This window comes from Lotus japonicus, chromosome 3 (assembly GCF_012489685.1).
Source record: "Lotus japonicus ecotype B-129 chromosome 3, LjGifu_v1.2".
NCBI lineage: Eukaryota > Viridiplantae > Streptophyta > Magnoliopsida > Fabales > Fabaceae > Lotus > Lotus japonicus.
Genome location: NC_080043.1, coordinates 34,225,601 through 34,297,689, shown reverse-complemented (window position 1 = coordinate 34,297,689; position 72,089 = coordinate 34,225,601). Strand labels below are relative to the sequence as shown.

Genomic DNA, 72,089 nt, shown 5'->3' with positions numbered 1-72,089 from the left:
CTTGAGCTGAATAATAAAATTCAGTATGCCACAAATAGAATACAGTAAATTTTACACAACATGCAAGTACCATCTAACAGCTAAATAAATCCAGCAACACCATAGCATCAGCAACAACACCCAAAACTGTCTATACCACATCTCCCGCACTTTAAATACAGACAACCCTTTACATGCTGTAAAAATAGATTGCAATCTACCCTGACACAACACTAATAACAGCAACAAACGACGTCACCAAAAAACAACCTCAAAAAATTCACCGTAAAAACCCTAAAAAGATTTGTTTTGCTACTGCTTATCCTTCTAAAGGGTCCTCTAGGCAATTGTGTTTTCCTTTATGAGAATAATATTTTGTATCGTGTACCTACTCCAAAGATCTCAAAGGCAATAGAAAGATTTGGTCCGAGGATGCACACAATATTCTGGGGACGATGGTGTTAAGGAGAATAACATAATGATACTTTAACATTTAATTTAATCTCTTTTCATTTGTTGTAACTCTACTTTTTTTTATGATGGTTTTAATTTTTCATGTGGAGATTAATATTTACTGATCTAAATTATCTGTGTATAATTTTTTTTAAGGTTTGTAATGTGTATATTCAAAGTTTGCTACTTTTTTATTTGCTACTTATGTACATTACTTCAAAGGAACAAGAGGTAGAATACATTTTTATTCAAAGTTTGTCATCCATTTTCAAAAAAAGAATAATCTCTTTTATGAATGTATTAAGGGGTGGAATCAAGTTGTGGTAATAGGGACAATCGTCACCGTCGGACACAAAATTGTTACTTAATATACTATAAAAGATAATAAACTCCCTATATATTTCGGTCCTCATCCCTTAGAAGACAAACTTCACGTAAGCTAATCAATAGATATCTCTTACACATTTTATTATTATACGCAACTAAAGTAGTACTAACAAACTACAAATATAAAAGTCTGATATATTTCATAAATTTTGTAGGTACCTGCAATATTGACTCAAACTTTGATGACCTGGTATAAACACAAAATAAGGCCATACTTTATGATTTATCTTTCACAATCCTGATTTGTGCTACCATCACATCATTTTTTCTAAAATTAATATGTGTTCTAAATGCTTTATTGGTGGTTTCTTATATATATGTTTTGTACTATTGTCTTCATGTTCATGAAGAATGTGAAACGATTTTCTGTTGATCTGGGTCAAGCTTAGTTTATTTTACTCTGTGAAAACGAACTCACATAATCACGTTCATAAATAATCTCTTTTCTCTTTTTTCACTGTAGATTAAATCAACTATTTGTTTATTAGCCATCATTAAACCATCCCCTGATATGTTCTGCAGAATTTGAAATTTGGTTAAACAATCTTTTTATTAGTTATTGATCAATTGTACGAATTTCAATCTATGCAACAAAGGTTTCTAATTTAAGATTTTTTGTCCACTTGCTCATAATTTCCGACTCTTCTATTTCATTTGTTGTTTATATTATATTTTTAATAATCAAAGTATTAATTGATGTATCAAATACAATAGACATATTCCCCGTACAACGCACGAGTAAAATCACTAGTTCTTTTTAATTCGTGTGTGTAACTATGCTTATATAAAACCTTTAAAAAAACTAATAAACACTTTTTTTTTTAAATTAAGGAGGAGCATAAGGGCATCCCGGAAGCACGGGCCTTATTACAACCTTTAAAAAAAACTAATAAACACTTTTTTTTTTCTCTTCATTTGTTTCTTCCTCTCAAATCACTTATTAATATAGCACATCTACCCGGAAAAAATGGTACACGAACCTTTATCATAAATAATAACAAAAATATATGGTTTGTTATGTCACCTAAGCTTCTGCTTACTTTGATATATTTACATTAAACTTCTTTTAGAACTTATTTTCACTCTGTTTTTTTCTTCTTCTATCTTTCTTTGTTGTTGCTATTACATTATTTATTAAATCTGTTATTTTTTACTCTTTCTCTTTTTATATCTCTAATGCTCTGTTTTCATGTAAAGATAAAAAAATAATTGAGTCAAAAGAATATAAGAGAAAAAATTATAAATTGAAAATAAGATGATTTTTAAGTTAATTGGATTGAGATAAATACAAGAAAAATGGTATGCAATATTACGTCACCTAATCCTTGCCTTGTTTAGAAATATATGTTATTTTTTATAGGAAAATGTTAGTTTTTAGTAATGTTAGTAAATTAGTCCTCCTCAGGGTTCGAACCCTGGGGAGTGTGATGGAGATAGAAGCCCTGGACCGGATGGATATAACTTCAGGTTTATCAAAGCGTTCTGGCACCTTATGCACTTGGACATCCAAAATGTGCTAGATGATTTCTTCCTTCGAGGAGCTTGGCCAAAAGGGAGCAATGCCTCCTTCATAGCCTTGATCGCAAAAAAAGATTATCCGGTGGGACTTAATTGAGATGCAAATAAGTAACACAGGAAAGGGGGGTTTGAATTGCATACTTGAAAATTTCTTTTTAAAACTTTGGTTTGTGAAAAGAATATTAGTTCTTAAGAAAATGTTTAGTGTGAGTTTTCGTAAACCGTTTTGTGCAGCGGAAATAAAAGCAAGTAAGGCAGACGATCAACACACATAGATTTATACTGGTTTACCCTAAACGATTGGGCTACGTCCAGTACTTGGCCACCACCAAAATTTTCACTAGCAAGTATCAAAGACTTCTCCAATACAAGTATTCTCAAGGACTTCTCCTACAAGTATTATCATGGACTTCTCCAAGTATTCTACAGAACTCTTCCTACAGGTATTGTTCAGGACTTCTCCCACAATTTTTACAAGATTAGTTCACTCTACAGGGTTTCTCTTCGTTCAAGAGTGAAGTCAGAGAATTTATAGCACAGGAAGTCTAAGTGTTTGGGTTCACATTTGACTTTGGTTCACTTGAGAGTTCTAAGTCTAAGAGAGAAAGGAATAAAGAGATTTGACTCTTTTAAGGTACGAGGTTCTCTCTTTCACTTGCAGAAATAAAGACTTAGGTTTGACACTTAAGAATTTTCTGTTTGAGCTTTGAATGCTTCGTAGAAGATTGAAATGAATGCTTGAGTTCTTGTCTTTCAGAAGTTAATTCTCTTGGTCTTCAATCTTCAAGAGTGCCTTAAATACTCGCTTGCTAGTGTTGTAGCCGTTGTGAGACATGATCCGACAATTGCTCTAGCCGTTGTGTTATAAGACTCATATGTTGATTCAAATGGCTTCGGTTGGTAGCTTCATTAAATGCAAGCTCAGAGGCAAGTCTATCCTTTAGCTGGAAAGGTGATGTTTGTGAGCTAGTAGGTGGCGATAGACTTGAGCTACTTTTCAGACATGAGACAATTGGAAAATATGATGTTGGCGGCTTGTCTTTTCCCTTATTGGTCAGCGTGCCTTTAGCTAAGGTATCATAGTCTTCACGTGATCAGATTTGAATCTAAGTTAATTGGTTTCCTTTTGATTTGAATGTAGGGAAATTGGTTGCAATCTGACTTTGTCTTTGGCGCTCAAAATTTGTCTTAAATATTTCTTACTGATGACGTGGCATTGAATGGTCAAAGTAGATGTGTCTTGACTTGAATAAGTTTACTTGCCAAACAGTCTTCTGACTGATTTCTGAAGCTTCACTTTTTGTGATGATTGAACGTTGAAGCATATAACACGAATAGAGTTTCTCCTAAAATTCAAGTGTTATAATAAGTTTTCAATAGAAATACTTCTATAAAAATTGTTGTGATCGAAATAAGATTTTAAAAATGTTATGATGCGTTTGAACTTAACATTAATGAGTTTAGACTCACTTCTTTAGTGGAAAGCATCTACAAAATTGTGTCAAAAATTCTTTCGAAGAGGCTAAAGCAGGTCTTGCCTAAGCTGATAGATGTAAACCAATTTGCTTTCTTTGGTGGGAGGAACATGTTGGATAGTGTTTTGGTAGTCAATGAAGTGATAGACGAAGCCAAGAAGAAGAAAAAGCCGGCGATTGTCTTCAAGGTGGATTATGAGAAAACCTATGACTTAGTTAGATGAGACTTCTTGTTGTATATGCTTCGGAGGATGAATTCTCGTAAGAAATTGATTAATTGGATAAGAGGATGCTTGGAGTCTAACTCTGTTTCAGTGCTAATCAATGGAAGTTCGGGGCCAGAATTCAAAATGGGGAAAGGCCTTCGTCAAAGTGACCCTTTAGCACGAGTTTTTTTTTTGGTTGTGGCAGAAAGTCTTAATGGCCTCATGAAGAAGGCGGTTCAGCTTCACAGATTCACTGGATTCAAACAGGGAATGAATTCATACTTGGAGGTTTCAATGGTACAGTTTTCATATGACACTCTTTATTGGTGAAGCGACGATACATAATGTAATGACCCTGAAGTGTGTTCTCAGGTGCTTCAAATTCGCCTCAGGTTTGAAGGTCAACTTCTCTAAGAGAAAAATCATAGGGATAGCAACTTTGGATCAGGTACTGAATAGATTTTCTACGACTTTACATTGCTTGATTGAGGTAACCCCTTTTAAGTACCTCGGTCTTCCAGTAGGAGGAAATCCAAGGAAGGTGGCGTTTTAGGAACCAGTTATTTCAAGGGTAAAGAAAAGACTAGCTTCTTGGAAGAATAAAATGGTGTCTTTTGGAGGAAGGATATGTTTGATCCAAAGTGTTCTTTCCTCAATCCCACTCTTTTACCTTTCTTTTCACAAGGCCCCGATGATGGTTGTCAATACATTTCATAAGAGTATGAGAAGGTTCTTGTGGGGAGGAGCGGATAACAACAATAGGGTAGCATGGTTAAGTTGGGAGGTGGTTTGTAGATCAAAGGAAGAAGGAGGTTTGGGGATAAAAGACTTGAGCTCAGTCAACAAAGCGTTAGTAGAGAAATGGAGATGGAGGTTTCTTAAAGAGAAGGATAGCTTGTGGCATAAAGTGTTATGTGCAAAGTATTGCTGCGCTAGCGCTTCAAAAGCATCTCCTTGGTGGCAAGACTTGAAGGTGCTTTTCTTTCCGGAAGGGAATGACATGTGGTTTGACAATCAATTGCGTAGGAGACTGGGCTAAGGGAATGAAACCTTGTTTTGGTCAGATGTGTGGATTAATGACCAGAGGTTTAGTGAGAAATACCCAAGACTCTTCTCTTTATAAACAGAAAGGGACCGTTGCATAAAAGATATAGGAATCTGGGTAAATGGTGCATGGGAATGGTGCTTCTCTTGGAGAAGGGACCTAAGGGACTTTGAAGTTGACACTCTCAATAGAATGAAGGCTGACCTGCAATCTTTTGTGCCATCTTTGAAAACTGCAAATACTTGGCTCTGGTTAGCAAACCCAGAAGGAATATACACGGTTCAATCTGCCTATAATTGTTTGCAACAAACAGGACCGTATTTGGGGGAAAGATGTGTTTAAGAGTTTATGGAGCATCCCTGCCCCTTCGAATACACTGGCCTTCACTTGGAAGGTACTCCATGATAGACTACAAACCAGGGACAACCTTGCCAAAAGACATGTTATTCCATTCAATGATGCCCGGTGCCCTCTTTGTGCGTCACAGGAAGAGTCGTCTTCACATCTTCTGTTCAACTGCTCGATCTCGTGGACAGTTTGGACGACATGTTATAAATGGCTAGGACTCTCCACTGTCCTTCCAAAGACAGCAAAGGATAATTTCTTGCAGCATGGCCTTCATTGGCGGTTGAAATCACAGAAGCAAGGTGATTGAGCGGTGTCGATGGCTACCATTTTGGGCATCTAGAATCTCAGAAACAATATCATTTTTAGGAATTCTCAACTGGACATTGACAAGGTAATGGATGTGATCCAATTCAAATCATGGAGTTGGCTTAAAGGGAGAACAAAGGGCTTTCATTACTATCTTTATGAATGGCAAGTCCAACCATAGTTACCAAATTCGTCATTTGGCCTAGGTACCGCATTCCTGTTTGTGTGAACCGGTTCGCGGTACATTTGCGTACTGGTTCTTGGGAATTCACGTACTGGTACTCTAAATATGGTGATCCAATTGTTTTTAAGATTGGTTTTAGTAATTAGTAAAATACAATAAGTAGCTTGAGAAACGTGAAGCATTTACGGTTTAACACCTCTGAACATGGGAAAAGAAAAGCATTTATTGTTGCACTACCGCTATACTCAATCTACATGTGCCATCTTTGAAGAATCCTCTGAAGACTCCGATGAAGATGAGCTAACATTGATCTCCAAGAAGCTCAACCGCATCTGGAAGCATAGGCAGAACAAGTACAAAGGTTCAACAAAGGCCATAGGAAAGCAAGAATCTTCATCCAGTCAGAAGAAGTCCTCATCAAAAGAAGTCACTTATTTTGAATGCAAGGAACCTGGACATTACAAGAGTGACTGTCCCAAGCTGAAAAAGGACAAGAAGCCTAAGAAGCATTTTAAAGCAAAGAAAAGTCTCATGGTGACTTTTGATGAATCAGAGTCAGAAGAAGCTGATTCTGATGGTGAAGTCGTAGAAGGACTCATGGAAATTGTCAAGGACAAGGAAGCAGAATCAAATGATGCACCAAATGCTGAATCTGCATCAGAAGAAGAGCCAGACTCTGATGATGAAAATGAGGTATTTGCATCTTTCTCAACTTCTGAACTCAAAGCTGCCTTGTCTGATATTATGGATAAATATAACTCTCTTTTAACTAAGCATAAAAAGTTGAAAAATAATTTCTCTGCTGCTTCTGAAACTTCTGTTGAACATGAGAAAAAGATTTATGAATTAAATGTGAGTAACCATGCTTTAGTTAACTCTAACTCTGTGCTAAAAAATCAAATCGCTAAATTAGAAGAAGTTGTTGCTTGTGATGCCTCTGATGTTAAGAATGAATCAAAATATGAAAAGGCTTTTCAAAGATTCCTAGCTCAGAGCGTAGATAGAAGCTTAATGGCTTCAATGATCTATGGCGTGAGCAAAAATGGAATGAATGGCATTGGATATTCTAGACCCAGTAGAAAAGAGCCTCCTATGCCTAAAACAAAATCTTTGTATGAACATTTTGTTCCCTCTGGTACTATATTCCCTGAACCCATAACTGTTGAAGTTGATGATCCCCCTCTGAAAAAGGGAACCTTCTCTATGTCTAAATATCAAGCTCAGATTCCTCTGTATTATCATGTTGAGAAACCCAAGTTTGTCAGAACCACTGGGGTAACTAACAAGAAAGGACCCAGAAAGTGGGTACCTATGGAAAATATTATCTATGTTGCAGATATCCTTGATCGCTCCACTGAAACACCAATCATGGTATCTGGACAGTGGATGCCGCGACACATGATGGGAGAAAAGCGTATGTTCCAAGACCTAAAACTTAAACCTGAAGGTGACGTTGGTTTTGGAGGCAATGAGAAGGTCAAAGCTAGTTGAAAAGTTTACAGATATGAGCATAACTGTTTATGATGAAGGCCAAGCTTTAGAAAATGCTGAGCTAGAGGCAACTACACCAGAAGAAGCTGATCCCTCTGATCCGCCTCGTCAGAAGAAGAGCAGCGTGATTGCCTCTCACCCTAAGGAACTGATTCTGGGGAACAAAGATGAACCAGTCAGAACCAGATCAGCGTTCAAACCTTCAGAAGAGACTCTTTTAAGCTTAAAAGGATTGGTGTCATTGATTGAACCAAAATCTGTTGATGAAGCTCTTCAAGACAAGGACTGGATTCTGGCTATGGAAGAAGAATTAAATCAATTCTCCAAGAATGATGTCTGGAACCTAGTCCAGAAACCCAAAGGTGCTCACATCATTGGAACCATGTGGGTCTTCAGAAACAAGTTAAATGAGAAAGGAGAAGTAGTCAGAAACAAAGCAAGACTAGTTGCTCAAGGCTACAGTCAGTAAGAAAAGATAGATTACACTGAAACTTTTGCCCCAGTAGCAAGACTGGAAGCAATCAGACTGCTGATCTCATTCTCTGTGAATCACAACATAATTCTTCATCAAATGGATGTCAAGAGTGCCTTCCTTAATTTGAGATGACTATGATGGGAGAACTTAAGTATTTTCTGGGTATTCAAGTTGATCAACAACCAGAAGCAACGTACATCCATTAGAGCAAGTACACAAAGGAACTTCTGAAAAAGTTCAATATGTCAGAATGTACGCCAGCCAAGACACCAATGCATCCTACATGCATTCTGGAAAAAGAAGATGCTAGTGCTAAAGTTTGTCAGAAGCTCTATCGTGGTATGATAGACTCTCTACTATATTTAACTGCATCTAGGCCAGACATTCTTTTTAGTGTACATTTATGTGCTCGATTCCAATCAGATCCTAGAGAAACTCACTTAACTGCTGTTAAGAGAATTCTCAAATATCTGAAAGGTACCACTAACCTTGGCTTGATGTATAAGAAGATATCAGAGTATAAACTTTCAGGTTACTGTGATGCTGATTATGCTGGAGATAGAACAGAAAGAAAAAGTACTTATGGAAATTATCAATTTCTAGGAAGTAACTTAGTCTCATGGGCAAGCAAGAGGCAGTCAACTATTTCACTATCCAATGCAGAGGCAGAATACATTTCAGCAGCTATTTGCAGCACACAAATGCTCTGAATGAAACATCAGCTAGAGGATTATCAAATCCTTGAGAGCAATATTCCAATCTACTGCGATAATACTACTGCTATCTCTCTAAGTAAGAATCCCATCTTACATTCAAGGGCCAAGCACATTGAGGTAAAGTATCATTTTATTAGAGATTATGTTCAGAAGGGCGTACTTCTTATGAAGTTTGTTGATACTGACCATCAATGGGCATATATCTTTACAAAGCTCTTAGCAGAGGATATATTTAAATTTATACTGAAAAATCTGAATATGGACTTGTGTCCAGTATGAAGATGGATCAGAACCTCTGACTATGATGCTTCTGTTCTCTATCAGAAGATGTCTAGTTCAGAAGATAACTTTATCAGAAGTTGTGTACCCATTGGTGCTCCGTCTGAGACAAGACAACAAACGTGTGTTAGTTAATTCTGATGCCTCATTCCTTGTGCCTCTCGGGAATTTCTGTTGTAATGATTACATCTACTTTATTCTCCACCGCATGCTATATATATATATATATATATACTAGTATGTATACCCGTGCCGATGCACGGGGGACATATTTCCAAGTATATAATAACTAGTATGTATACCCGTGCCGATGCACGGGGGACATATTTCCAAGTATATAATAATTTGCTTTTAATATATAGAATTATTTATTTTGTATGAATGAACAAAAAATCTAAATATAATTTATTGTGTTTCTAATTTTTTATGATATAATAATACAATAATTTGTATGATATTTATTTTTATCCTTTTATTTTCGTTTTTCATATCTCCATATAAATAGATAGAAAATATGGATTACATATTAAATTTACCTGTGCCGTTGCACGGGGACATATTTCCCGAATATTAAAAACTGTTTTTAATATATGGATTAATTTTTTTATATAAATGAAAAATAAATATAAAATAAATTTTATATTTGATGAATGTGTTTATGATGTAAGAATATAATAAATTACATGATTTTTTTTATTTCGTTTTTCCTATCTCTAAATAATTATACCCAAATTATAACATATGGAAAATGTGATAGAAAAAATGGATCACATTAAATTACATTTTTTTACACTATATAATTTTGATTTCATAATCCCTAAATAAGTAGTATACAAACATTTAAAAAAATTATAAAGAATGCAACAGATATCTCATTCGAATCATTTGAAACATAGGCTTGGAAATGAGGATATGCGGAAAAAGTTGGAGAAGCTTTCATGTCATTTGGGAATTGCTCTCTCTCTCTCTCTCTCTCTCCTCCCCTCTCCGCCTCCCTCTCCCATTCCCTCCCCCCCCCCTCTCTCTCTCTCTCTCTCTCTCTCTCTCTCTCTCTCTCTCTCTCTCTCTCTCTCTCTCTCTCTCTCTCTCTCTCTCTCTCTCTCTCTCTTAATCCATAAAATTATAATAAAATTTGCTTTTGTTATTTTTAATTAGAAATATTTTAATGTAAACGTTCCTCCCCGTCGTATCCTATTTTCAAAATCAAATTGTAGTACTTATGTATATCTACTCCTAAAAATATTTAAAAAGTCTAGAAAAAGTACAAAAATTATATTAAAATATTTTCTGTTAGTTTCAACTTGAAGGTATTTTCATGTAAAATGTTCCTCATCGTACCAACTTTTTACTATGTAACCTAAACACCAATAAATGTAGAATATATATTTTCAATCCCCGTGTGACTATATATTTATATATATTTACTTCTTAAAATTTAATTTTGATTATTTTTAACTTGGAAATATTTTAATTTAAATGTCCTTCCCTGTGAGATCCTCATTTTCACAATCAAATTAAAAGTATGGAAAAAGTACTAAAATTTTATGATAACATTTTCTATTAGTTTCAATTTAAAGTATTTTCATGCAAAATGTTCTTCATGTAGGAGCTTTTTAACATGTAATTAATAAATATAGACTAAATATGTTTATTCTACACTAATTCCCAGTGAGAGCCCTATATTCACAATCAAATTATAATGCTTTTGTATACCTGCTCTTAAATTATTTTAAAAGGAATGAAAAATTAATAAAATTATATTAAAACATTCTCTATTAGTTTAAACTTGAAAGCATTTTCATGCAAATTGTTCCTTATGTAGGAGTTTTTTACTATATAATTAATAAATATATACTAAATATGTTTATTCTTCTCTAATTCCCCATGGGAGCCCTATATTCACAATCAAATTATAATTCTTTTCTAAATCTACTGTTATTTTTTGTTATTTTAACTCAGAAATATGTTAGTGTTAATGTTCTTTCCCGTGGGATCGCTAATTTGACAATCAAATTGCAATATTTAAAAAGTTACATTAATTTTTATATATGATTCGAATAGAACTATTTTCAAAGTAATATGGAAGTACCGAGCAACAACATAAATTAATCTTCTCAATAGGAGTTAATTTATTCATAAATAAATATACATGTAAATTTATTCCAATCCCAAGAATCTAAGTTTTAAAGTTATGAAGAAAAAAAATATTTTAGTACCCCGTAGAAGCTCTAGTTTTACCTTCTAATTTATGTTACTTTTAATATATTTCCTTCTAAAACTATTTTAAATTTTTTGAAAATAGTAATGAGTAATTATAAAAATTCATTACGATATATATAAGTTTTATCCTAAAAACACTTTCGATACTTTTCTCTAATTTCTATTTCCAGTTTTAGGTTTTATCGTTACATTTGAATTTTAATTATAAAATTATATATGATTCGAATAGAACAATATTCAAAGTAATGTGGAAGTACCAAGCAACAATATAAAGCATTGTTTGTGAAACTTGGAAGTACCAACCACCTCTAGCATGAGAAAAAAAGTAAGAGCATTAACCTTGTCCCGAAAAGCCATATAATTTTAATTAACTTTTCAATACAAACTAAGAAAATAAAATCTTAATAATCAAATCTTATGTCTAATATTCATTGAATTTAATGGATATGCACTGACAGTGTAAAATAGTTTTACACAGTCATCCAATCAAAGCATGCCACATAGGAGATATAGTTACATTTGACTTTAATTTTAATTAAAAGAATAAGATATTTTCTGATTTAGCGAAATTCAATTGGATGTCTGTGTAAAATTATTTTACATTGTCAATGCATATCCATTAAACTCATATTCATTTAGTGTCTTGAAATCCTCAAGCTTCAATGTGCTTATCGCAAGACTTTCCATGCATACTCTGTAAAAAAAATGTAGTGACCATCGCTCAAAATATAAAAAATTTTAAAACTACTGGGGTTCAAATATGTTCTCATTAGAAGCTAATTCCAATAATTAATTATGCATAGCAAATTAGCAATATATACTTCCACTAAGCATGAATTTCCATAAGGTAATTAATGTTATGTCAATTGAATTTCTTATGGGCGGTGGGTGGAAGTTGCAACAAATAAAAGTATTGTAGTGTGTTCTTAAAAGATTTGGCTTCTCAAGAATTCTACGTGTGCTATACCAAGTATAAATGATCTGCTAACAACTTCCATTGATTTAAGTTTAAAACAAAAGATAAAAATCAAAAATTTATATCTTGAAGAATTATTTCAAAAAATTTATATCTTGAAGAATTAAAAGGTTAGGCACAAAGGTGGGCAGCGGCCAATGAAGCATTTGGCAATTCCAAAGGATTGAAATTCAATTTCCCCATATTAGTGGGTGCAGTTGTCTATTTAATGCTATGTTGATAATTAATAAGTTTAAAATACATTTCAAAAAGAATTTAAATCAGCGGTCAAAAAAAAATTTGTGGTTAGCACAAAACATGGTGGGTAGTTAATGCAACGTGGGATTAGAGAATTTGAGGCTTAAATGTGTATTTGAAAAAAGAGATAATTTATTCAGAAATAAAATGATTGGTCAACAAATTGGAAATGGGGATAAATTTGAATTAGTCATTAATAATTATTGTTAGTCATATTAAAGGTTAAAAATAATTTGAAAATAAATTAAACTACATGTGCTATTACATGGCTACCGTACCCTTCAATTATAATACAATTTGCAAGGATGTCACTCCCAAGTTTCCATAAGTGGTAATAAAATTCTTTTTGATTTTTTTTTATCTTGCAAAAAAAAAAACTGAAACCTCAATTGAATGTCAAGTGTCAAAAGTTTCCATCTTTTAGAGCTTCTTTTATATTGTATTTAGATTTAGATTTACCTCTAAAGTATACTATATAACAATAAAGTTATGAAAGAATTTATTAACTTTCAAAAGAATGTTTTTGATTTTTTTATAAATTCATCTCTTCAAATTAATATTCTAAATATCAACATCTCATTTTTAAATAATAATAATAATATTACACAAATATAAAAAAATGTGATTCATATTTTAAAATAAGAGTTTAAGAATTGATACTGATTAGAGTAGAAATGAACTTTGGGGGTCGTGTTTTAAATTTACATAGAAAGAAAGAACACAAGTGTTTTTAATGTAAATGCAATACCCATGAAACTTTAAGATCAAACAAAATCAACCACATAAAAAGAAAAAATACATGCTTTCAATTTCAACCATTTGACAACCACAAGCCTAAAGAATGATTTTCTAAAGATCCCTGAGTATAATAATGACGAAATAAAGAACACCGGGACCAAATTGGGATAGCAGCCCATATATTATCCTTCAATCAAGGAGAGGTAAAAACATAACACGCATAATCTCCATCTCCAAAACAAAAAAAACATCTTCTAAAATCACCAATATTGAAAGTTGACTAAAGAAAATGATGCTTGATCCGGTGCGCAGTATCCCAAAACCTGGAGGTCTTGCGGGACGTCTTAGAGATTGAAGGTCTTCGGATGGTCTTGGGTTGCAGTCATAGTGAGGACGCCATTTGATACTTATTCCTTTGCCAACATCTCTTGTAACACATCAACATATTATTTTGACACCACAACTACCTGCATATACATAGTGATTATTAAACCTTATCTCTGATAGCAAGAGATGTTTGCATTATTGATCCTCCAGAATGAAAAAGAAGATAAAATACTAAATTCCAATTCAAAAAGTTGATTTTTAATATTACCTGGTTCAGTTATACACCTAACAACACAAAATATCCCTCAGTTTCCATATAGTAAATGAATTTAGAATATAAATGTTTTGAACTACAAACTGAAGTACATTGTCTAACCTCAATTTCCATCTCTCAATCATCCATGGTGAGTTATTTAACATCTGAAAAATAAAATTTTAACAAAAAAAATAGAAGTATCAATTGAAGAATGAATAAAAACATTGAAAATCACCCAATCATAGAGTGAAGGACACATAATTTTCTTTCTTGGTAAACAATCTTCCTCATATAAAAATAAGAGCCATACAATTTAAAAAAAAACAAATATGATTAGTAAACAAAAAGAAAATAAATTCACCAACATAGTGAAGGGTCATCTTTATCATCAGAAACCTGAATTTGTTTGGGAGAATAGCGCAGCTGAATCAGCAGCCTTGGGCATAGTAGGATTGGAGGTTTCCTTTGACGCTTCTGAACCCACCATGAAAGTCCTTTCTCTAGTCATCCTTGAGTTGAAGAAAAATGGAAGGGGAAGACACAACGAAATGAACAGGTGTATGGTAAAGATGATGAAAGTTGCTAGTATGAGTCCATAATTTATAGAAACAAATTGAGGAGCTGTGAAATTAAAGGCTCCCAACTGTATTGATGGAAAACGAAGTGGAATTGATGAAGATTAAAAACCTTCAATATTCAATTAAACATGTTGCTTTGTATGCTTTTCTCTCTCCTTTAATTGGATGTAGTGGACGGTTTAAGCTAAATCATGAGCCTCAATTTTGCTTTCCAAAAATTAGATAAAAAATGGGAAAGCAAATACTAATAAAAATGTGGTAGCAGTCAACAGTTCCCTAGATTAGTAATAACATCAACCAATTTAAAATAAATCAAAATAAATTTGAAATCTTCTTTAAATTTTTTTTTGAATTCAGCCGTGGTAATCCATACATTGAAGGTGACCAATTGGTTGGTCAAATTTAATTTTCCAATGTTGATAATAGTGGATTTAAGAGGTTTAACAGAGTACTTAACGATTTGATTGGTTATTGATGAGGTGGTTTTTATTATAAATAAATACATGGTTGAAAATATTCAGCCGAAAAAATATGATTGGGCAAAAAAATATTTCAATTTGAATTAGTCATTAATAATAGCTTTTTAGTGCATAAAATAATTCAAAACTAAAATAAATTAGATGAGCTATTACTTACTTACCCTTAACTAAAATTACAATTATCAAATGAGCCACTCTCAAGTTTCCATAAGTAGAAATAACTTTTTCTTTTTGATTTTTTTAATTCTTTAAAAAATGGCTGAAACCACTCCCAATGGATGTCAAGTGTCAAAAGTTTCCTTCTTATAAGTTCTCTTTTATATTGTATTTAGATTTAGATTTATTGCTTGTTATTATGTCATTAATTTCTAACCGTTGATTTTTAACCTTTATCTGTGGTTTACTAACTCTCAATGGTTACTTTCAAAATTCACTACTTACCCACGTTTACACACACGTTCTCCACTTCAAACACTTTCTCTCTCTCCCTTCGAAAAATCGAGTGTTAAGGTTTTCTTAAAACCCTCTCTTCTCTCTCTTGTTCATCAACGTCTTCTACCCAAACCTTCATCCGCCATGGAACGAACAGAGAAGGCCGACTCTGCAGATGGAAGAGTCTTTTCTCATTTGGTTGTGGGCTTAGCAACAGGACAAGCTGGTCCTACTCTCCGTTCAAGATCCCTTGAATCGCCTCAAGCTGAGACTCAAGATTCTGGGGAAGTCATTCCAATTGCTAAGAGAAGCTGTGCAGTTACTTGCAAATTTCCGCCATAAGAACTTCAAGTGCTTTGTGAAATTCGAGTTGATTTCAAGAATCTGGCAGAAAATGGAGTAGATCTTCTCCCCGCTATAAAAGCTCAAGGTTGGGAAAAGTATTTCAACAGGCTCTCAGGCCCCATCTATGACAAGCTTGTGAAGGAGTTCTGGAAACATGCATACTGTGATGATTATCAAGTCGTGTCGCATGTGCTGGGCAATGGACTGGGTGAGACCCCCGGGTCCCTCGCCCAGGGGCGCTGGCTTAAGGCGGGAATTACATTAGGGACTTGGGCCCTTGTCCCGAAGGTCCAACTGGCCCATTAGGATAATTTAGAGACGCTAAGCCCAACTCCCCAAAGTATAAATAGGGGAGGGATACCAATTGTAAGGGACTCTTAGCTCATTTATGCAATAACAACCTTGAAATTCAGTTACTTTCTCTCTCTAAGCAGTTACACTCTCACTCCTCTCTAGAAATCTCGCATCACGTTCCTTGCATCCTAGTTACTATACCTCAACTCAATGTTCATGAAGGAACAATTGGCACCGTCTGTGGGGAACGATAGATTTTGATTCCCGGACTACATGGAGCATAGTTTAGCCGAGTGAAGTTCGTTTTTTCGTGCGATTCTCTTCGATTTTTGATTTCTGAGTCAAATTCTTGATTTGCTAGTGACACTTGATGGAAGCGCAACGTCAACAAGGCGAACGAAGGATGAGACACACGCGCAATCCGCGTCAAGCATATAGAGGGCGACGTGAGGAGGAGGCGGAATTTTCAGTCTCCTTGCTGAAATCCTCAGAAGGAAAACCGCTATCACCTTGGTCGTTGGACACTCTCGGAGATTGGAGGTGGTTGATTCGCGACATAAGTCGTGGTCTGGAGCAGCAGGACGCGAAGGCTCGGGAAGCGAATACAGCGGCGAAGCTTCGGATGTTGCAAAGGGAAAACTATTGGAAATCCACGAAGGAGTGGACAAACTCATCTCTAAAAGGAAAGCTGACATGCCTGGACAAACTATCTACGTCATAAATCCTCCGAGAGCCGTTAACAACGCGAATAAGCGGCGAGTCGAGGGGTGAGTGGTGCGTTTATCACCAGGCCATGAGCCACGTCACAGAGGAGTGCCGCACGTTACAGGGTGAGGTCAGAAAACTGATAGCGGCAGGAAGGCCTACTAGAGTGCAGCGCGGTAGAGCTCCAATACCCAAAGGAGTGCACACAATCGCTGGAGGGTTTGGAGGAGGAGGAATCACCAGTGCAGCTAGAAAGCGGTATGCTAGGGCGTTGAACACGGTAACAAAAGTTCCTTTTGGTTTTTCACATCCAGACATTACCTTCTCGTCCGGTGACTTCATTGGAATAAAGCCACATCTGGACGATCCGATCGTAATCCTCCTTCGCGTCAACCAACTTAATGTACGACGAGAGTTCGGCGGACATCATTTACGGCGGGGTATTTGATCGGCTTGGTTTGAATGAGGCAGATCTCACTCCTTATGCAGGAACTCTGGTGGGGTTTGCGGGCGAGCAAGTGTGGGTGAGAGGCGTCCTTGACCTTGACACCACATTCGGCGAGCGAGAGAATGCTAGGACGCTAAGAGTGAAATACTTGATCCTAGGAGCGGAGGGATCGTACAACATGATAATTGGCAGGAACACCTTAAACCGGCTGTGCGCTGTGATTTCGACGGCACACTTGGCGGTTAAATATCCTTTGCCAAATGGACAAATTGGGAGAGTGGCTGTGGACCAAAAAACGGCGAGGGAGTGCTACTCCAACGCGGTAGATCGGTACGGGAAAAGGAACGCCTCGGTGGGACACCGATGTAACGAGGTCGATGCGCCGGAAGAGAACCTAGACCCAAGGGGCGATGGGCGAGTCAACAGGCCTACACCGATCGAGGAGACCAACGAGCTGAAATTTGGCGAGAAGACAGTCAAGATAGGGACCCGACTGACTGAGGCTCAGGAAGAAAGATTATCAAAGCTATTGGGCGAGAACTTGGATCTCTTTGCTTGGAGTCACAAGGACATGCCAGGAATAGACCCGAACTTCATTTGCCACAGGCTGGCACTAAATCCTGGAATTAAACCAGTGACTCAGACACGCCGGCGAATGGGCGATGAAAAGGAGAAAGCAATCCAACAAGAGGTGAACAAATTACTGGCGGCGGATTTCATCCGGGAAATTAAGTATCCTACTTGGCTGGCGAATGTAGTAATGGTAAAGAAGGCGAACGGGAAATGGTGGATGTGCGTCGACTACACAGACCTGAATAAGGCGTGTCCGAAAGATTCTTACCCATTACTGAGCATAGACAAGCTAGTGGATGGAGCTTCGGGAAATGAGCTACTGAGTCTCATGGATGCCTATTCAGGATATCACCAAATCAAGATGCACCCGTCGAATGAAGACAAAACGGCCTTCATGACCGCTAGGGTAAACTACTGTTATCAAACTATGCCCTGAAGAATGCGGGGGCGACTTATCAGCGGTTGATGGACAGGGTATTTGAAGGGCAAGTGGGGAGGAACATGGAAGTATCTATCAATGATATGATTGTGAAATCAGTTTTAGGATCAAGCCATCATGAGGATTTGACGGAAGCTTTTGGTAGGCTCCAAAAGCATAATATGAGGCTCAATCCGGAGAAGTGTTCTTTTGGTATACAGGGCGGGAAGTTTTTAGGCTTCATGATTACGTCTTGAGGGAATGAGATCAATCCAGATAAGTGTAAAGCAATCCAAGAAATGAAAAGCCCTAGCAGTGTAAAAGAAGTGCAGCGCCTGACAAGATGAATCGCAGCCCTGTCCAGGTTTCTCCCTCATTCGGGCGACAAGTAAGCCCCATTCTTCAAGTGCCTAAAGCAGAATGCGGCGTTTGAGTGGAATTCAGAATGTGAAGAATCCTTTAAGCGCCTAAAAGAAATGTTGTCCGCGCAACCCGTGCTGTCAAAACCTACCCAAGGCCTCCCTTTGCACTTATATTTTTCTGTCAGTGATCATGCAATCAGCTCTGTAATTCTTCAGGAGGTAAACAGAGAACAAAAAATAATTTACTTCGTAAGCCATACACTCCAAGGGTCGGAAATTAGGTATCAGAAGATAGAGAAGGCGGCGCTCGCCGTCCTCGTTACCGCCCGACGCCTAAGACCCTACTTTCAAAGCTTTTAGGTAAAAATAAGAACTGACCATCCTTTGAGACAGGTGTTGCAGAAGCCAGATTTGTCCGGGAGACTTGTCGCTTGGTCGGTTGAATTGTCAGAGTATGGTTTACAATACGATAAAAGGGGGAAGGTCGGTGCGCAGACTTTGGCCGATTTTGTGGTAGAATTGACGCCGAAAGGCGGTGAGAAGGTGAGCACGCAATGGATATTGTTCGTCGACGGGTCATCAAATGACAATGGAAGTGGAGCAGGGGTCACACTACAAGGGCCTGGGGAGTTGGTATTGGAGCAGTCCCTCAGATTCCAGTTCAAAGCCAGCAACAACCAGGCAGAGGATGAAGCCCTGATCGCCGAGCTGAAGCTAGCAATTGAGGTACAGATTGATAGTCTGCTGGTTAGGACGGACTCGTTGCTAGTAGCAAACCAGGTGAATGGGGAATTCCAGGTGAAAGAGCCGGCCTTGATGAAATATCTAGAGCGCGTGCGACTGCTAATGGGTCGACTACAGGAGGTGATAGTTGAGTACATGCCATGGGCGCAGAACCAAAGGGCAGACGCTCTGGCAAGATTAGCCAGCACTCGAAGGCTTGGGAACAACCGGAGCGTGATCCAGGAGACGCTCACTAATCCTAGCATTGAAGGAGAGTTGGTAGCCTCTGTTGGCCGCCAAGAAACCTGGATGGACCCCATCGTAGACATCTTGGCGGGTGAGCCAAGCGAGGTGGTAAAATACTCGAAGGAACAAAGAAGAGAGGTAAGGCACTACACTCTACTCGATGAGATACTCTTTTGGCGAGGATTTAGTTCGCCACTCCTGAGATGTCTCCCGCCTGGGAAATACGAGGCTGTCATGGCGGAGGTTCACGGGGGGGTTTGTGCTAGTCACATCGGGGGAAGGTCTCTGGCTAGCAAAGTTCTCAGAGCAGACTTTTATTGGCCTACAATAAGAAAAGACTGTGCAGAATTCGTGAAAAAATGTGAAAAATGTCAAGTGTTTGCAGACTTGCCCAGGGCCCCAGCGGAATAGTTAGCCACGATTAGCTCCCCATGGCCCTTCGCCATGTGGGGAGTTGACCTCGTTGGGCCTTTCCCCACCGCCAGGTCACAAATGAAGTTCATCCTCGTAGCGGTGGATTACTTCACCAAATGGGTGGAAGTTGTAAGACCCGGTTTTATGACATATTATTTTAATCATAATATTAAATAATATTATGTGAATTTCTTATGCTATATGTGATATTATGCCTTTTAAAAAGGGTAACTAATTTTTAGAAGCAATATTCAGTCTTAGAAACCTCTAGACGTTGATGTGCGCGATGATACGAGCATTTTGACTGTAATATTGCTAGGGTTCTGCGACGGCGACTTTTAGGTCAAAATCGGCCCGACAGGAGCGATGAGTTGGCGAATCGAGTCGACGAGGATGATTTTGTGGGCCACACCTTATGGGGAGGTGTTGGGCATGATTTCAGAATATTCTATGAGGGAATATTCCTTACTTTCGTTTTTGAAGGTTTTATTTAAATAAAATGAGTTTTTATTTAAATAAAATGCATTTAAATAATTTTAACCTATGGTTTAATATCAAAATTAATTCTGAAAATATTTTTGAGGTATTATGGAGCTGATGCACGAATATTTGGAGCCAAAATTATTGATAAGGATTTTTTATTTTAAATTTGAAGTTTTGATGCATTTAGGAGGGAAATGGTGCATTTAATGCTTTAATTATTTTGGGGTTTTTATTTAAATTATTATTTTAAATATTTTTTGGAGAAAATCTGAGCATGGAGAGTGTGTTGGGCGGCCAAGGCTTGTGGAGGAAGGAAAATGAGACTTTTGCAAGTAATTTCCTTTTCTAGCTAGGTTTTATAAAGGAGAGATATTATGGATTTTGATTCTTTGACTTTCAATTAATGGGGGATTGATTTCTGAACTTTTAAAACCTCCAAGGATCTTTTCACATCTGACTTAAAACCCTTTGGATTCAGATTTATATATTCTAAAAGATTAAGGATTTAAATGATAGTTTTAAAAGGGATTTAATTAGGAAAAAGCCAAATTTTGAGGACCGAATCAAGGAAGGTTGGAAGAGTGCTTACTCCTTGTTGGATAATTCTATGTTGTAGCATTTTTCTTCATATTCTACTTGAATTCTATCCCTTTGTCACTCATCCAGTCTGCAGTTTTTAATTGTTTTGTGCGCTTTTCATACACTTCTTTGACCACGCGCCATAGATTTTGTGAAAGGAAGACAATTTCCAAAAAACCCCAAACTAACTTGCTCTGCCCTCTCTCCTCTCCTCTGTTCACGGGGAATTAGATTTCCCACCCCATGCATTAGATTTGCCACCCCACTTAAAAGTGGGAAAATACTAAATTGCCCCTTTGTGTTTAAATCCGGGATATAAGCTTTCAGATGGATCCGAAAGATCAACTTTCGGATTGATCTGAAAGATCAACTTCCGGATTGTATTAGTATAAGAACTGAACACGGGGTTCACCCCCTTCACTTTCAATTTGAACTTCGAAACTTACATTCCTGGACCTCTCGTCTCAAAGTGGAATGTCGCATCAGCAAGTGTCTGGACATCCTATGTCGCCAATTGCTCCCCAATGAGAATACAACGTTGTAGCACCCGAGTCCAAATGGTGTAGACCGTATCAAGAGCGTTTGGCAAGATTTATGGTTGAACACACTGCTTGGATTCGTCCTCGTGTTCCTAGCAAGAATGATTACATAGACATAAGAGAAGATTGATAATATGATTTATGTTTGTAATGTTGTATTAGATTTGACATTTGAATATTTTCCTACATGTATTTAAACAATGCTCCAGTATTGTAACCATGTCTGTTTGTCCCATATTATTGTCTCTGCATTTTGGTGTTTCGGCCTTTGTAACAGTATCTGGTTTGAGAGGTCCGAATTTTTAAGTTTCATATTAATCCGGTTTAGCAACTCTCGGACGTCTTAAAAAGGGTGGGATGGCAAATTTAATTATCAAGCAGTCCGAAACTTATAGTCCTGGAGAGATCCGAAACTTATAGTCCCGGACCACTCTTACCAGATGCAGTAGGATGCAGTAAGTTAAGACCAAACCAAAGGCATATTCCCCAATTTAGATTATGTATTGTTATTTGCTTCACTTTTCAAATGCTTAATTTAAATTATGTATTGTTATTTTGCTTAAGTTGGATTATGTAACTTTTCAATTTTAAAGTCATGTTATTTTTGTGCAATTGGACTAAACTTATGGTTACTGAACTGTAATTAACTTATCCGAAAGTGTAACTCTCGGACGGAGTCCGAAACCTCAACAACTGGACTGGGGTGGAGGTTTAAGTCCCGGAGGGTTGTCCCGACATTTTCTTAAAAAGGCTGGGGTGGCAATTCTAATGCATGGGGTGGGAAATCTAATTCCCCAGTTCCCGCGTAACCTAGCCTTCTTGGGTGGCCGTCGCGCCGCCACTATGCGCGGCGGCAACCCCGACGTCCTTTTACCTTTTGTTTCCTTTTGTCCTTTCTGAGTCCTCTTTTGCTTTCAATAAAGTGGCGGGCCGCCCTTGCCAATCTCTCTTCCTGTCACGGCGGCGAAGCTTTGGATTGGCCGATCTGGGTCGTGCTCACCTCCTGTCGCTCTGCTCCTTCCTCCGTCGGTGTGTTATTTCGTCCGCCGTTTTAGCTTCTATCCGTGGCCGCAGGGTTACGCAGATCTGTGTTCTAGATCTGTGCTCGAGGAGGAAAGAGATGCTGAAGAACTTTCTGAAGAAAGTGGAGGAGAATAATTTGCGTTCAACAGCCAGAGCAGTTGCAGATTTGCAATACTTGGAGTTCAATTAGTGGATTTTTACTTGGCCACTAGACCCCACAATGGAGGACTGATCAACTAGTGACCGTGGAGTTGTAACTCACGAGCCAGACCAGTTGCAAAATTTGCGTTCAAGAGCCAGAGCAGTTGCAGAATTTGCATTCTCCTTCGTCGAAGTTGAAAAAGTGACCGTGGAGTTGTGACTGAGGATTTGCTTGCGTGCCGAATTTGCCTAGGCTCAAGGAGTTGCGATGAAGTAGTGAGGTGGTTATCCTGGTTCTCGGGTTGTGCCATTGATGCCCTTTTGTTGAGGGATTTGCATTGTTAATTTGGTGATGGCCATAGGGATGGTAAACTTTGATACAGATGCAGCGGAAGTCGTACTAGGATTGCAAGCGCAAATCCTAAAGGAAAATGTTTCTGGAATCCACCAGAAAGTAAAGGTTAGCAAGCACTGAACCCTAAAAAGATAACTCTGGAATCCACCAGAAAGTCTAGAATCCACCAGTAAAGAGAGAGAAATCTCAAATTTGATTATCAATAATAAACTGAAATAGGCTATGCCTTACAAGTGCTTAAATAGGAGAAGAAAACATCCTAACAGAAAAATAAATAATATCCTAAAAGATCCTAATTGAAAATAAAAGATCCTAATTGAAAATAGATAAGTTCCTAACCAAAAATAAATAAGATCCTAAAAGATCCTATTTGAAAATAAAAGATCCTAATTGAAAATAAATAAAATCCTAATAAAATCCTTAAATTATATTCTGCGGGCCCGCGATGGATTCAGATGGGCTTAATCAGGAAATCTAACCGGACTCATCCGTCGTCGAAGCTCGCATCCAACCGCGCTACATCAGTCTCCTCCACATCAGAAGAGCTCGACCTCGAGTTCTCATCGTGATAAAGGACATCATCTGCTTGATACTTGAGGGTATTTGGGATATTCGTGTCATGTGGGAGAGCCTCCAACCGAGCCTTTACAGCTTCTTCAATCATCACTGGGCAGAAACAGTTAGTTTTTTTCACGTCCTCATCCTTGTTACTTTGTGTCATCACCAAGAAACTCGACTTCTTTTCTTCTAGACTCTCATCAAAGCGTAAAACAGAAGCCATAATAATTTTGTGTGCTCCCCACGTAAACAATATCCCATTATCCCTTCCTTTGTATGTAAAATCAATATCAGACTGCCAAGGTCGCCCTAATAAAACATGACATACATCCATACTCATGACGTCACACAATACCTCCTCTCTATAGTGCTTCCCAATAGAAATAGGCACCTTGCAAGTCTGTGAAACTTTCACCTTTGGCCTTTTACGCACCCACCCTAAGGTGTACGGTTTATCATGAGGCTTTGTTGTCAGCTTCAAGTACTCTACCAGCTTCTGGGAAACCAGATTCTCAGTGCTGCCACTGTCCACAATCAAGTTACACACCTTGTTCTTAACGGAACAATGTGTTCGAAAAATATTTTTCCTCTGACCTTCTTCTTTGGATGATAGCAAGATTCTCTGGAGCACAAAGTTTACTCTTTCCTCAGACTCCTCTTTAGAAACCTTAAATCCTTCATACTCATTGCTCTCTTCTTCCTCCTCAGTCTCCTCATTCAGAATGGCGGCAGTTCTCCTAAAAGGACAAACATTCGATCGATGACCTTGCCCACCACAACGAAAGCACATATCACCGATCGGTTTCGCATAAGGGTTAGTTAGTTTCTGGCTGAGTGACTTACTCTGTTGCACACCGCTAGAATTATTGGCTCCTATGTTTCCAGAATTAGGATCCCTTGTTGCGGTACTCTTCTCCTTTTCTTCTATTGACTCAATGTTATTTTGAGGAGAAAAGCTTGGAAAGGATGAGGATTTTCTAGGGGATTTTTCCATCAATTCCGCCTTCAAAGCAAGGCTGGATGCTTCAGCCTTGGTCCACGCAGTTTGTAAACCCATATTCTCTTGCAAGGAACCCTTCAAGCCACTAATGTATCGAGCCACTTTCTGATTTTCGGATTCTCCCAATTCGTTACTGTTGGAACATGTTGCCATGCATTTTGTCAAAACAACCGATTGTCGAAGCAGATGTCGTGGCATCTGATCTCGTGAAGCTAGGGCATCAGTCCTCAGCTTGTGTTTCTGTTGTGGGCCCTCTGAAGATTTGCTGAAGATATGTTTTTGAGTTACTTGAGGAGCAAGTAGCTATTCCATAAGGGTTTATTTGTTGGGTTGTTATTTGTTGAAACAATCTTTGTTAAAAGATTGGTTTCTATCCTTACTTGTGCAATAAGAAACCGAATCTATCAAGATTGCGTTTTGAATTGCTGTTACTGCAGTCTGTTTCTTCAGCCCGTGCCAACCCTAAAGCCCATGCTACCGCTGCTGGAGTCTATAAAAGGATGAAGACCTAAAACATGAAGGCGTCGAAGCTGATAGAGAGAGAGATCGAGTGTTTTAGGATTTGTTAATTGTGCTTTGTCCTTTGTTGGTTGTGAATCTGTCTTTGCTCACTGATTCTATAAAGCAAAGAGAGATTTTGTGTGTTTGATTGCGTTCAAACTCTACTTGTTTATTGTGTTAACCAATCACTATGGCAGTGATTGAGAGAAAGTGAGAGGGGCTCTCATACTTAGGTTGAGATTCTAAGTAGAAATACACTGGGTAGATTAGGAAGTGAACTATGAACTGAGTTGTTCATGAGTGTCTGTAATTCCTGAATCTTGAGATAGTGGATTTCCTTTCTTTGGGTGCAAACCCTCCAGACGTAGGTGAAAGTTTTCATTGAACTGGGTTAACAATTACTGTGTGTTATTGTTTCTGCTGTTAAGTTTTGTTTTACTGTAAAGCAGTTGTCGAACCTCTCGTCCCAGCATCGTGCAGGACAATCGGATCAGAGGGAACCTGAATTTACAATCGTGCACGAGTGACTATGGTATTCTCTATACTCATGATACAAATTCTTCTTTAGTTGGTTTCTGTGATGCAGATTGGGCAGGTAGTGCAGATGATAGAAAGAGCACATCTGGTGGATGTTTCTTCCTAGGGAATAATCTGATTTCATGGTTTAGCAAGAAGCAGAATTGTGTCTCATTGTCTACAGCTGAAGCAGAGTATATTGCAGCTGGAAGTAGTTGTACTCAACTCATGTGGATGAAGCAAATGTTGAAGGAATATGATGTTGAACAGGATGTCATGACATTGTACTGCGACAATCTCAGTGCAATCAATATTTCCAAGAATCCCATACAACATAGCAGGACCAAGCATATTGACATTAGACATCATTTTATTAGAGACTTGGTGGAGGATAAAATTATCAATTTGGAGCATGTTACAACTGACAAGCAATTGGCTGATATTTTCACAAAACCCCTTGATGCAATCACTTTTGAAAAATTAAGAGGCAGTCTAGGGATTTGTTTTTCTGATGCATAGCAATTAGCGTGCCCCAGTGTATTAACGGCTAGTTTATTCTTGGTCATCACTAACTGCCGTTGTGACATCAGCAGAGAGAAAGTTTCTTCATGGTTCACTTATCCTGTAACTACCTCCAACGGGCAAATTGTGTTCTCTCAACCGCTTGTGCATCTATCTTCTTCCAGTCATATCATCTCATATTTGCAGTTTTATTTCGTTGTTCTGTACTCTGTTTGTAATTGCTCTCGACTCATCATGTCTCAAAGTTCAGGAAAGAAGGAATCTGTCAAGGCCAAGATTGAAAGAACTGCTAAAGGAGTCAAGTGTATGGGTTTGAAGAGTGATTCTTCTCAACCATCTTCTGTGTCCAAGAAAGCTCCCAAGAAGATGAGATCACGAAACCCAACGTGTAAGGTCTACAAATCACAGGTCAAGAATAGCAAGGCTTCGAATGTTCCTATCCTTGAGGATGTTCCTGACGAAGAGGAAATCAATGATGAAGATTCTCCTGTGAAATCGCCCCCTGATGTTGAGACATCTGGGTCTAAGGAAAGTTCTGCTCAAGAAAATTCTGGAAAGGATTCAACTTCTCATGAAGATTCAGGTGGTGCTACCCAGCCAGATATCTCTGTATCATCCTCTTCTAAGGATGCTGATCCAAAGAATGATAACTCTGCGGGTATCAACTCTGAAGAACCAATCCAGGATCCCGCCTCTGTTCAGAACATCTCTGATGATGCTTCTGATGATGTTCCTCTGACTGAGACCTTTGCTGATAGTGTTGCTGCGAGGATTAAGAAGAAAAGAAGGATTTCTTCTCCTGAAGTCACTCCTACTCCATCAAAGAAATCCAGACAGGCCAGTGTGAAGAGTAAGGGAAAGCAAAAGGAAGAAAAGACTTCCACTGAGAAGAAGAAGAGGAAGATTTCAGTTGAAGTTGAAGACTCTGAGTCAGAAGTTGAAGTCGGTGTCCAGGACATTCGATCTTCTGAGAAAAAGAAGTTCTCTGGTAAGCGTATTCCTCAGAATGTTCCTGCTGTTCCTATTGATAGAGTGTCTTTCCACTTAGAAGAGAATGTTCAGAAGTGGAAGTTTGTTTGCAAGAGGAGAATGGCCAAGGAAAGGGAAGTTGGTTCTGATGTTCTTGAATGCAGAGATGTAATTGCACTAATTGAGAAAGCAGGTCTGATGAAGACTATTCAGAATGTTGGAAGGTGCTATGAGAAGCTTGTGAGAGAGTTCTTGGTGAATCTCTCTGTTGATGTAGGACTTTCTGACAGTGCAGAATTCAGGAAAGTCTATGTGAGGGCTGAATGTGTGATGTTTTCACCTGCTGTTATCAATCAAGCACTTGGCAGAAGTGCTATTGAATTTGTTGATGAAGAAGTGTCCATGGATGATGTTGCCAAGGAGCTTACTGCAGGTCATGTGAAGAAGTGGCCCAGCAAGAAGTTGTTGCCTACTGGAAATCTCAGTGTGAAGTATGCTATTCTTAACAGGATTGGTGCTGTGAATTGGGTTCCTACTCAGCATACCTCTGGTGTTTCTGCAACGCTTGCCAAGTTGATCTACAGGATTGGCAAGTCTATTGCTTTTGATTTTGGAACTTTCGTGTTTGAGCAAACATTGAAGCATGCTGATACTTGTGCTGTGAAGCTGCCTGTGTCATTTCCTTCACTTCTTACTGAGATCATACTGAAGCAACATCCTCAGATTCTCAGGGCTGATGATGTGGCTATGTCTCGTGGTGTTCCAATCACTTTGGATCAACGTTTGTTTCTGGAGCCACATGTGCTAGACATTGCTTTACCAACCAGCAGAACATCTGCTCCTCCTGTGACTGAATCTGGCACTAAGACCATAATTGCTGAATTACTGGAAGTCTCCAAGGCTTTGCAGGAGACAATCAAGGTGAGTACTTCCAGGAAGCTCAAAGTTGATGCGTTGCTACACAAGCTTCAAGAAGAAGAATGTCAAGGTGGTGAGCACAGTGCTGCTGCTACAGCTGCTCAGAAAGCGGGTAATGAAAAGGTGGAAGGTTCTGAAGAAAGTGCAGAAGGGTCTGGAGAGGAGTCAAATTCTGAAGACTAGTTTGCTCTGATCTTGTGCTATTTTCTTTTGTTTTTGGATGCACCCTTTGCAAATTTGTGCTAAAAAGGGGGAGTAGTTAGTTGGATTGAAGATTCTATCTGCTGTAATGTTTTTTGTTTCTACTGTGAAGTTTTACTGTGAAGGTGCTTCTGATCGTGTTAGCTCTGATAGTCTTAGCTTTGGTTTGTTTATTTTGAAGACAAGTTCAAGATCATGGCTATGTTTGTTTCAAGAGGCAGTTTCTGCTGGCAGTATTTCTGATAGCTTATGTGTTGCTAACTTCTGATAGCAGTAGTTCTGAAACGATGCATCTGATTAGCAGTATTTCTGACAGCTTATATGTTGCCAACTTCTGAAGGCGTTATTTCTGAAACGTTACGTCTGATAGTAGTACTTCTGATAGTAGTACTTCTGATTAGTTGCTGCCAGCTTCTGATGGTAGTATTTTGGTGTCATCATGTGCTTAGGCTGTTTGTACTTCTGGTTTTGTGTTTGTGAGTATTTTTGTTCCAACTATGTCTTCTGAAGAATGGTAGTTGGTTGTGTAGTTGCATCAGTTGAGGGGGAGATCTGATTAAGGGGGAGAATTGTCTCTCTAGTTTTTATCCTCTCTGATTGTGAGTTGTTTTAGACAAAATTTGATAAAGGGGGAGATTGTTGGAACATGTTGCCATGCATTTTGTCAAAACAACCGATTGTCGAAGCAGATGCCGTGGCATCTGATCTCGTGAAGCTAGAGCATCAGTCCTCGGCTTGTGTTTCTGTTGTGGGCCCTCTGAAGATTTGCTGAAGATATGTTTTTGAGTTACTTGAGTTGTTATTTGTTGAAACAATCTTTGTTAAAAGATTGGTTTCTATCTTTACTTGTGCAATAAGAAACCGAATCTATCAAGATTGCGTTTTGAATTGCTGTTACTGCAGTCTGTTTCTTCTGCCCGTGCCAACCCTAAAGCCCATGCTACCGCTGCTGGAGTCTATAAAAGGATGAAGACCTAAAACATGAAGGCGTCGAAGCTGATAGAGAGAGATCGAGTGTTTTAGGATTTGTTAATTGTGCTTTGTCCTTTGTTGGTTGTGAATCTGTCTTTGCTCACTGATTCTATAAAGCAAAGAGAGATTCTGTGTGTTTGATTGCGTTCAAACTCTACTTGTTTATTGTGTTAACCAATCACTGTGGCAGTGATTGAGAGAAAGTGAGAGGGGCTCTCATACTTAGGTTGAGATTCTAAGTAGAAATACACTGGGTAGATTAGGAAGTGAACTATGAACTGAGTTGTTCATGAGTGTCTGTAATTCCTGAATCTTGAGATAGTGGATTTCCTTTCTTTGGGTGCAAACCCTCCAGACGTAGGTGAAAGTTTTCACTGAACTGGGTTAACAATTAATGTGTGTTATTGTTTCTGCTGTTAAGTTTTGTTTTACTGTAAAGCAGTTGTCGAACCTCTCGTCCCAGCATCGTGCAGGACAATCGGATCAGAGGGAACCTGAATTTACAGTTACGCTCAGACAGACATATGAACTCGGTTGTATACTCTGTTACAGTCTTCTTTCCTTGCACATAATCGATATACATCTTATAAAGAATCTGCTCATAATCTTCTGGTAGAAATCGCTCCATCATCAATTGTTTCATTCTACGCCAAGTTCTGACTGGCCCTTTTCTCTGCCTCTGCCTTTGAATAACAAGCTTATCCCTCCACACAGCAACAATACTCTTCAACTTGATAGCAACCATCTTGACTTTCTTGTTCTCAGGGATGCCCATGATGTCGAAAAATCTATCGACTCCAATCTGCCAGTCTAGAAACTCCTCCACTCCCATAGTTCCGTAGAATAATGGAATATCAGCTTTCACTCGGTAGTCATGGTTATAATTCCGATTCCCTTGGTCAACTGTTTCTTCTTCATTAGATTCATCTCCTTCAGAACTTGAGTTTCTCGTAATAATGGCACGACCGTTGTTGCCTCCGCGTGGAACCCTACACGGTTCTCTTCCCCCGTCTCTTTGTTGGTTCATGTTGTTGATGCTGTCTGTTACAGTCGTCATTAACGTTGTCATCTGTTGTGTCATCTGTTGCGTCATAGCAGTTAGGGCCGCGGTAAAAGCCGCGGTAACATCCTTCAGGTCTGCTTTGGTCACTGATTGATCTTCCATGGTTGATCAACCAAAGAAAAGAGACAGGAGAAAGCCTGCTCTGATGCCACTTGATGCAGCGGAAGTCGTACTAGGATTGCAAGCGCAAATCCTAAAGGAAAAGGTTTCTGGAATCCACCAGAAAGTAAGGGTTAGCAAGCACTAAACCCTAAAAAGATAACTCTGGAATCCACCAGAAAGTCTAGAATCCACCAGTAAAGAGAGAGAAATCTCAAATTTGATTACAATAATAAACTGAAATAGGCTATGTCTTACAAGTGCTTAAATAGGAGAAGAAAACATCCTAACAGAAAAATAAATAATATCCTAAAAGGTCCTAATTGAAAATAAAAGATCCTAATTGAAAATAGATAAGTTCCTAACAAAAAATAAATAAGATCCTAAAAGATAATATTTGAAAATAAAAGATCCTAAATGAAAATAATAAAATCCTAATAAAATTCTTAAATGATATTCTGCGGGCCCGCGATGGATTCAGATGGGCTTAATCAGGAAATCTAACCGGACTCATCCGTCGTCGAAGCTCGCATCCAACCGCGCTACATCAGATACCGTTTTCCTTATGTATCTCCTATCTCATCTTTGATAGGAATTGTCAATTGATTACTTATGAATTTGTTAGAGAAGTTGTCACTGTACGTTGATTGTCCCATTTCTATAGTAGTTGTGGTTTATCTTGGGTTTAAGTATGTTTTTATTGGTTGGGTCTCAATGCAGGTATCGAGCGGTTACACATGTTGTTGATTGAACTTGAATCCGTTTTTCGATTTTAGTTGAGATCTTTCTTAAGGGGTTAGGCAGACTTTGAGGTTTTGCTAGGTATTGTAGCACACTCCTGTGCGTGTGTGAGGCTTTTAAACCCCCTTTAGGTGGCTTTTCTGCTATAGTGATTGAGTTTTATCAGGCTTTGTGAGGGGTTGTTTCTCAACAATTTCATATATATTATATATATTTTGCTTTTAAAAAAAAAAGATAATATGCGGGTGGGAGGGGTAGCTCACTTGGTTGAGCTAATGGTAGAAATAGGTGATGTAGATTGAGGTCCAGGGTTCAAAACCCTGATGAGGAGCATTTGTAATTAGTAACAACTAACCACTAACATTTACCTATAAAAAATGATTTCCATTTTTGAAACTTAGTAATTGTAGTGCTATTGCTCACCATTGAAATTGGAATTTGGCTTATTATATATGGAAAAAAGAGAATTTGAATTTTATGCAATCATGTTATTGAATCGGAACTCATGTACCAAATTTGTTAGGCAGTTTCAACATGTTGCTGGGCAGTGTAGAGCAACAAAAATACTGGTTTTTTTTGAAACTTTGGGTGATTGTAATTTGGCACTCGCGAAATGTTGTGGTCTTTAAAGGAGAATGATTTGATGAGAGAAAGTTTTTTAAGGGATCCAACACAAGTCTTGGCTTTAGCTCAAAGCAAACTCTAGCTTCTCCTTTTCAGTGTTCGAATGGCTCAATGAGCCTACTATATGTTTAATTCATGTGTAATTCTATCTGTTAGTTTTTATTTTCTGTTATTCTGTTACCTATCTATGTATTATTGGGTTGGTACCCCTTTACCACAATAATATATGTTTTTTGCTGATCAAAAAATAATGTACCAAATTTGTTGTTGGAGCAACGGAAGTGTAATAGTAGAAAGTATAGGAAATAATCTGGAATTTTCTATTTTCATGATATTTCTTGGAGTAGAACTTACTAATGAATAGAGAAGACGAAATGATGCAGGTTATGCATCTACATAAAAGACATTGACCTCTAGCTTCGTTATTCTTAGCTCGTACTCCCTCCGTTTCTATTTAACTGTCACTTTAGGTGGAGTCACACATATTAAGGGTGTAATTAATTTTGTTGATTTTTAAAAAAAGTGAGGATTGTTTTCCTAATTTACCCTTTAAAGTGAGTGTTGTCTCTTCTCATTTGTTGTTCTGTTAAGAGCATTATATGTAAAAACATCATTTATTCTTCAAGGTAGACAGTTAAATAGAAACGAAGCAAGTAACTACTAAGAAATGCATAATTGGATATAAATATAATGTAACTGAATGATGAATATTCATGTTATAAATTAACCATAATTTAACATCCTACTACTCAATGCTTATTGGCTCTACAAGCAGTGCAACCACATATTCTTTTAGCAGTTCCGCATTTATGTGCCTATCCTTAAAGTTTTCCTAGGTAAACTCAGACACTCGCGCCACATTAATAATACATTCAAGCATAGACTTTGGAATGTAGTCTAACTTGAGACACTCTTCATTTACGACCATCCATAAATCTAAGATGTCCTTGTGAACAAACTTATAAGCCTCTTCTTGTGAAATGTCATATTGCTTCATACAACATTCAACTGCTGAAGCAACATGTACTCTTTGCTGCTCAAACTGTAAATATTACATAAAAAAATTAAAAACTTTGTTAGGTTATATGATTTTCAATTTTTATGGAATGGGCGTTGTTAAGGGTATTGATTAATGAGTAAAAAATAAAGATTATTTTTTAAAGAAAAAAGAGATTTTAAAATCATCAAACAAAGCCAACTCATGCCATCATGCCATTGGACTAATTAATAGAGACTTTAATAAAAGTTTATCAATTAAAACAAAAAGTTGAAACAGGAAAGACCTTGTGTGAGGATATGTCATCAAGGAGTCTACCGATACTTGAAACAGCTTCAATGATTGTTGGATAGCTGAAAATCCAATCAAGCATTTCTTTGGTTGATAATTCTCCCAAGCAAAGGAAAGAGGGCAATAGAAGTGGCAAGGTAGAAGATCTAGCTCCATTAGCTTTGTACTCATCATATGTTGGAATATAGCCCTCTTGACACCATTTAGCTTCTATCAAGTAAGCGTGTGCCAAGTTATAAAACTGCAAATAAAACAACAAAGTTATTGGTTAAATAATTATTTAATTGAAAGAAAAAGGACTTGTATACTTTCATATAGTACATACATCTTACAAACACATAGAGTGAGGAAGAAAAAGAAAATAAGAGATAGAAGTTGAGTGTTTGTTAGGTGTCTACACTATTTGTATGCAGAAATATCATTACTATTAAGTTAACGATACAATCTACATCTACTTAACGGGCTGTTTGAAAAGCACTATTCATAAGGGAAATGAAATCCTGACCGTTGATTTCAACTGCTAATCTAAAGGCTATTTTCAAAGTCCTGATTCCAGCTAAGAGCACTATTCATTGCACTATTCATGCATCACTTTCCTCCTTCCCCGTGTTCACCTGTTCAATCAGCCGTACCACCTTCCATGACTCTACTCTACTCTCATCATTCACTTTCTCACTGTTCGAATTAATTGGAAGGTCAGAGGAGAAAGTAAGTAGAGGAAGCTTGCATCAACTAGAGTATAAAGCAGAATAGAAGGTGATGAGAAAGTAGAAGGAGAAGTAGAGGCAAACTTGCATCAACAAGCAGGAGAAAGGGAGCATTAAAGAGGTGAGCATTTAGCATACATCTTATAGCAATATTAATAAAATCCAAATTTTACATAAAAAATCAAACTTTACAGTAAAAAATCGTTCTTTTACACTGAATATTGAAATTTACATGAAAAAAAAAAATCCATCTTCAGTGGCTTGCAAGTCTAGTTTGGTTGACAGGGAGATGATCTGGAAGGGAGAGGAGAGGGATTCAGTTAGTGCAAATTTTAAACAAACAAAATCAAGTAAAAATTTGATTTTTACATACCTCAAAGCCTTAAATGTCCGATCCAGGTGCTTCTTCCCTCGGATTTTGGTGAAAAAATCGTTGCTTGGATAGCAACGAGCCTTGCATGCATCAAATCGTTTTAAAAATCTCCGATCCAGGTGCTTCTTGACTCGGTTTTGGAGAAAAATGAGGGTTTTCGATCGGCAGGGGGCGAAAGTTAGGTTTTTGGATCGGTTGGGGGCGAAAATGAGGGAAGAAGAATCGGGTTTGAAGAACAGTATAAGAAGAGGAAAAAAGAAGGGGAAGAGAGGATGAGGGGGAGAACGGGAAGATGAGAAGGAGAAAGGGAGGAAGAAGAAGTGAGAAGAGAGGAGAAGAGAGGAGGACGAAGACGTTTCAGAGAGAATGAGAGATGAGAGGTGGGCGGCTAGGGTTTTTGGGGTGAGAAAGAGTGGAATGAACTTTATATAGTGGGTGACCTGCTGGGCAGGTCATCCAACTGTTTTTGACCGGTTCCAGACCGGTTTTGACCGGCTGGAGCCGGTTTTTTTTAAGTTTTGACCGGTTTTCTCTCTTTTTTCAGCATTTATTATTTTAAATATTAAGTAAAATTAATTTTGTATAAATAATCTTTAAATTAATTTTTACTTATTATTTGATTTCTATTTTTAAAAACTGTTTTCTGATTTATAAAATTTAAAAACAAAAAAACTTGTTTGATAGGTTGTTGTTTATTTATTGATTAAAAAACAGTTTCCAATTTTCTTGTTTTTAAAACAGAAAAACAAGAACAACTAAAACTTGTTTTTGTTTTTTAGAACTATTTTTTATTTTGAGAACAAGTAAAACACGGAGAACAACATGTTCTCTTTTCTCTCATTAATGGCATTAGTGTAATTAGAAGGAATTAGAATAATAGGGTTTTTAAACATAAGCAAAGCAACCCCCTGCTCCATTTTCTCAGCCGCATACAGCATACTGCTCTCTTTCTTTTGCTTTTCTCTATCAAGTTTATGTTGCCCAGTTTCTTTCTTACCTCCAGCAATTCAGATTTTTTTTGTTTTTATCACCGCTTTTTTATTTAATGAAATCATCTCTCAAATCAATAAACAATGTATTTCGAATACATACTTACGCTTTGATGTTCGATTCTCCGGTGAACCTGGCCATCACTACCAATTACAGTTCTTGAACGTGAATGATAATGAGATACTAGAAATCATCATTTTTAAATATATTATAAATACTTGTATCAAAAATATCAAATGGGTGCGATGCCTTCGTTTTGAAAGGCTATTTCATTACTTGGATAAATAATTTGAAGAATGACTTCATAATAAAATATTAGTTTGATTCCATAAATTGAAATCAATAATTTTAACATGTAACCAAATGAGTTTTCCATTTTTTGTTTCCAAACCATGTTTTGAGAATAAATTTATCAAACAACTTTTTTTGTTTTTATATTTCCAAAATTGTTTTCAAAATCATTTTTACCAAACAAGTTTTTTTATTTTTTTAATCTGAAAAGTAGTTCTTAAAAAAAATGTTCAAAAATAGTTTTAAAAACAATTAAAATGAAAACACAATCAAACAGGCCCTAAAATTTGTGCGAGTATTTCGAAGGAAGCAAGCTTGGAAAATTTAAGTATTAATTGCCTCTTCTTTTTTCTTTAGACGTTCTTATATTTGAATTTAGTTTTTGTAAGCATATTTGAATTTAGTACATAAGTTTGTTATTTTTTATAAATTCATTTTGCTATAATTAATTACTTTCATATTAATCTTCTTTATCATTTTTATGTTGATCATATGTAAAAATTGTGTAATTTACTTTTTATGGCTATGTTTGGTATGTTATTTTAGTTAACTCATAACTTTTTTTCACTAGCTTGAAACTAATTTGACTAGCTTAAAACTTCTAGAAAATTTTCTTATAAAGGAGCTTATTCCAATAGCTGATAGGTTTTTTAATAATGATTTAAGCTTAAAGTTTGTTGTATTTTTTTATTATGATTTCTTTATAACAAATTATAATTATTTTTGTTTAAAATAATGGCCATTCAAGTGTGAATATAATTTTTTTAAAATATTTTATTAATTTAGACAAATATAAGTTTATTTTATTAGATTATAATATTGATTTATTTGTGTTATTTTATTTAAGTTAGTAAAATTTAAAAGTACGACAATGAATAAAAAGTTAGTATTATATTTTTTTAGTGATTGTTTTATTTCAATTAAAAGAAAAAATTTAAAGCGTTTATTAGTTTTATATGATATACTAGGATTATAGAACCTGATCCATAGAACCATATTATTTAGCTTTGGAATTCAATATGAAGTGAAAGTTAGGGTTTTTTTTGAATGTTAGCCGAAGTGATAGGACTAATTTGGCGTAGGGGATCAGAAGGGTTAAGTGTGAATGGTACAGGGTTCGAATGCAATTCCAAGCTAGCTATTGCACTAACCGTGATGGACGGATGCTTTTTACCTATTATTGATCGAAGCATTGGGATCAATTTAATCTATAATGTGTTATATAATAGTGGGTAAGCACAACTATGAAGATTGTGAATGAACCATATTTTTGCTTCCTTTCATTTATTTATGATCTTCATTTTTATTGTTTCAGTTTTAATGTTTTATGACCAAGTGGGTAATGTTGACTGTTTGCTAATGTAAGTAGGCAGAAAAGGAAAATATTAGTTTATAAACATTTTATTAAGTGTTGTTTATAACCTCAAATTTTGAATTTTCTTATAGAATGGTTGGCCATGTATTTTAGTATCGTGCTCAAATTTTTTGAACTAAGATGCATAATTTCTTCCTAATAGATTTTTTTCTCTATTTTTTTCTCCACCTGACATTATCTTAACAAACAGTTTGCTGAACTGAAGCTTTTTCTGTGAACATTAAACCCTAATACTAGAGTCAAATCAACCACAAAGAGAAAAGAATGAGGCAACAATGGTTTTCAATTTCCGGAAGAACAACTCAATGTTTTGTTAATCTTTTTATGCCAACAAGAATTATTTGCTCTCTTAGCAATAGAGCATACCCTCAATTCATATTCCATCTTATTTATTTATATTTGTTTTCACTCTTTTTAGAGGCATCTCAAAGGAATGTGTCGTAAAAGATAGTGGAAGAGAAATTGTACTGAAGTTTATAAATCAGAATTGTTGGGTGAAGAACAATGAGGTTTTGGAGCAACCAAGGAATTGTCACTACCTTGCCATCTTCAATATGCAATTTTGGATGTGGGTGCATAAGAGCCCACGTGTTCTCGAGCTTGACAAAAGTCAGGTGGGTTGCTAAAGGAGTGTTTGCTCCATTGATACTCAGTACTGATGTGAGGTATTGTGACATATATATTGGCTAAACCTATGTGGCAGTATGAACCCATAAAAATAGTGCAGAATAGTGTTTAAGAAACTAAAATAAGGAACTTGGGTTGGAGATGCTTTCTTTTGAGTCTTTTCTTAGGGGTGGGTGTAGTTTTCTTAATATATGTTAAAATATTAAAAATTATTGGTATATTGGTTAATTTATTCACCTTAATAAATTATTCAACTAAATATGTATAATTGTATATTGTCTTTTCCTTGCATCTGTGCATCACACACGTATGTAAAAACTTCAAATGTCCATATATTTTATATACTATATACACTAAAGTTAATAATTAGTTTAACATCACCAATGTTTCGATAAAGTTAATGGTGTATAAATAAATTTGTTAATTTGATAAATCATTGAATTAAAAATCATAACACACAGAATCGCTCGTCCGTGCATCGCACGGCAACGGGACATAATCCTAGTTAAAACTACATTGATCACTCATAGAATATAGGAACAAAAAACCTACTTCTTGTTTAATATATGGACACACCAAACTCGTTTTTCCATCCTCTGTAGTAATCATCTCTATTTCATCCAATAGTTCCACAATTGCAATATTGAATACTGCTTTCATGCACTCTGGAAGAGATTGAATGACACTAATATCCCATCTGAAATTCAGAATCAATAGAGAATTATGGTGAAAATTTGTTGAATAAAAATATTCAATTTGGAGGAAAATATTAATAAATTTAAAGGCATAAGTATATTAACATTTTTCAAATCAACCTTTGGATTGCCTGCGTAAAGAGTTCAAGTTCATCAACTGTGCCATATGAATCATAAGTATCATCTACAAGAGAAGCACATGAAACCATTTTACCCACGATCCTTCTTGCAGTGCTATATTTAGGCTCATACGACATGGCTAATGGCCAAACATAACCCTCAATCACTCTCTCCCTAGCGTAAGGGACCTTTGTCGCAAACTCTGATTTTTTCCAGCACCTCGTGATACTGCCAACTTCTTTTTGATGCAATTTTTGTAGCATATTGAAATCTAATTTTGCAAAGGTTAGAAGGACTTTGCTATGCGAAGGATTTTCTTCATAGAAAGACATGTAAAATCTTGATTCTATCCTAGGAAGTCCCTTGTGAATAGGTCTTTTTAAGCAATTACTTATTTGAGCAGCAAGAGATGGACTCAATTTATCAGTCATGGAATTCAGATGAGTGTAAGTGAACTCAAGTGCTTCATCAAGTATATCTTCTCCTCGAACCCTTAATTGTGTGGCTTCGTACAAGCTCCACATTCCTAGAACATCTTGGGCAACTTCTTCATTGAAGTTTCCTTCCTTGTTCTTGAATTGTTCAAATATATCTGTAAAAATAAGATCTGAGATTTTAAAGAGATTCTTGAGAGTCGTTAGTGTATAATACACACTTATAATATATATTAGGTAGTTAGTTTAGTATCACAATATGCTTGTGTAAGATCAAGTTTTGATCTAGTAGTACAACTCTATGTTTTGATGATTACAAGTTAACCATTTGAGTATGAACAATTATGGTACTCTAACGTGTTTTTCTGAGTGTGCTATTTACAGGCTCTGACCTCAATTCAATCTCACACAAATCAGAAGCACTGTGCTTAAAGAGTGACCTAAGCAACGCTTTCGCATTGTCCATGTTCAGTCTGAACAGTGGAAAAGCTTCAGAAGATCTGAAGTAAATCAAGCTCTGATAAGGACTCAGCTCACTAGAAGTTCTGAAGATCCAGAAGTTTTGATAACCAAGAAACTCTGAAGGTTCAGATGTTCTGATGGTGTAGAAGACTCTGAAGATCCAGAAGCTGAATAGTGAAAACTCTGATGTCCAGAAGCAAGAAACTCTGAAGACACTGTACTTCCCTCTGAGTTCAGAATCAGAAGATACAACGCCCAGAGGATCTGTGCTTTCCCTCTGACTCTGATCAACCGGCTCCACAAGTTCCAAGATGAAGCATTCCCCTGATCAGAAGTCTCCTAGGTTTAAAGGTCAAGTCGCTATCCAAGTACAAAAACATATGTACTATCCTGACGACCTACCTAACGTTCTCAGCCACAGCAGAAGCTGGAATTTCCAGAACTGCCCTCCAACGGTAGCATTTCCATGCAGCGTTCAAACCTTAATCCTTGGAGTATAAATAGAGGCTGAAGATTGAAAGATGCGGTTGGAAGAATTACACACTCGCAAGCTATATTCAAAAACCTTCAAGCATTCTTTCATCTGAATTCATTGTGTTTACTATTAGCTTTTCAGAAGCAAATTTCTTGTAAACATTCTTTGTTAAACAGTTTGTTTAGTTACCTTTAGGAGATCAAGGTTGATCGGATCCTAGAGAAGACTAAGAGAGTGAATCTTAGTGTGAGCTAAGTCAGTGTAATTGTTAGTCACTTGTAGGTTTCAAGTGCAGTTGTAACACTTTACCTGATTAGTGGATTGCCTTCATTCTAAGAAGGAAGAAATCACCTTGACGGGTGGACTGGATTAGCTTGAGGGATTTATCAAGTGAACCAGGATAAAAATCCTTGTGTGCTTTTCTATCTCTTATCTTTAGCACTTAAGTCTCGAAAGATTTGTTAAAATCTTTAAGGTGGAAGTTTTTATTTGAAAACGTTATTCAAACCCCCCCCCCCTTTCTACCGTTTTTCATACCTTCAATTGGTATCAGAGCGCAAGTTCTGATTACCACACCTAACAGTGTTCAGTGATCCGGGCCGGTGTGAAAAACAATGGCTACCACCAGTGAAACTCAAAGAGATGGTTACAATGCAAAGCCTCCCATGTTCGACGGTCAAAGATTCGAATATTGGAAAGATAGACTTGAAAGTTTCTTTCTGGGTTTTGATGCAGATCTCTGGGATATTATTGTGGATGGCTATGAGCGTCCAGTTGATGCAGAAGGCAAGAAGATCCCAAGGTCAGAGATGACTGCAGATCAAAAGAAGCTGTACTCACAACATCACAAAGCTAGAGCAATTCTTCTAAGTGCTATTTCCTACGAAGAGTACCAGAAGATTACAGATCGTGAGTATGCAAAAGGCATTTTTGAATCTCTGAAGATGTCTCATGAAGGAAACAAGAAAGTCAAAGAATCAAAGGCGTTGTCTTTGATCCAAAAGTATGAATCCTTCGTCATGGAGCCAAACGAGTCCATTGAAGAAATGTTTTCCAGATTTCAGTTGCTTGTAGCTGGAATACGACCTCTCAACAAGAGCTACACAACTAAAGATCATGTCATAAGGGTCATCAGATGTCTTCCTGAAAGCTGGATGCCCTTGGTGACTTCAATAGAGCTCACAAGAGATGTTGAGCATATGAGTTTAGAAGAACTCATCAGCATACTGAAGTGCCATGAGCTGAAGCGCTCAGAGATGCAGGATCTGAGGAAGAAGTCAATAGCCTTAAAATCCAAGTCTAAGAAGGCTAAAGCAGAGAAGTCAAAAGCTCTTCAAGCTGAAGAAGAAGAATCTGAAGAAGCATCAGAAGATTCTGATGAAGATGAGCTGACTCTGATCTCTAAAAGACTCAACCGAATCTGGAAGCATAGGCAGAGCAAGTACAAAGGCTCTGGAAAGGCCAAAGGAAAGTCTGAATCCTCAGGTCAGAAGAAGTCCTCACTTAAGGAAGTCACATGCTTTGAGTGCAAAGAATCTGGGCACTACAAAAGTGACTGTCCAAAATTGAAGAAGGACAAGAAGCCAAAGAAGCACTTCAAGACCAAGAAAAGTCTGATGGTGACTTTTGATGAATCAGAGTCAGAGGATGTTGACTCTGATGGTGAAGTCCAAGGACTCATGGCCATTGTCAAAGACAAAGGAGCAAAGTCAAAGGAAGCTGTTGACTCTGACTCAGAATCAGAAGGAGATCCTAATTCAGACGATGAAAATGAGGTATTCGCTTCTTTCTCTACCTCTGAACTGAAACATGCTTTGTCTGATATTATGAATAAGTATAACTCTTTTGTTGTCTAAGCATAAGAAGCTGAAAAAGGACTTATCTGCTGTTTCTAAAACTCCTTCTGAACATGAGAAAATCATATCTGATTTGAAAAATGATAACCATGCTTTAGTTAATTCTAACTCTGTGCTTAAGAATCAAATTGCTAAGTTAGAAGAAGTTATTGTCTGCGATGCCTCTGATAGTAAGCATGAATATAAGTATGAAAAATCCTTTCAAAGATTCCTGGATAAAAGCGTAGATAGAAGCTTGATGGCTTCATTGATCTATGGCGTGAGCAGAAATGGAATGCATGGCATTGGGTATTCTAAATCAATTAGAAATGAACCCTCTGTGCCTAAAGCTAAATCTTTGTATGAATGCTTTGTTCCCTCTGGTACCATATTGCCTGATCCTTTACCTGCTGAAGTTGCTAAACCTCCTCTTAAAAAGGGATCTTTCTCTATGTCTAAATATCATGTAAAAATTCCTTTACATTATCATGTTGAGAAACCCAAGGTGATCAGAACCTCTGGGGTAACTAACAAGAGAGGACCCAGAAAGTGGGTACCTAAGGATAAGATTATCTATGTTGCAGATATCCTTGATAGCTCCACTGAAACACCAGTCATGGTATCTGGACAGTGGATGCTCGCGTCACATGACGGAAGAAAGGCGTATGTTCCAAGAGCTAAAACTTAAGCCTGGAGGTGAAGTTGGCTTTGGTGGCAACGAAAAGGGTAAAATTGTTGGTACTGGTACTATTTGTGTAGATAGTAGTCCATGCATTGATAATGTGTTATTGGTAGACGGCTTAACTCATAACTTATTGTCTATGAGTCAATTAGCTGACAAGGGTTATGATGTTATCTTTAATCAAAAGTCCTGCCGGGCTGTAAGTCAGATCGATGGCTCTGTTCTGTTTAACAGCAAGAGGAAGAACAACATATATAAGATCAGATTATCTGAGTTGGAGGCTCAGAATGTGAAGTGCCTTCTGTCTGTTAATGAAGAGCAATGGGAATGGCATAGACGGTTAGGGCATGCCAGTATGAGAAAGATTTCTCAGCTTAGCAAGCTAAACCTTGTCAGGGGCTTGCCCACTCTGAAGTTCGCTTCAGACGCTCTTTGTGAAGCATGTCAGAAAGGCAAATTCACAAAAGTCCCTTTCAAGGCAAAGAATGTTGTCTCAACCTCAAGGCCGTTGGAACTTCTGCATATCGACCTTTTTGGACCAGTGAAAACTGAGTCTATAGGTGGCAAGAGATATGGGATGGTCATCGTTGACGACTATAGCCGCTGGACATGGGTAAAGTTTCTAACCCGCAAGGATGAGTCTCATGCTGTGTTCTCTACCTTCATAGCCCAAGTGCAAAACGAGAAGGCTTGTAGGATTGTGCGTGTCAGAAGTGACCATGGTGGAGAGTTTGAGTATGACAAGTTTGAGAGTCTGTTTGATTCCTATGGAATTGCACATGATTTCTCTTGTCCCAGAACTCCTCAACAAAATGGTGTTGTTGAGAGGAAGAACAGAACTCTTTAGGAGATGGCTAGAACCATGCTCCAAGAAACTGGCATGGCTAAGCACTTTTGGGCAGAGGCAGTAAACACAGCGTGTTACATTCAGAACAGAATCTCTGTGAGACCAATTCTGAATAAGACTCCCTATGAATTGTGGAAGAACATAAAACCCAACATTTCTTACTTTCATCCTTTTGGTTGTGTTTGTTATGTTCTTAATACTAAGGATAGATTGCATAAATTTGATGCTAAGTCTTCTAAATGTCTATTACTTGGTTATTCTGAGAGATCTAAAGGTTTTAGATTTTATAATACTGATGCTAAGACTATTGAAGAGTCTATTCATGTTAGATTTGATGATAAGCTTGACTCTGATCAGTCAAAGCTAGTTGAGAAGTTTGCAGATTTAAGCATTAATGTTTCTGACAAAGGCAAAGCTCCAGAGGAAGCTGAGCCAGAGGAAGATGATCCAAAAGAAGAAGCTGGTCCCTCTGATTCACAAACTCTGAAGAAGAGCAGAATCACTGCAGCTCACCCTAAGGAATTGATTCTGGGCAACAAAGACGAACCAGTCAGAACCAGATCAGCCTTCAGACCCTCTGAAGAGACCTTGCTTAGTCTGAAAGGATTGGTGTCCTTAATTGAACCCAAGTCAATTGATGAAGCTCTTCAGGACAAGGACTGGATTCTGGCCATGGAAGAAGAATTGAATCAATTTTCTAAGAATGATGTTTGGAGCTTAGTGAAGAAGCCTGAGAGTGTCCATGTAATTGGAACAAAATGGGTGTTCAGAAACAAGTTGAATGAGAAAGGAGATGTAGTCAGAAACAAGGCAAGGCTAGTTGCTCAAGGCTACAGCCTACAGCCAGCAGGAAGGAATATACTACACAGAAACATTTGCTCTAGTAGCAAGACTAGAAGCAATCAGACTGTTGATCTCTTTCTCAGTGAATCACAACATAATTCTACATCAGATGGATGTTAAGAGTGCCTTCCTAAATGGATATATATTAGAGGAAGTCTACGTTCATCAACCCCCAGGTTTTGAGAATGAAAAGAACCCAGACCATGTGTTCAAGTTGAAGAAATCACTCTATGGTCTGAAGCAAGCTCCCAGAGCATGGTATGAGAGACTCAGCTCATTCCTTCTGGAGAATAAGTTTGTAAGGGGTAAAGTAGATACAACTCTCTTTTGCAAAACTTACAAAGATGATATCTTAATTGTGCAAATTAATGTTGATGATATTATATTTGGTTCTGCTAATCAATCTTTATGCAAAGAATTTTCTGAGATGATGCAGGCTGAATTTGAGATGAGTATGATGGGAGAACTCAAGTACTTTCTGGGAATACAAGTTGATCAAACACCAGAAGGAACATATATCCATCAGAGCAAGTACACTAAAGAACTTCTGAAGAAGTTTAATATGTTGGATTCCACAGTGGCCAAATCTCCAATGCATCCTACATGCATTCTGGAGAAAGAAGATGCAAGTGGTAAAGTATGTCAGAAGCTCTATCGTGGTATGATAGGTTCACTTCTATATTTAACTGCATCTAGGCCAGATATATTATTTAGTGTTCATTTATGTGCTCGTTTCCAATCAGATCCAAGGGAAACCCACTTAACTGCTGTTAAGAGGATTCTAAGGTATCTGAAAGGCACCACTAACCTTGGCTTGATGTATAAGAAAACATCAGAGTATAAGCTTTCAGGTTATTGTGATGCTGATTATGCTGGAGATAGAACAGAGAGAAAAATCACTTCTGGAAATTGTCAATTTCTGGGAAGCAACTTAGTCTCATGGGCAAGCAAGAGGCAATCAACCATTGCACTATCAACTGCAGAGGCAGAATACATCTCATCAGCAATATGCAGCACTCAGATGCTCTGGATGAAACATCAGCTGGAGGATTATCAAATCCTAGAGAGCAATATCCCAATCTATTATGATAACACTGCTGCAATTTCATTGAGTAAGAATCCTATCTTACATTCAAGGGCAAAGCACATTGAGGTAAAGTATCACTTTATTAGAGATTATGTACAGAAGGGCGTACTTCTTCTGAAGTTTGTTGATACTGACCATCAATGGGCAGCTATTTTTACAAAGCCCTTGACAGAGGATAGATTTAATTTCATTCTGAAAAATCTGAATATGGACTTTTGTCCAGCATGAAGATGGATCAGAACCTCTGACTATGATACTTCTTTATCAGAAGATGTCTAGTCCAGAAGGTAACTCTATCAGAGTTTATGTACCCATTGGTGCTGACTCTGAAGCTGAGACAGTAAACGTGTGTCAGTATCTCTGATGCATAGTTCCTTGTGCCCGTGTGACAGTCTGTCATAATGTGTGTTGATGTGCTTTTCTCCTGCGTGTGATATGTGTATTTCCTGTTAATATCTATCTTTAATTTTTAACCGTTGATTTTAAATTGCTTTTTAAATCAACAACGGTTATTTGTCAAAACCCACTATACACACACGTTCTCCTACACTTAAGGTTTTACACTCTCTCTCTTCAGTTTTCAAAAACCTCTCACCCACGATCTCTCTCTCTCTCTATTCATCATCTTCATCTTCAACCCAAACCTTCAACCGACTCCAACAATGGTGAGACAAACCAGAACAGAAGCCGCTGATGCAACCAGGTTCCCTCACATGGTAGTGGGTCAAGCTACAGGTCAAATGGGTCCTGAGAATCCGACTCAAGGTCAAGCGTCGGAGAGGATAATCCCAATCGCAGAACGGGACTGTGCAGTTCACTGCGTGTATGCTCCTGAAGAACTCCAAGTTCTTGAAGAGTGGAGATTCGACCTCGACAATCTTGCTGCAAATAGGTATGACTTGCGTCCTGAAGTTCAAGCTCAGGGATGGGAAGAGTACTTCAACAGGCTCAGAGGACCAATCTATGACAAATTGGTCAAGGAATTCTGGAAGCATGCCGACTGCGATGACACTCAGGTGGTTTCCCACATTGCCGGAAGGAGGATAATCATTACTGAGAAGTCGATTGTGAATCTGCTGGGTACAAAAACTGCAAATGGGTATCGATTTCAACTGACAGAATCGAAGCTGAAACCCAAGACCAAGGATACAACCAACAAGGCTCTGTACACTACAAACCGGGCAAGACTGATTACAAGGTGGTGGATCTTCATCCCAAGCTCAGAATCTGGCACAAGATTCTGCTGCACTGTATCAATCAGAGGCCAAAGGGCAGTTCCCCAGACTACATCAACTTCTGCCAGAAGGCGATGTTATTCTTCATCCAAGACAAGACGAAGATCTGTCTCCCTTTCTTCCTGTTCTCATACCTGAAGGAATGTATCAGGAAATCAAGAACAACTGCCTCCATCAAGTCTGCCATCAAGTATATTCCCTTTGGGAGATTGCTGTCAGATCTCTTCATTGAGAGCAACTTTGTGCAAGATCTGATCAATGCTGGATGCACAGAGGATCTGACCACCATCGTCAGTGATGTCTTCACTGCCAATTCCTTGAAGAAGATGGGTCTGATCAAGAAGAAAATTGCCCTAGCTCATGAAGATACGTCTGCTGAAATCAGGCAACGAAGGGTGCCTCTGAATGATTTCCCTCTGTGGACACAAGCAGACAACCCAGAAGCTATCAGATGCTACGTAGAAGATCTAAGGGCACAAGGCTTTGAGATTGATGTAGATGAATTTTTCAGAAGATTGCCCCTAGCACCAGAGTTTGACTCTCCTCCCAAGTGGAAAGTTCAGACGAAGATGATCTTAGAAGCATCCTCTGAAGAATCTGATGTCCCTCTGAAGAGGAAGAAGAAGGCTGACCAGCCAAAGAGGAAACATGATGAAGCCACCAAGCCAAATGATTGTGATGATGGTGATAATGAGGATGGTCCTTCTCCTCCCAAGAAGAAGAAGAAGCAGGTCAGAATTGTGGTGAAGCCTACACGGGTGGAACCTGCTGCTACAGTCATCAGGATGGATACTCCTGCCAGAGTGACTCGCTCTGCCGTGCGTACAAGTAAGTCTGTTCTTGATTCTGATGATGATTTGAATTAATTTGATGCACTCCCCATCTCTGCTATGCTCAACCGATCTTCAAATCCACTCACTCCTATTCCTGAGTCCCAAACAGCTGCACAAACCTCTTCTCCACCCCATTCACCAAGGTCTTCATTTTTCCAACCTTCCCCAAATGAAGCACCTCTCTGGAATATGCTTCAGAACCAACCTTCTAGACAAGATGAACCAACCTCTCCCATTACCATCCAATACAACCCATTAACGTCTGAACCCATCATTCCTGAACAACCAGAGCCTAACCAAACAGAACCTGAACCCAGAACGTTTGATCACTCTGTCCCCAGAGCATCAGATCGTCCTACTGCCAGAACCACTGATACAGACTCCTCCACTGCCTATACCCCTGTATCATTCCCAATCAACGTTGCTGACTCCTCCCCATCCAATAACTCTGAGTCACATCGTAAATTCATGGAGGTCAGAAAAGAAAAAGTGTCTGCTATCCCTGAGTATTACCTCACCTGTCCAAGCCCTAGGAGATATCCTGGACCTAGACCCGACCGTCTAGTTGACCCAGATGAACCTATCTTGGCTGCTCCTTTACATGAGGCAGACCCTTTGGCTCAACAAGCTCAACCTGACCCTGTCCATCAAGAGCCAGTTCAACCAGAACCAGAACAATCTGTGTCTAACCACTCCTCGGTTAGGTCACCACAACCTCTGGTTGAAACTTCTGAACCCCACCTTGGAGCTTCTGAACCTCATGTCCAAACCTTTGACATTGGCTCTCCTCAAGGTGCTTCTGAAGCTCACAGTAGCAATCACCCAGCCTCTCCAGAAACCAACCTCTCTATAGTTCCCTACACTCACCTCAGACCCACCTCTCTCTCTGAGTGCATCAATGTTTTCAATCATGAAACTTCCTTGATGCTACGCAACGTGCAAGGTCACACTGACCTGAGTGAGAATGCTGATTCTGTGGCTGAAGAGTGGAACAGTCTGAGCACTTGGCTAGTAGCTCAGGTTCCCATTATGATGCAGCATTTGACTGCAGAACGGGATCAGAGGATCGAGGCTGCAAAGCAGAGATTTGCAAGAAGGGTGGCTCTTCATGAACAACAACAGAGACATAAGCTCCTTGAAGCTGTTGAAGAGGTCAGAAGAAAGCAAGAGCAAGCAGAAGAAGCTGCATGTCAAGCAGCAGCTCAAGCTGAACAAGCAAGATTAGAGGCAGAAAGACTTGAAGCTGAAGCTGAGGCCCTTAGATGCCAAGCACTTGCACCAGTAGTGTTTACTCCTGCTGCTTCTGCTTCCATTCCGGCTCATCAAGCTGCTCAGTCTGTACCTTCCAGTTCCACACAGCCAAGCACGTCCAGACTTGACATCATGGAACAACGTCTTGACACTCATGAGTCTATGCTAATGGACATGAAGCAAATGATGTTGGAACTTCTGCGTCGATCTGATAAACCCTAATCTTAGGATCTCTTCGTTTTTCTCTTTTAACTTCGTTTTATTTTGTTAACTTATGTTTATTTTTTTTTCTTTAAGTTCCTTTAGTTTTTCTGCTTTATTCGTTTGTGATTATCTATGCATATATATATATATATATATATATATATTTGTCACATGTGTTTGCAAAATTTTCTTTATTCATATTCATTATGCTTTTACATCATACATTTCGTTATTTTCCCTAAAATCTAGAATGGAGGTTCCCTCCTCATTCTTCTACACTCTTGGCGCTGCTCTGACCTCTCCCTCTTCAGACGATCCAGTGAATACTGGATGTTGTTGAGATTGACGATCAGCTCATTCCTCTCAAGAATTTCTTCTGTTGTCTTGAGCCTCTTTTCTATCGTGTCCTTTTCTTCCAGTAGCCTCAGCTCAAGCTGGCTGAGTTCTTGAACTTCTTCCACGAAGGCAAGAAATTCCTTCAAATCGTTCTTTAGCTCTGGACGAAGGTCCTCCTCAAGCAGTGTCCTCGTCAGCTCTGGAATGGTCTTTGTACCCTCTGGATGCCGGATGTTCAGGAACAAGTCCTCCTCGAACGCCTTCCTTCTGAGCTCTTCTAGTGCAATCATGTATGATGCCATTTATTTTAATTGATCGAGTTGTGAAGCCTACCCTCCTCTAACTTCCTTTATATAAGCTTCCTTCGCTTCTTGGCAGTTATTGCTCCTCCAGTTTCTCGAGGTTAAGTCCTTGGTAACTGAAGTTCTATTTACTCCCGTGGCCGGTGGTAAACGTTCTTCTCCCGCATTAACTCCATTCTTTACTTCGCGTAACTCTCATGCATCGTTTATTTCTCCATTTTCTTAAACTTAGACCTTCTCTAAGGGGGAGTACCTTGTACTTCAAGCTAAGTTTTTCACACCCCATGCTTTTTGCTTATGACAAAAAGGGGGAGTACACCCAGTTTTTTATGTGTAAGCTGTGTTAGTGTGATTTCTTTTCTTTTGGAGAATTTAAGAGTTCCACCTTTATGACCATAGATGTGTCACTGGGCAAATACAAAGAATACATTTCACTTCTTCTGAAGTGATTTTAGTTTGACTCTGAATACTTATGCGCTCTGATTATTCTAATTCATCTATGTCATAAGTTTCTCTCTCTGAACTCTTATATTATTTAGCTCAGAATCTATACTTTACTAACGTTTTCATCAAGTATTAGATTCAGGGGGAGCTAAGCTCAGAATCAAGCAGTGACTTGAATTCAGAATGAGCAAGATAAACTATTCACATCAGGATAAGTCTTATTCTATATCTCTAAACTCTGAGTGAATTCAGTTTATTGTTTAAGAATTGTTCATCAAAAATCTTAGTTTTGTCATCATCAAAAAGGGGGAGATTGTAAGATCAAGTTTTGATCTAGTAGTACAACTCTATGTTTTGATGATTACAAGTTAACCATTTGAGTATGAACAGTTATGGTACTCTAACGTGTTTTTCTGAGTGTGCTATTTACAGGCTCTGACATCAATTCAATCTCACACAAATCAGAAGCACTGTGCTTAAAGAGTGACCTAAGCAACGCTTTCGCATTGTCCATGTTCAGTCTGAACAGTGGAAAAGCTTCAGAAGATCTGAAGTAAATCAAGCTCTGATAAGGACTCAGCTCACTAGAAGTTCTGATAACCAAGAAACTCTGAAGGTTCAGATGTTCTGATGGTGTAGAAGACTCTGAAGATCCAGAAGCTGAATAGTGAAAACTCTGATGTCCAGAAGCAAGAAACTCTGAAGACACTGTACTTCCCTCTGAGTTCAGAATCAAAAGATACAACGTCCAGAGGATCTGTGCTTTCCCTCTGACTCTGATCAACCGGCTCCACAAGTTCCAAGATGAAGCATTCCCCTGATCAGAAGTCTCCTAGGTTTAAAGGTCAAGTCGCTATCCAAGTACAAAAGCATATGTACTATCCTGACGACCTACCTAACGTTCTCAGCCACAGCAGAAGCTGGAATTTCCAGAACTGCCCTCCAACGGTAGCATTTCCATGCAGCGTTCAAACCTTAATCCTTGGAGTATAAATAGAGGCTGAAGATTGAAAGATGCGGTTGGAAGAATTACACACTCGCAAGCTATATTCAAAAACCTTCAAGCATTCTTTCATCTGAATTCATTGTGTTTACTATTAGCTTTTCAGAAGCAAATTTCTTGTAAACATTCTTTGTTAAACAGTTTGTTTAGTTACCTTTAGGAGATCAAGGTTGATCGGATCCTAGAGAAGACTAAGAGAGTGAATCTTAGTGTGAGCTAAGTCAGTGTAATTGTTAGTCACTTGTAGGTTTCAAGTGCAGTTGTAACACTTTACCTGATTAGTGGTTTGCCTTCATTCTAAGAAGGAAGAAATCACCTTGACGGGTGGACTGGATTAGCTTGAGGGATTTATCAAGTGAACCAGGATAAAAATCCTTGTGTGCTTTTCTATCTCTTATCTTTAGCACTTAAGTCTCGAAAGATTTGTTAAAATCTTTAAGGTGGAAGTTTTTATTTGAAAACGTTATTCAAACCCCCCCTTTCTACCGTTTTTCATACCTTCAGCTTGTACTATTTTATATATTGATATTGAATAGTAGCTAATTTTTTTTTGGGTAGGAGAGGTCCACAGATAAATTCCTGCCGGGTGCAATTTATCTTTTCGATGTACCAAAAAAAAAAATAGTAACTAACTAAAAACAGAATTAACAGATTCAATGTTCTCTCTCTCCTTCTATATGTTATATGGTATCAAGATCCTAGTTTTCTTTGTCGGTGCCATGGCAAGCACCGCATCGTCACCACCACCCATGCCTCCACCGCCTACTCCACCATCGTTGTCACCATGTCCAATGTGCGTTCAACCGCTCAACGCGATGCCTCTGCAATCTTCTCCTCTCAGCTCTTTGTCGCACTTGATCATAGACAGTAATTTTTGTTGTGGAAACAACAAATTGAACTAGTGATCATTAAGCATTTATTGCAGTCTTTCTTGGAGCATCCAGATATTCCGCTGCATTTTGCAACTGAAGAATATCGTGCCTCTGCCACTATTAGCGAGCTTTATCACCAGTGGTATAGCAAGACGCTTTTCTCTTTTCGTGGCTTCAATCAACGGTTTTTGCACCAATTGTATCAAAGATGATTGGTTGCCAATTTGCCATCATTCGTATCAGTTTGGGATAAAATTCACTTCATCAACCAGTCTTAGATTCATGCAAAGTCGCGTTAATTGCATTCTAAATTCCCTATGTTTTGTTGGTATCCTGTTAGCTTTAAGGAACAATTTGGTGGAAAAGGTGTCACTTGGTGCCAGGTCTGCAACAAGAGAGGCCATTTTCCCTCTGTTTGCTACTATATGTATAATCATTCCTATGTGCCACCCTCACCACAGTATGCTCCTCATGCTCCATCGTGGGATTATGCAAGTTCCTGGTCTCAGCAGTATTGAAGGCTTTCTGGAGTGTCCTCACAACATCCACCTTGGTCCTTTACTCCAAATTGGAGCTCAAGACAACCTTCCCCTGCATCTGTGAGATCACCTACTTCCCCTTGGCCATAGAATCCATTCTTTGGTTCTTCATTTCCAGCACATTTTTCTGATCCAACACTGAATGCTCAAGTTTTTATTATGACTCATACTCCAACACTGAACTTTCTTAGTGTGAGTAGGTTAGCTCATGACAATGGTGTCCTCTTTGTATTCCATCCTAATACTTGTTTTGTTAAATCTCAGGCTTCTCACCAAGTCCTTCTTCAAGGTCATGTGGGACGTAATGGATTTTATAACTTTCCTAGTTTGTTGTCTTCTTCATCAAGTACTCTAGTCCTTCTTTTTCTCCCATTGTAAATACCATTTGTACAAATAATCAATTTCTAGTCTAGCATAGCATATTAGGTCATTCTCATAAGGATATTTTACATTATGTTCTCACATCTAGTTATATACACATTCCTTATAAATACATGAACGAAATTTGTTCGGCTTGTTGATTAGGAACTTCTTCTTCCACTACTGTATATTTTTTTCCACTTGAGTTGGTATATTGTGATCTATGGGCCCCTCAACCTTGTGTGTTAGCAATGGATATATGTATTATTTGACTTTTGTTGATGCTTACACCAGTTTTACCTTGATTTATATTTCTTAAAAGCCAAATCTGAAACTTTTTTCTGTTTTCCAGTAATTTAAACTCACAGCTGAACTGCAATATAATCATAAGCTTAAGGCTATCCAATCTGACTACGGGGTGGGTTTAGACCTTTTATCAATTTTCTTAAGTCTCAAGAAATTGTGCATCAAGTCATCTTTCCTCACACACACCATCAAAATGGTGTCGTGGAGAGCAAGCACAAACATATACTAGATTTAGGTTTGACCTTTTTTGGCACATGCTTATATGCAACTTGCCTCTTTTTATCTCAAACAGGTTACCATCAAAGTCTATTCAAAATTATGTGCCCTACACTTTACTCTATAAAAGGACACCTGATTTCCATTTCTTAAAAGTGTTTGACTAGTCTAGTTTCCCTCTCACAAGACCTTACAATAAGAACAAATTGGAGTTTAGGTCTCAAGAGTGCTTGTTTTTAGGCTATTCTCCTTCACATAAGGGTTACACGTGTCTTATTTCTTAGGGAAATTAAAACTCATAGTTTCAAAGGATGTTACATTTAATGAACAAGTTTTTCCTTACACAAAGCTTTTTAAACCTTTTTTTTTCCTCTCACCAGAACCTTCTTCTCTTGTTATTTCTTCTATTCCTGTATGTACTCCACCACCCAGTGAACATCGTCATCACTTCTCAGCAGGTTCTTCACCACACAACTCTGATCTCATTCCTTGTCAAGCTTCCATTATCTGATGGTTGGTGTAGCCATGGTAACAACTCCTTGTGTCAAAATTCTTCCGGGCGGTGTGGCATGACAACATGTTTAATTGACGCGATGGAGTGAACGACGTTGCAAGTGTGGATAGCATCCGCTGAGAGGGACCATGAAAATGTGGTGGTGACTCACACTTGAGGTGGAGAATGTTGAGAATTCAAATGTGAGTTGGAGTCTCATATTGGTTAAAAATGAGTGAGGAGAAGACTTTATAAGAGATGTGACTCATAAACTTAATGCCTTAAGATTTTGGGTAAAGTTGTAGTGTCCAAATCTCTTGGTTCGATGTTGGCCCATTGGTTCATAGTATCATGCTTTGGTTCCTTTTTCTCCCCAACACTTGTCATCCCTCCACTATCTCTTAAAACTCCAAAAATGGAATTTACCAACCTAGACTGTGCATATATGTGCTCATAAGTCACACATAGCCCACAAGTGTTAAGCAAGCTTTGGCCAACCCTCTTTGGCACAAAGCAACGAAGGAAGAATATAATGATTTTCTAAAGAACCACACCTGATCTCTTGCTTCTCTACCTCCAAACAGAAACTCTGTTGGCTGTAAATGGGTGTTTAGAACTAAAGAAAACCCAGATGGAACCATAAATAAATATAAGGCTAGGTTAGTATCCAAAGGTTTTCATCACCAACCTGATTTTTTTACATTGAAACTTTCTCACCATTGGTAAGCCTAATAACTATTTGGGTTATTTTAACTCTAGCATTGACACATGGTTGGAAGCTCAAACAGATTGATGTTAACAATGCTTCACTAACTAGCTCCCTAACTGAAGAATGTACATGACCAGCCTGCAAGTTTTTAGGCAGGACATAAGACTTTGGTTTGCAGATTTCATAAGGTCGTGTATGGTCTCTGTTGTTCATTTGTTATGTTGTCTGCATTTTAGCTAAGTTAAGTTTTTGGCCAACATGTCGGACCCGATGTCACAACATCTTGCCTGTGACATATGTCCCTGCGAAACCTGCAAAGAGTTGGCTAGGTTTTCTGTGAAGCTTCGTTTTGATTACTTGGTGATCAAGCTAGGGTATTTTTGGAAGCTTCTATGTGCCGTTCAAGGATTATATTCTATGTGATCAAATCGGTTTCAATGATTTGATCTGAGATTGTGTGGGAGTTTTATTTCTGGAATAGGAAACTTTTTATTGAAGACTTTTTCTGCAAAATTGTTTCCTAGTAACTCCCTGAGTGTTGTGTGGACCTTTGCTTGTCCAAGCCCATCAAAGACAAGGCCTGGATGACTGCTATATATGAAGACTGAAACCTAGTGTTGAGGTAGAGAGCTTCTGTTGAGTAAAACTAGGGTTTACTCTTGTCTGTGTTCACACTTGTTGTTCTCTCAGCATATTCACGTATTGATTCTTTTGCTGAGAGTTGAGTTTTTATTGTTTGATCATGAGATCTGTCTTTTCTCTTGTGTTGAATCACTGTGGCAGTGATTGAGAGAAAGTGAGAGGGGCTCTCATACTTAGTGGGAGGACTAAGTAATAAACACTTGTAGAGATAGGTAGAAAAGGCTGTGAACTGGGGCAGTTCAGTTAAGACCTTTTGTTTACAATTTCTCTGAATAGTGGATTATCTTTCTCTTGGGTAAAAACCCTCCAGACGTAGGTGATTTTGCACCGAACTGGGTTAACAATCCCGATTGTCTTGTCTTTGCTTATGTTCTCTGTATTGCATATTCAATTAACTGTTTTGTATCATGTTGTACAAGATGTCTTAGACATCTGGTAGAACATCTGTCCGCATGTGCCAGAATTTCAATTGGCATCAGAGCAGGCACCCTGTTCCGATTGGGTGAGCTCCAGGGATTTACTTTTCTGGTATCATGGACAACGACAAGGATGTGGGTTCAATTCACAGGCCACCTATGCTTGATGGGACAAATTATGACTACTGGAAGGCTCGCATGGTTGCATTTCTCAGATCTATTGATGATGGAAATGTGTACGAGTCAGTGCTCAAAGGGTGGACTCATCCAGTACAAAACAAAGAAGGAACTTCTACTATTGAACTCAAATATGAAGTAAACTGGAGCAAGACAGAAGATGAAGAAGCTGCTACAAACTCTAAGGATCTTAATGCTATTTTCAATGGTGTGGACAAAAACATGTTCAGGCTGATTCATACTTGCACTGTTGCTAAGGATGCTTGGGAGATTCTCAAGGTTGCTCATGAAGGTACACCGAGAGTTCGCCTGTCAAGACTTCAACTGCTAACTACTCAATTTGAAAATCTCAAGATGAAGGAGGAAGAAACAATCTCTGGGTTTCACATGCGTGTACGTGATATTGCTAATGCTTCTTTTGCTCTGGGAGAACCTATGTCAAATGAGAAGCTTGTCAGAAAAATTCTCAGGTCATTGCCCAACAAATTTGACATGAAAGTCATTACCATAGATGAGGCACAGGATATCAATAGCATCAAAGTGGATGAACTTATTGGATCACTACAAACTTTTGAAATGTCTCTAAATGATAGGCCAGAGAAAAAGAATAAGAGCATTGCTTTTGTGTCTAATATGGATGAAGATCAAAGTGACAAAGATCCAGATGAAAGTTTGTCAGAAGCCATAGCCTTACTTGGTAGGAAGTTCAACAAGGTCATGAGAAAGTTTAACAGAAGGGCCAGACCAAATGTCTCAGACAAAGGGGCTGACATCAACAAGAACTCAGGGAATGCACTGAAAAACAAGCAAGAAGACAAGTCTAACAAAGCAAAAGGAGTGCAATGTCATGAGTGTGAAGGGTATGGCCACATTAGATCTGAATGTGCTACTTTTCTAAAGAAGCAAGGAAGAGGAATGGTGGCTACCTGGTCTGATGATGACTCAGAAGATGAAAGTGAAAATCCTGTAATGGGATTAATGGTGAAGTGTAACTCAGAGGTGGATTCCAGTGATAAGGATGTCTCAGGAGGAGAACTAGCTAAAAACTATGAGAACTTACTAAGAGAGTGGCATGAATCCTGTTACTATTGTAAGAAGCTGAATAGTACTGTGAAGAAACTACGAAAAGAAAAGCAAGATCTTCTCAGTATCAATGGTAATCTTCAAGAGGAAGTGTCTGTTATGAAATCCAAAATTGAAGGTATGATCAAATCTGTACGTATGCTAAATAATAGTACTGATATGTTTGATTTGATGCTAGAATCAGGAAAGACAACCAAAGACCTGAAAGGGTTGGGATATGAGAGTGATTCCACAAATAATGATTTCAAAAAGACAACTCATCAGTTTGTACCTGCTGAGAGGAAATCTGAATTTCACATGTCAAACCAATTGTCTCAACATGTGGTCAAACATGTGTATCCACAGACATCTCATGTTCAGAAGAAAGGGAATTCAGGATGGAAATGTAATCACTGTGGAAAACATGGTCACATCAGATCACACTGTTATAGGTTACATGGATATCCAAAGGCTAAGGCATCTCAGTCTGGGAATTACAAATCAAAGAAGAAAGAATGGAGGCCTAAAAGCAATTTGACTGCATTTGTTAGCTCTACCTCTGGGGAAGTCTCATTGAAAGAAGACTGATACTTTGACAGTGGATGTTCCAGACATATGACAAGTATAGAAGAGTATTTTACTAATTTAAAACCGCATGCTGAAGGAGATGTAACTTTTGGTGGTCGTGTCAAAGGAAAAATCATAGGATCTGGAAAACTTGACAGTAAAATTTCACTTGAACTTAGTGAAGTATTGCTTGTAGAAGGGTTGACAGCAAACTTAATCAGTATAAGCCAAATTTGTGATTTGAATTTGAATGTGACTTTCAGCAAGTATGGATGTCAAGTAACAAATGCAACAGATGAAATTGTGATGAAAGGTGAGAGAACAAAGGATGATTGCTACAAGTGGTGTTCTCATTACAAATACATGCCTCCAGGATATCTGACTAGCAAGGCTGAAGATGCAAAATTCAGGAAGCTCATGAAAAAGATCATTTCCAGAGAAGCAAACAGGCAAAAGAGAAGGATGGACTCAGAGGAAGAGGAGGATACAAGGGTTGTACAAAGAGGTGAAAACAAGTTGATTTCAGTTGATAAAGATCCAGTTGTTACAAGCATTATGACAACTTGTGAATCAGATGAGGAAAGTGAGAATAGATGGACTCAGATGGAAGCTCCTTTCATCAGAATGCTACAATTTCTTGAAAAGAAAAAATCTAAAGAAAATTGTGCATATAGATGTCTCATGTCAAGAAGCTCCAAGAAAACTCTTTCAGATGGTGACCGGGCAGAATTCTCACAGGAAACACTGAGTCCTGTCAAGGTAAATGGGATCAATGATCCTTCTAAGCAAGCTCACAAGTTGCAAAGGGGTTTTGATGAATTGATTCAAGATCCAAGAACCGTATGTGGCAGAATTAACAAGGTACTGATTAAGGGGTACAATAGAACTGACATAATCTCACTTGTCTTGACAGTTATAGGGAGGTTGGCTTTTTCCTAGATATTTGATGAAAAGAGTGCAGAAACATGTTTGTCAGACCATATGTCAGAACAAGTTATGAAACATATGAAAAACACCTTGATTGTGACTCAGAGCAAATGTGTCAGTATCTTGAACAAGGATGCTTATCTGGAAAATACTACACAGAGAAGAACATCGTTGCTAATTAGTAAGGGAAATAGCTGTCAAGGTTTGTATAGCAGCACGGTTGAAAGACTGATTTCAAGCAGATCAGAGGGTATACTAAAATTTGAGGCATATGGAGTGTTGAAGAAGAGCTATCTTGTTAAAACTACAGAAAAATGGTGGATGTGGAAAAAGATTGATAGATCATGGTCGAGCAGATGGCAAAAATGGATTTCTGAGTTAAATACTGAGAGGAATTACATTGTTCTTGAACTTGGGAAAATCTGGGATATGAGCAAGAATCAAATGTCAAAACACGATGTCAAGACTAATGTTATAACATTGTGCCATGACTACCTGAAGGAGTTCAGTTTTTTGAATGATCTGCATGACAGAAGCAAGCACACTAATAAATGCTATGTTGAAAGGTTAGTTGAAAAAGAGATCTTGGTGAAACACGTGGAAAATAGCCTTTTATTGTCAGATATTTGTGCTAAAATTATGGCCAAGTTATAGAAGTTAAAAAAGAAGTTAGGGATTTGGGTGTTAACTGACTTGTTGTAGTTAATGACATATGTCACAAGCAACGGCTATATTGATCTCTATTTAACCACCCATGATCGCATGTTGGAAGTCACAAACTGGTTTGTGCATTTGTTCAAGAAACCTGATTATTCTCTTTGCAAACCCTGTAACGGTTACTTTTCATTCTTCCTTCAATTCACTTGTACCATGTCTCACAATTCTGGAAAGAAGAAAGCTGCTGGTCCGAAATTTGTTACCAATGAACATGGAGTGAAACTCATGGGAGTCACTTCATCTGCTTCAACACCTGTTAGGGTTACTCGATCAAACGCTGCAATGGCTTCAAATCAACCCTTCAGTCCCTCATCAAGAACACTAGGTTCAAGAATCAAGACCTCTGTGACAAAGAAGAAGAACAAAAAGGGAGAAACTTCTCCTATTGTGAGTCTCTCTGATGACTCTGTTGAAGATCCTAGTGATGATCAACCCAAAATCATTCAAGATGTACAGGTTGATCAAGTTGTTGAAAACTACCTTGAAAAATTGGCCAATGCTGCAGTTGGTCCGAATGTCGAACCAGATGTTGAAAAAGGCACTCCTCTCTCTGGTTCTGAAGAAAAAGGTGTCATTTCTGATGATGAGAAGGAAGGCGAGAAGGCTGAAACTGCCAGTGAAGAAACTCCATATGTGGAGGTTTCTGTCCAGAAGACCCCAATTTCCTCTTCCCAGAAAAGAACAGAAAGAATGGTTTTAGAAGAAGAAGACGACTCTGATGATGAAATACTGATCAAGAAGACTCCAACTTCTATTACCAAGGCACCCAGATCTGCAAGCAAGAAGGACGCAGAGAAGAGAAGCAAGAAGAAGGAGGATCCAATGCACAAGACACCCAAGACGTACAAAAGCTCTGAGAAGAAGAAAAAGAAAGAAAAAAAGATTGAACCCTCTCCAGGAAGAAAAAGAAAGCATGTGTCAGATTCTGATTCTGAGCCAGATGTCAGACAAGAAGTTCCTGACATTTCAACCACAACCAGAAAAAGAATGAAAGGTAAGAGGATTCCTGTTAATGTTCCTAATGCTCCTGTGGACAATGTGTCCTTTCATTTTCCAGACTCTGCTCAGAGATGGAAATATGTGGTTCAAAGGAGGCTTGCTATTGAAAGGGAACTACATGAAGATGCCTTGGAACTCCAGGAAATCATGGAGGTTATCTCTGCTGCTGGTTTGATGAAGACTGTCAAGGATCTTGGCAGATGTTTGGACAAGCTTGTTAGGGAGTTCATTGTGAACATCCCTGCTGATTGTGATGATGCTTCTAGTACTGAGTACAGGAAGGTTTTTGTGATCGTGAAGTGCATCAACTTATCTCCTGAAGTGATCAATGAGTTTTTGGGCAGAAGCCCTGTTGTTGTGGCTCAGGGGGAGCCTGATTTGAATAGGGTTGCTACAACCCTTACTGGGAAGTTGGTCAGGAAGTGGCCTAAGAAGGGATTGCTTCCATCTGGGAGGCTTACTGCCAAATATGTTGTTCTCTACAAGATTTGTACTGCAAATTGGATAGCCACCAATCACTTGTCTGGTGTGACTCCACCTCTGGCCAGAATGCTTTATTTGGTTGGAACTGGGGGTGAGTTTGATTTTGGAAAGCTGGTTTTTTAGCAGACTCTCAAGCATGCTGGATCGTATGCTGTGAAGCTGCCTATTTTGTTTCCTTGTCTTCTCTCAGAGATCATTGCACATCAACAACCTACTATTGTGAGGGCTGATGAGTCTCAAGGTAAGAAGCCCCTGCCTCTCAAGTTTGATTACCGGTTGTTTGTTGGGACACATGTTCCAGACATTGTGCTCTCTGCAGCAAAGGGAACTGCCAGTGCCAGTGGCACTAAGGCAGTTGGTTCTAGCAAGGAAGACATCTTGGCTGAGTTGAAGGCTGTCTCCAAGACTCTTGGTGACACTATTCAGGCTTGCAAGGTCAGAAAATTCAATGTTGATCAACTCATCAAGACTATGTCAGATGTTACAACTACTGCTGCTGAGGAAGAAAGTGAAGAAGAGGAAGCTGAGGCTGCTGCTGAGGAAGAAGAAGATGCTGAGACTGAGGAGGCTGTAGAGGAAGAAGAAGAGGAATACAATGAAGATGAAGATGAAGAGGATGTGACTGGTTCTGAGAGTTCTGCAACTCAGAGCACATCTCTTTGATTTATTCTTTTTCTTTTGGATGTATTTGAGCCATGTGTGGCTATGTGCGCTCCTTATTTGCTCCTGGTCTGTATAATTCTTGAATATGGTGCTGATGACTTCTGTGGATAGCTCTGGTAAGCACTAGGATGCTATTCTGTTATGACTACCTTTGCCAAATTATGCTAATAAGGGGGAGTAATTAGTATTTGGTTATCTCTCGTATATGGTAACTGGTTCTTTATCTCTAGTATTTGGTAGCTGGTTCTTTATGGCTTTCTGCTATTGTGGTTTGGTAGCTTCTTGCTACTGTGCAGTTGTGTGTTCTTTTCAAACAACATCTTGTTGTTTGTGATAGTTGATTGTGTGCTGCTGTGCTAAAACTCTGATATGGTGTTCTGCTGCACTGAGAATGGTTCTCAGATGGAAATGTGCATAGCTGATGCTACTAGCTATGTTGATGTGTGAGCTACCTTGTTTGTGTGAATGCTCTTCTATGTTGATTCAAGTGTTTTCAAGTTCCAAGCTGCGGAAGAGTTCTTTATGGTAGTGGATTGTATTAGCTAAATTTGACAAAGGGGGAGACTGTTGTTCCTTTGTTATGTTGTCTGCATTTTAGCTAAGTTAAGTTTTTGGCCAACATGTTGGACCCGATGTCACAACATCTTGCCTGTGACATCTGTCCCTGCGAAACCTGCAAAGAGTTGGCTAGGTTTTCTGTCAAGCTTCGTTTTAATTACTTGGTGATCAAGCTAGGGTATTTCTGGAAGCTTCTATGCGCCGTTCAAGGATTATATTCTATGTGATCAAATCGGTTTCAAGGATTTGATCTGAGATTGTGTGGGAGTTTTATTTCTGGAATAGGAAACTTTTTATTGAAGACTTTTTCTGCAGATTTGTTTCCTAGTAACTCCCTGAGTGTTGTGTGGACATTTTCTTGTCCAAGCCCATCAAAGACAAGGCCTGGATGACTGCTATATATGAAGATCGAAACCTAGTGTTTAGGTAGAGAGCTTCTGTTGAGTAAAACTAGGGTCTACTCTTGTCTGTGTTCACACTTGTTGTTCTCTCAGCATATTCACGTATTGATTCTTTTGCTGAGAGTTGAGTTTTTGTTGTTTGATCATGAGATCTGTCTTTGCTCCTGTGTTGAGCTTTTGAATAGTGGATTATCTTTCTCTTGGGTGAAAACCCTCCAGACGTAGGTGATTTTGCACCGAACTCGGTTAACAATCTCGATTGTCTTGTCTTTGTTTATGTTCTCTGTATTGCATATTCAATTAACTATTTTATATCATGTTTTACAAGATGTCTTAGACATTTGGACATCTGGTAGAACATATGTCCGCGTGTGCCAGAATTTCAGCCTCAAGCAAGCTCCTCGAGCTTGTTCTGAAAGACTTCATTCTGCTCTCGTGACACTTAGCTTTGGGCCTAATAAGTGTGATCCATCACTCTTTGTTTAAAATTATAGCTCTAATTTCGTCTACATTTTGGTTTATGTGAATGACATAATTCTAACTGGAAACTCCTCGACCTTGGTCCAACACATTATTGACGAGTTGGATGCATAGTTTTCTTTAAAACAACTTGGGGGTCTCTGGTATTTTCTTTGAGTGGAGGTCCAATTTCCTAACGATGGCTCACTTCTTCTCACTCAACAAAAGTATATAAGAGATCTATTGGCCAAGACAATGGTGAGAGATTGCAAGCCATTGTCTACCCCCATGGCCAGCACCTCTAGGCTGTCTAAAAATCAAGGCATTCCTTTTTCACACTATACAAATCAACAATTAGAGCTATCTGGCAATCACTTGACCCAAACTCAATTTTCTAGTGAACAAAGTTTTCTAGTCCATGGCCCATCCCTTAAATACACATTGGGCCCCAGTCAAAAGGATCCTTAGGTTCATTAAGGATTCTTCTTCCTAAAGACTCCATAAGCAGCTTGCAAAGTCCATTTCCATTGCAGCTCAAGGGGTTTTCAGATGTTGATTGGGCAACTAATGTGGATGATGTAATATCTATTTGTGGTGCTGCACTATTCTTGGGTCCTAACATCATCTCTTGGTGGTCCAAGAAACAAAAGGAAATGGCTAGAAGCAGCACATAGGCTGAATACAGGAGTCTTGCTGAGCTCTCAATAGAGATTCTCTAGCTGAACCTTTTATAGGATTTGACAGTTCCTATTGGAGTTCCTACACTGTACTATGACAAAATTTTAGCTGTTTCAGTAGCACATAATCTCATCTATCATGCAAGAATCTAACATGTAGAGCTTGATGTCTTCTTCCACAACTTGGTTTCTAGAGTTTAGACACAAGCTCATTATGAGTGACCACCCCAGATGAGTTGTGTGTGTGTGGGGGGGGGGGGGTAATTGTGTATAATACAAACTTGTAATATTAGGTAGTTTAGTATTACAATATGAATAGTGTAATTATCCAAAAACAAAAATAACTGATTGATTCTTTTTCTCTCTCTCCTATGTTGAATATCATAATTAATGTTGTACATACCTCTCTCCTATGTTGAATATCATAATTAATGTTGTACATACCTGGTGAAATGCGATATCCTTTTTGCCTAAGCAAACAAAGTGCTAACGCAAGAAAGTGAAGGCTACATTCTTCTACAGTGGTGTTATTGTTGGTAAAAGAGTTGTGGATTTGTTCTAATGCGTCATCAATTTCTTCTTCCAAATGATAAGATATGCCCAAACGTTGCATAGTGTCAATCAAGTTAAGTTTTTGAAAGATGTTATCATCTGAAGATAGAAAAATCTTTTTCACTTCCACTTTTTGCATTTAAACTTGTTGCTTCATATTGTCATCGACATCCTGCAATAGAATTTGTCACAAGGATGAAATGTTTGTACTCTATTTAAAGCGTTTAAATTTTTATATGTATAGTAACCTTCAATAAACACAACAGTCTGTGTGGATAATGCACATGTTCGCTTATCATGATATCATATCAAACAACCAATTATCCAAAACTTTAAACTCAGCTTAGGATCACATGAATGATTTTATATTATTATTTTATATGAAATAACATAGTTCAATGATATAATACAACCCAAATAATATAGTGTCTCTCTTACGCTTAGTATAGAAGCCAGGAAAATAAGACCAGAGATCAATCCATGAAAAGAACACATTCTCAAAAAAAAAAAAAAATTCACCCCTTTGGTATTTGGGAGGCAAGAAAACATGAGAGAGAACATAGAACAGTTGGGTCCCACTCATTTTATTTTCATCACTTTTTTTTTTTGATGGGAATTCTCATCACTTACTATGAAGAAAAGTGACAATGGATTGTCATTTTTGTAAATTTACCAAAATAACCTTGGTTTATATAACAAATATTAATAATGGAAAAAATTAAGATTTTCATACCAATTATTACAAACAAGTAATAACCACCGACTCTTCTTGACTATTGATTTTTTCCCACGTGCACCATTTATAAATATTTTTTAAGCACAAAACCAATTTCATTATAAGAGATAATGTCTTGAGAAGAACCCTTCTCAAGTGGATTACAAAAAATACACCATCAATAATAGCACAAAGACGTCAGTAGCAGAAGTTAGATTTTTCTTTAAGAAAACCCCAACAAGCAAGCACATCCTTAGAGCATCTTCAATGCTAGTTCTTATTTATTAGTTCTTAGCACTATTCATGTGGGTCCGTATTGCCACTTGTGTTTAAGCAACTCTCAAGCAATTTTGCTCCAACTATGAGTTCTTAGTTTTTAGTTCTTACCACTATCCATTTGGTCCCACCAACCACATTATTTATACTTTTTATTTTCATAAAGTAATAAAACAAAACTCATAAAGTAATAAAGTAATTTGAATGAGAGAGAAATAATTAATATTTTAAGCTAAGAACTCAAAAAGTAAAACTCTTTATATAAGAACTGAGTTCTTATTTTTAAGAACTAAGGAGTCCATGTCAGCACCTCCAATGGTAAAGTTCTTAGTTCTTAGTTCTTAACTCCAAAATAAGAACTAAGAATCTTGTATCGGAGATGTTCTTATATCGAAGAGCTTTTATACCATAGTTTGCGGTTTGTACCATTAATAATAAAATAGTTAAAAAGAACATCCACCGTATAACTACATACATGATTAAGAATTTAGAAAATAAACTCATATCATATACTATCAAACTTCATAGTTTACATTTACCTAATAATTGCTAAGATTTTTAACTCATAAATCGAGAGTTTGATTTTTAGCAACGACATTCTTAAAGAAACACCATTAGTTTTCACAATATTTGAATCAAAATTACAAGAGTTATTTAAAAAAAGAATCCTTCTCATACGTATTTATGATGCTAATTTGTACTGACGGTACTGGTCGTGATGATCTCTTGCGAGACAAACCTACATTTAAAATAGTCTAGTATTTCATAAAGAGAATAATAGGAAAAAATCTAGGACGAAAATCATATTGAAGTATTTCATAATGCTTACCAAAGATTCTGAATCATATTGAAGGAAAAAATCTCCCCAAAAGCTAGGACGAAAATTTGCACAAGGTCGCTTGATGTGAGGAGGCACTGCTTGTTGGGTCACACCAACAGGTAAAGGAGACATGATTATTCTACGAGATAGGTTTTCACTTTTTATGGAAAAGGGTGGAATGAGATATCTAAACTAGTACATGCCTGGCAACGAAGTACTTAAAATGAAAATGATATGTGAGGACTGAGGAGTAAGTTACTCCTTCACATATATATAGACATAAAAATGATGCGTGGGCAAGTAAGCTATTTACGCGCGTGACTTAGAATTGTGTGGATGCATATTATTGAATAAAAAAATCAATGTTAGAAGAGAGATTTAAAGTAAAAGAAGTACATAGAAATTTATAAATGTACTACCTCCAGTCCTATTTATAAGAATGAAAAAGAATAAATATTTTGGTCATTTTTATAAGAATCAAATGAAACTTTGAGTTATATTAATTATTTTATTCCAATGATGTCCTTAATAATTCTAACTTGTAAAATGTGTCTCATTAATTATTTTTTTTCTTTCCCAGTCTCCAACACTAATAATAAAGGGTAATTTTGGAAGTTTATTTTAATTCAAGACAAATTTAATGCATTTTATCTTGTTCAATTACATGTCTTAAACTATGTGAATTTTTTTTTTTTTTTGCTTCTTATAAATAGGACTAGAGGTAGTATCAAATTTAATTAGGAAAACAGAAATTCTAGCAATATTTTCTTACAAGAACACGCTTCAACACACCTATTATTATTGGTTTCATTATTCGAGAAATCAACATATAATTCTTTTTAAAACGAAAAAGAGTTTAATGGATATGTACTGTCAGTGTAAAATAGATTTACACTCACAATCCATCATACCATGCCACGTAGGTGGAATAATAATTTTCATTTTAAATTTTGATTAAAATAAGAATATATTTATTGATCGAAGTGGCGAAATTCAATTGGGTGACTTTGTAAACAAAGTTTACACTAACGATGCACACACATTCAAAGAAAAATTTGCTGAATTTAGTTAAAAAAAAAAAGTTTGATGGATTGAATAACAATGAGTGAGTTAATCAGTGTTATTAAAAGTTATGTAAGAGCATCTCCAATGCATAGTTGCTAGTTGGGTTGCTTAAAAACTATTTCGGTGGGTCCAGACTGACACATAGGATTTAAGCAACCCAAGCAGAATTCGCTTCAACCACGGTTGCTTAGTTTACTTTTAGTTGGGTCCCATTATACCTCTTATATTTATATTATTTCAAGGTAATGACACTATACAAGTACATGAATGAAAGAGAAGATATAATTTTTTAGTCAAAAAGTAAGGAGAGAGAAAATAAGCAACCGTTGCTTAAATAAGCAACCGTTGCTTAAATTTAAGCAACTCAACTGCCACGTCATGTTGCTCTAGTGGTGCTCCAAAATAAGCAACGTTGCTTAAGTTGCCAACTGGATTTAAGCAACCCCCATTGGAGATGCTCTAAGACCATTTGTAATGGTATGTTTAGAGAGATGTTGAAGTTTGTTGAGGATTTTTAGTGGTTGTTGAGGTTTTGTTGAAGATGAGGTGGATGAGAGAAGTGTTGAGAGTGTTAAACATTGTTGAGAGTGCAGGCCGGAGCCACGTGGCAGCTTCGGATTAGTCACGCTCAGGCGCGTGGGAGCCACGCGTAGACAGGGCGCACCACCTGCATGGGTGGGAGAGAGAAAAACTGCAGGTGATATGGATTGGGACGCGTGGCTCCATCTGATTCGTCCGCCAGATTTTTTGTTTTTAAAACTTTTAAACTGAATTATCTTGTTGAAAAAAAAAATTTGAAAATTTTTTTTTAACCAAAATTCATAACTTTTTTCCTCTATAAATAGAGACTAGGTTCGTTTGATTTGGACACAGAAAAAAAAAAAAACGAAGTTTTTCACCATCTTATTATCTCTCTCACCATCTTATCATCTTTCTATTAGCATTTGTTTTGAAATGGATCCCAACAATCACCATTTCAACACCCAAAATTTATTGTTTTAATTTAATTTAAATCGATAATAGTAATTTTATGTAAATAATAAAAACAAAAATATAAAATTAAATAAAAATATGAAATAAAAAAAGTGGTGGGATAGGGTGTTGGTGTTGAATGAAAAACCATTTGAGTGGATAAAAAATGAGTGTAAATTAAACAAACCATTATACCTGGTCTAAGCAGGAATCATCTAACACAAATGATCCCTATAAGTTATTTCCGCATGTGTTGCGATGTCAATTACTCATGTCTGCAGATACATATGTATAATAATTCATGGTGAGTAAAACCATCAGCACACACAATATCCATGAATTTATTTAATGTATACTTTCTAAATATATCTATTTAGTAATTGGGAGTACAAATATTGGTGTATAAGTTAAAAATTTATTTAATGCATATATTTAAGTGGGTATGGAGCGACTATGCGTGTGAATTTTTATATTATGCCATAATAAATCATTAATATTTTAATTGAGTGTTCGTGTAAAACTTTTTTACACTGTTAGTGTATACTTCCTTCCTTCCTAAATAACTGACACTTTAAGGTTGTTGCACAAGTATTAAGAAATAACAATTAATGTTATTGTTTTATTAAAATTACAATCTAATTTCCTATTATACCATTTATCTCTCTTATTAAATCTAATTTTTCAATTTTCCTACCACAAATAAATGAAGGGTACAATTGGTAAAATATAATTAATGTTCTCTTAAACTTTGTAAAGTGGTAGATAATTAGGAACAAAATTCAGTTAGAAATAATGTCAGTTATTTAGGAACGGAGGGAGTAGTAATTAAACTCTTTATCAATTGAGTAGTGTGAGAAAACATTAATTATTAGTGGTAATCAAAATTTTAAAATTAAAAAGTAAAATAAATATAAAGGATATATATTGAAAATAATAATAAATATTTCTAAATTAAATTTAATAAGGGGTCTTATTATATACGTAACACTAGCATATTTGTAGGACAAAGGAGTACTAAATACTAAATGAAGAAAGAACTAAATGTTTTTATTATTTCTAACATATACTTAAGCAATTAAATTTTCATGAAGATACATTTTAATATATTTGAAAAAAAAATTAGCATATATTAGTAGGAGGATAAATAATTATTATTTGTTAAAAGAGAATAATAGTGATTAATTAGTCTATAAAAAGGTGATAAGTGATAGAATTTATTAAATATGAATATATATTAAAAAATTAAATTATTTAAAATAACAAACATTATAAAATGGAGGCAGAAGTACTAGTATCGGACCAGTGCAAGATTTAATTGGTACCTTTTAACTCCACCGACTTCTAAATGATCACAATTCGATACTCTCATCTTTTAGAATAAACATTGCTCTCACTTGATACGCCTCATATTCTCCATATATATATATATATATATATATATATATATATAGGGTATATCAGGTGAGAGAAGTGGTTTATGGTGAGAGATGAGAAGTTTTATTATTAACCGTTAAAGTGTACACGTGACTTGTTTTTCTATTTTCTTCATCAACATCTCTCGTCTCGCACTCACTCAACCCAAGGGATCTCTTGCCAAACACCATGTGCATGCACGTCATCTTTCAGGTACATCGTCGAGCTTGCAATTGACACAAACTCTTTGTCTTCCTAACAGGTTCGATTATTTCTACTCTCCTTTTTCTATCTTGTGGACAAAACAACTTCTTTTCCTCACCAACAAGGGCCTCTTTAGACTTTCCCAAATTAATAATGGAAAAATATATGCCTTTTTCCAAAGTAGAACCAATCCTGGGTGTTGTCACTTATCATCAAATACACTTCCTGATCGGGGAAAGCCGACCAAGTCTACTCAAGAAGGGGTAGGAGGGGAGGGGAGCGGAAGATGCCGGGTGACGAAAGAGTGGGAGAGGTAGGAGCTCGAGCAGACAATTAGAGAGTAGCGATCTCGTAGTGTAGGTGTGAGCCCAAGAGGGAGTCCTACAAGTCACTCTGATACCTAAGTTAGTGTGGGTCCTGATTGTCCTAAAGATTAAGTGTAGAAGTTTAGAGTTAAGAGAAGTTACCTTGGCCCCCTGTCTTAAGGGGCCTTTTATATGTGATCTTGGAGCTAGGATGACCCTAAGGAGAGGTTATGTGAACCTAGGGCCTACGAGGGGTTCTATGTCGTTGGATCTATATGCAGCTTCTACAGGTCTTAGAGATTCTACAACCCAAGGTTCCTAGTAATTAGTGGCTTGGCCTCGAGCCTTGGTCCTAGCCTTCAGTAGTAGGGTGTAAAGCCTTGGTCTTAACCTTCAGTAGATGGATGAGCTGATCTCTTCTTAGCTCGTGGTGAGTAACTCGTGGCTCCTCCAGTATTCTGATGACCAGCTCATCCGGGAATGGTGGTCGGGTAGTGAGTACCAAAAGTTCCCGTCCAGGATGGTGGTCGGGTAGTGAGTACCCTAAGTCCTCATCCTGGATGGTGGTCGGGTAGAGAGTACCCTAAGTGAGGCATACCTTTGGACGGGTTGGACCCAAGTGGTCCCTTAGCTCTTAGATTTAGGCACGACGCAGTGATCGTCCCTTTAGGTATAAAAAAGAGGGGGGTAGTAGTGTCGTTTGTCGACTCCAAAAATAGTAGTCCCTTAGTTCTAGTGCACTAAGATAGAGCGTGAACTAACGAGGTAATCATCCTCACTTGGTCGGGAGGGGTGGATAATAAAATTTGATCATCGTTCAAAAGGAGGGTGGAGCGAAATAGAGCTTTGATCCACCGGAACACTGCGAGGGTGGAGTGAGCAGAAACGTCGTCATCTCCGAGGACAGAAGGGGATGTTGCCCGACGGCGAGATGATTGACCAGGGAAGAGGCGAGAGGGAAGAGAAACAGAGGGAACATCATCGTTTCATTTCGGGGAGTGAAGAGAACAGGGAAAGAAGGGGGGGTCACGTGAGTGTTTTAATGAATGATTTCATCTGAACCATTTATTTGAATCCAAGGCTATTAATTATTCATCTCATCTCTCACTATAAACCACTTGTCTCACCTTATATGTCATATATATATATATATAATGTGATACATGGGCGAACCCATGTGTAGGCAGGGTGTGGCCAGATTTTGAGTTTTTTTTATAAAAAAAAATTGAATACAGCGGCGGTTCGGCATCCGCCACTAAAAGTTTGGTGTTAATCTATGACGACGGTCGAAAGCGCCGCCATAGCTTAATAAGTAAAAAAAACCAAAATTCACGCTTAACATCAAATTAGAACGCTGTTTTTCTTTCTTTCTTTCTTCCATTGTTGCTTTTCGGCATTCATCAACTTAAAACCTTTTTCCCCCAAAATTGAAAACCCACCAATCTCCACCTTCCTAAATTTCTCATCGCATGGAGAACCCTGATCACCAGACCAATCAACCACAATTCAAGAGGAAATTCAATTGATTCGTCGTCTCTCAGGTAAATCAACTTCGTAATTCACCTTACTACGCTACACAGAATTCATGTTGGATGATCTTTTCCTATTTCTATTTTTTTAATTGTCAATTTTTAAAGATTCTTTTTGGTTAATGATCTTGTTGCACACGTTGAGTTGGATCGATTTTTTCGGTGAGAATTTTTGCTTGTAAACTCCGTAGATTTGAGTTCTTTGATGGAGCCATGTTGGGTTTGGACCTACCTCCGTTTGTTTTTGCTGATGGGTTTTCCTGTTTTGATTATTGATTCGTGTCTACAAATTTTGGAATTTTAACTTAGCAATATTGTAATGTTTTCTCCCAAAAAAGCAAAATTTGTCCTTTTTACTGCACAAATTAGTCTTAACTTTTCATGGTTGAATAAACTTTTGTGCTTTTTATGTGAGATTATAGCTACTTCTTGCTTGCTATCTAATATAATTTCTACTTTGTATTTTAGTCTAAAATTTATTTTATGTTTAGGCACACCGATATATAATGTTTGGATCCGCCTATGATGTGATATTATACGTACAGAAAAAATAGAAAGAGAAAAAGAAGTGATGTTTTTTGTTTGTAAATACTACTCTTTTGTGACCTTACAAATTAAATAGGATATATAGACTTAACAAAAGGGTATGCATTAATACGTCACCTTTGTTGGAAATTTATTTGGACATGATCCTTATGAAGTCAAGGACAGCTTGCATGCATGTTGGGTAATCGGTAGCATCGATCAACAGGGGAGATAGACATGATCCGATCCGCATATGAAGATGATAATGAACGTACATGAGCTGGTTGATAATTATATGAGGGCGGCGTCTAGGATAGTGGTCATTACCTTATATGAGACGACCGATGAGTGAATACTCTTTTGTCATTAAGTATATGATATGATATATGGTTGGGGCATGCAAGTACCATAGAATTGCAGGTGAGGTAGCTGCCACGACAATATAAATTATTGAACAATAATGTCACCTCACCTGATCAGGGAGTGATCAAGCTACCCGTTGACAAGGGGTAGGAGAGGGAGGATCTGGACGGGTTGAAGGACTCCTGAGCTGGCTAAGTCCCGGGAGGGGCTCCTGCAAGACACTCTGATGCTAAAGTCAGTAAGGGTGGTAGTGAGAATGGTGAGTATGGAGAGAATACGTTACCTTTCAATGGAAGCGGTGTTCCCCTTATATAGGGGAGGTAGAATTAGGGTTGGAGCCATGCAACGTCATGCATGGCTCGTATGCGGGGCACAACCCACCGTTGGATTACCTGCGGTACCTGCCGAGTAACAGTGATCCAACGGTTTGGGGGCCCCTACGGATCTGTGCCAGCCAACCTACCCCCTAGGGTGGTTGGCCTAGGTCAACTCCTATTTAGTGGGCCCCGGGTCTCGTCCTTACCCTTGGTGGTAGGGCCCATAAGCAGGGTGCTCCCAGGCTCCCTAAACCGTCCCTCGACAGGGACGTTCTGTGGGGTCCAGGACCGTCCCGGGTGCCCTTTCCGTCCTTGGCCAGGGTTCCCGGAACATCACCCAAATAAGGAGGGATTTATTATGCACCTCTAAAAACTTGTGCATGGTTGCACATTTGCTTTTTGACCTGTAATAGGAAGTTTAGCAGGTAATCTGTATTTTTTAAAAATAAAAATATTTAATATATTATGATATAATTAAGGAAATAGTTAGTGAATGATTATAGTTAAGTGGGTGTGGTAACTTCTCTAATTACTTGTTTAGTAAAAAAAATCTAATATTTTTTTAAGTAAAACTTGTGTAGATTTATCGTTAATCTTTTCATCATTCACTATTT

General features: G+C 37.8%; 1 protein-coding gene, 1 long non-coding RNA gene and 1 pseudogene across 2 annotated transcripts; all 3 read right to left on the bottom strand.

Moving 5' to 3' along the window:
- Positions 1-13,035: 13,035 nt before the first annotated feature.
- Positions 13,036-14,418, bottom strand: LOC130748501 (uncharacterized). The gene is made up of 3 exons (XR_009022713.1): positions 14,013-14,418; positions 13,737-13,780; positions 13,036-13,500 (listed from the first exon to the last, which is right to left on the bottom strand). It is a non-coding gene; the product is annotated as an uncharacterized LOC130748501 (long non-coding RNA).
- An 8,819-nt stretch (positions 14,419-23,237) lies between these two features.
- LOC130744018 (uncharacterized) lies at positions 23,238-30,075 on the bottom strand. Its single transcript, XM_057596215.1, has 2 exons — positions 29,405-30,075; positions 23,238-24,444 (listed from the first exon to the last, which is right to left on the bottom strand). The coding sequence occupies exons 1-2, from the start codon at positions 30,073-30,075 to the stop codon at positions 23,238-23,240; spliced, it is 1,878 nt and encodes a 625-aa protein (XP_057452198.1).
- A 2,124-nt stretch (positions 30,076-32,199) lies between these two features.
- On the bottom strand, positions 32,200-65,010 carry LOC130749623 ((-)-germacrene D synthase-like; annotated as a pseudogene).
- Positions 65,011-72,089: the final 7,079 nt, after the last annotated feature.

What these genes read in the sequence shown, in the direction of transcription:
- LOC130744018 (XM_057596215.1), bottom strand. Translation starts at nt 30,075, where the DNA reads ATGGAAGATCAATCAGTGACCAAAGCAGACCTGAAGGATGTTACCGCG. An exon ending in GAGCGTAACTGTAAATTCAG is followed by an intron (nt 24,445 to 29,404) that starts GTTCCCTCTGAT and finishes ATGTTCCAACAG; the next exon opens with TAACGAATTGGGAGAATCCG.